This window comes from Mesoplodon densirostris, chromosome 7 (genome assembly GCF_025265405.1).
Source record: "Mesoplodon densirostris isolate mMesDen1 chromosome 7, mMesDen1 primary haplotype, whole genome shotgun sequence".
NCBI lineage: Eukaryota > Metazoa > Chordata > Mammalia > Artiodactyla > Ziphiidae > Mesoplodon > Mesoplodon densirostris.
The window spans coordinates 12368865-12440953 of record NC_082667.1 but is presented as its reverse complement, the minus strand read 5'-3'; the positions used below and the strand labels follow the sequence as shown (position 1 = coordinate 12440953).

General features: G+C 43.4%; 1 protein-coding gene and 1 pseudogene across 1 annotated transcript; both read right to left on the bottom strand.

Annotated features, from left to right (window-relative positions):
* Nucleotides 1–22893: 22893 nt before the first annotated feature.
* LOC132494116 (olfactory receptor 5AP2-like) lies at nucleotides 22894–30780 on the bottom strand. The gene is made up of 3 exons (XM_060105152.1): nucleotides 30752–30780; nucleotides 23267–23839; nucleotides 22894–23185 (listed from the first exon to the last, which is right to left on the bottom strand). Exons 1-3 carry the CDS (start codon nucleotides 30778–30780, stop codon nucleotides 22894–22896), a joined length of 894 nt encoding a protein of 297 aa, XP_059961135.1.
* A 10821-nt stretch (nucleotides 30781–41601) lies between these two features.
* LOC132494487 (olfactory receptor 5P55-like) lies at nucleotides 41602–42558 on the bottom strand (annotated as a pseudogene).
* Between the last annotated feature and the right edge of the window lie 29531 nt (nucleotides 42559–72089).

Below are 72089 nucleotides of genomic sequence, written 5' to 3'. Positions count from 1 at the left end.
TACTACAGACTGTCTGTATAACAATATTACAGACTGTGTTGCTTAACCAGCAGATTCTGGAGGCTTGGAATCCAAGAGTGAGGTGTTGTTTGGGTTGGTTTCTTCTGAGGTCTCTCCTTGGCTTGTAGATGACTGCCTTCTCTCTGTGTCCCCATGTTCTTTCCTCTGTGTGTTTCTGTATATTAATCTCCTCTTCTTATAAGGACATCAGTCATATTGGATTAGGGCTGACCCACACAATCTATTTTACCTTAATTACCCCCTTAAAGACCCTATCTCAAGATACAGTAATATTCTCAAATACTGGAGGTTAGAATTTCAACATGAGTTTTGAGGGGGACATAGTTCATTCCATAACACAGAGACTCAGGTAGATACTTATATACCAATGTTCCTAGCAGTCTTATTCATAATAAGTAAAAGGTGGAAACTCAAAAGTCCACCAATAGATGAATGAGTAAGCAAAATGCAGTCTATACATAGAGTAGAATATTATTCAGCCAGAAAAAAGGGTGAAATTCTGATACACACTACAATGTGAATGAACCTTGAAAGTTTAACCTTAAGTGAAATAAGCCAGACACAAAAGGACAAATATTATATAATCCCACTTATGTGAGGTACCTAGAATAGGCAAATTTATAGATGTGGAAAGTAGAACAGAAGTTACCATGGGCTTGGAAAAGGAGGGAATGGGAGTTATTATTTCATAAATACAGAGTTTCTGCTTGGGATGATGAAAAAGTTCTGGAAATGGACAGTGGTGATGGTTGTACAACATTCTGAATGTACTTAATGCCACTGAATTGTACACTTAAACATTATTACAAAGGTAAATTTTATGTTACATATATTTTAACATAAAAATTAAAAAACGAGATGGAAGGGTAATGTATCTGACTTCCATGCTTGCTCTGAGAATTAAATGACATGTTACTTATGAAAGCACCTCCTAGGGCACATAGCAGATGCTCAGTCAAATGTAGCTGCTACTTGTTTCTTCCTCTTCTTCTCCCTCTCCTTTGTTATCTTCTCCACCTTCTTTTTTTTTTTTTTTTTTTGTGGTACGCGGGCCTCTCACTGTTGTGGCCTCTCCCGTTGCGGAGCACAGGCTCCGGATGTGCAGGCTCCAGACGCGCAGGCTCAGCGACCATGGCTCACAGGCCCAGACACTCCGCGGCATGTGGGATCTTTCTGGACCAGGGCATGAACCCGTGTCCCCTGCATTGGCAGGCGGACTCTCAACCACTGTGCCACCAGGGAAGCCCCCTCCACCTTCTTTTGACTTGTGTTAATTTCCAAGTTCAGGGTCTGTATGGACTGAATTGTGTGCCCCCCACCCCAAAATCATATACTGAATCCTTAACCCTCAATGTGACTGTATTTGGAGATAATGTCGTGAGGGAGAAAAGATTAAAATAAATCATAAGGGTAGGGCCCTAATCCGATAGGAATGGTGTTTTTATAGGAAGAGGAAGAGACACCAAATCTCTCTCTCTCCTTCTCTCTCTGTGCATGTGCAGACACAGTAGAGGCCATGTGAGGACACAGCAAGAAGGTGGCCGTCTACAAGTCAGGAGGAAAGGCTTCACCAGAAACCAACTCTGATGGCACCTGGGTTTTAGACATCTAGCCTCCAAAACTTTGAAAAAATAGAGTGTTTAAACCACTCAATCCGTGGAGTTTTGTTATGGCAGCCCTAGTAGACTAATACGGCGCTGGAAGGCATGGTTGTGTGGCCAACTTTTCACATGGGCATTACTTTTCAATCTACTGTCATTTCTAATCCTACCAGGTGGTTGCCTTTCTCAGCTTGAGCTTTTTTACTCTGCCATCACTGGGTATTTAGAAAGTTCAAATTTATCTTAGTGTTAGCTTGAAGAAAACATGATTAGAAGGGAAATCTGCTATAAAAACAAATTACCTTGTGGGTTTCTGAGACAAACATGAGTTATGTTTGGAATGTCTGTGTAACTGCTCTCTCCCCACAGATGTTGATAACCGGGTGTTGACTGTAAATTATACAAATACAGATAGAGAAATGGAGGTGCATGTGTGGGTAGTTTAGATTGTTCAAACAGCATAAGCCCGAAGGAACCAATTTATGCGGAAGTGAGAGTAGGTGGGAAAGAATGAGGTATAAAGAGTATGGCTTTTGCAATTAAACAGGTCAAGACAACCTGGCTTCATCACTTTTACAAATTGTATAACCTTGAGTCAGTTACCCTGAGTTTTTCCCTTTGCAAAACAGGGGTAAAATACTTACCGCAAAGGGTGATGGTAAAGATTCACATGAGACAATGCTCGCAAAACATGGATAAACTCTAATCTCCTTCCTTCTCTATTTTGAAATAGAATCAATCAAGCAGATGTTTTCTTATAGACCTATAGAATGTAAAACAGAGGAGAGGAAAGACCAACTATTTCCCAGGAAGTAAAGACAGAAGGAAGAGTAAGGACATGTCAGAGGATGGCAAATTTAGTGGAAAGTTTGAAGAGAACAGGGCTTAGTTCTTAGTAGGGGCTTAAAAACATAATCTACTGAATTAAATGGAATTATTAGATGAATATATAGTTTACTTTTGAACAATGCAGGGGTTAGGGGTGGCTGCCCTCTACACAGCTGAAAATTCCAGTGTAGCTTTCTAGTCAGTCTTCCATATCTGTGGTTCTTCATCCATGCATTCAACCAACTGCAGATCATGTAGTACAGTAATATGTATTTATTGAAAAAAAATACGAGTATAAGTGGATCTGCACAATTCAAAGCCATGTTGTTCAAGGGTCAACTGTATTACATCTGCCCAGTTATAAGTAACAGAAAACTCAAGCAAGGTACCTTAAGTGATAAGGATATTTATTCTTTATTTAATAATAAATTTGGTGGTAGACTTCTTTTAATCAGTGAACAAATACCTTCCTCAGAAGCCAGCTAGCTAATTTCTCCTGGAAGCTCATTGACCAGAAGTAGATCACATGTTCATCTCTAACCACAAAGTTGAGGGAAAGAGAGTGTCTGGCTTATGAAACCTCTATACTTTGAGTCAGGCAAGGGTGAAGGAGTAGGAATGGTTATTGGGTCTGTAACACTGGGCTTAGGTTGGAAGGAGAGCCAGGAATGACTGCTTAATCCACTGTATTAATGGAGGGTCAAAAAGTGTGACATGGAAGGATGGATTTGTTGTCTATATTTGAACTGTTTTCTCTATGAAGGAAAAATGGAAACTTCCTCTTATCCCGCTTTGCCTATCTTCTCTCTTTATTACACATTCAAATCCTTATTTATAAGTGTCTACTGTTAACTCATTCATGCATGTGTGTAGGAGTTCATTTATTAATTCATTTAATAGCTATCAGTCGAATACCTATCATTTACAAGAAACTGCATGTTGTTTCTTTGTCTTAGGTAAGTCCTTGTCTTCAATATCTAAAGGAAGCAGGAATAGGCACCTGGTAGGAGCTGAATACAAAGGACTCTAGGAACTCACCAAATGAACATATGCAAACTAAAAAAAAACTAAGATAAATTTGTTAACTTGTGTTTCATCTAAAATTCTGTGGTCCACACTAATGTGGCCTTGGAAATCACTTAAATCAGACTTAAATCCTGGTTCTGATATTTTTTAGTTGTATAGCCTTGTATAAATTACATAGTCTCTATGACTTCCAGGTTCCTCATCTGTAAAGAGAGGTTGAAAATCCCTGCTCACAAGGAATGCTGGGAGAACCAAATGAAATGCAGCACATAAAATGTGTCGATCGGTGTAGTGCCTGGCACAAAGTGTGCTTCTGGTTAATGATAACTTAATTGACTATGGATAGCAATTTAGATTCGCTAATTTCCAAATATAGTTTTGTCTGCCTGGAAACAAAGACAAAAAGGGTAACCTATTTGATTCCATCGTGGTGGACTAGATTTTCCTTGGGGTAGTAAATGCTGGCATCTCCAAGGAGGTGTCAGCGTTCCATGAAGCAGCCAGCTGAAGATTGTTAAATGGCTGTGATTGGTAAATTGTGATGAGAATGAAGAAGAAAAAGGTGAATCTGAGGTAGAATTGGAATGATACCACATACAGACTCTGAGTGGCCAATAGGAAGAGCAAGCCTGGAGGGAGTGCTGTCCAGTCACAAGGGTGCTGAAATGACCCAGGGCCGCACACAGCAAGTTGCGAGGAATTTTGTCTCAATGTGTCTCTGCTTACTAAGGATCATCTCTCAGGCACACCTCCTCTTCTCCATCTTTCTTCGTCTGTCACTTCAACCTTCCTCCTCCATCTACCTTTCTCACTCAAACCTCCATATCTCACCCCACCTTCTCTTCTAGCCAGCGGATTGCCAACCTTCCTGCAAATAATGCTCACTGCTGCCAGCACATGCTTCATTCCTGGGATGGTGCTGAGTGTGGGAAGTAGCTGGAATGAGCCTTTGAGAGCTGATGACTACAAAACACTTTCTCCCTCAGTCATAAATAGCCCCCAGTGTTAATGTGGCTGGATTTCAGCCTCAAGGACTGAAGATGTTGAGGATGACAGCTTTTAGAAACATTGTTATAGCTGCCTGTTATTCTGTGCTGAACTCTTCAGCTTCAATTCCCATGTGTCTCAGCGTGGGCTGCCCCTGTCCTCCATCCACTCAGGCCTTTACATGTAATGCCCTGCTCTAACTACTGTCTTCTTCTTGTTCTTCAAGCTTAAGATAGCCTTCTTTCTTCTCCAGTTAAGATGCATCTATCCCATATTTAAATGTTCAATTTAAAATTCTCCTACTCCATGGTGAATATAGCCAATACTTTGTGATAACTGTAAATGGAAAGTAACTTTTAAAATTTGTATAACAAATAAAAAATATTTTTAAAAATTCCCCTCCTCCAGACCACCCAAATTGAAAGCTATATTCCTTTTTTTCTGAAATCCTACAGCATTTTCACCATGGACGTGCACTTAGTCCTGGGTTACAAACTGCCTTAAGCTCATTTTGAAAATTACTAAACAGGTGGCAGTTTTGCCTCTCCAGCCAAACTCTAGGCACCTTGGAGGGCAGGGACCAAGATGTTTGCATGTTCTGTATTCTATATAGTTCCAAACACATAGGCGGGATATGCAGTGGTCCTCAGTAAATCCTTATTGGTTGTATAATAGAAGAAAATGACTTGGGGGAAATGAAAGGGATAGAAAAGTGAACTGAAAATTGACTAATGGCGTCTCAGGAAGGGCAGCAGGACCAGAGAATCTGATAGGTTGTTACTTTCCCCAACAAGTAAGCCCAAAAGGATCATTGGGTATTGGACATGGGAATAATTGATTAGATCTGGGGCAGAGCAGGCTACAACAGGATTTGCAAATACAGACTCAGGTGTTTCTGAGCTTAAAATTTGAGTTTCAGGGAATTCAATTCAATCTAATCTGACTAAATTGTCATTGAAATGTAGACTCCCAGAGCTGGAAGGGACATCAGGGGTCTCTCCAAAAGGCGTTGGCTGTTGTGTGATTCACCTTGTCGACATCCTCACCAGGTGGGCACTATACCTCTACTCTGACCCCTCTAGTACTGGGGACTTTGCTAGCCATAGAGACAATAAATTCAATGAAATGGAATTCAATCTGGCTCAGTTCAACAACTTAAAATATTTGAGAACTTAATATATACCTAGCATTGTGGCTGATGCTCCTGCTGGGAAGGAACAGATGACCTATGACTCTGCATTTATGTGGATCCTAGGGAGTTGTGGGGAAGTTTTTTACAGCCTTTTGTCAAGTTCATCTCTATTTTTCTATCTTCTCTTATGCTTCCTTTTATGTTTAATTCTCTCCCACAACTTTCTTTTCCTATCCTCTCCTTTTCTTCCTCCTACCTATTCACCATGATTTAGCCTTTCAAGAAATGTTAAAGTCCTGGGGTAGTTTCTTTGGAAATACTGAGGGCAAAGAAATTGATCACTCTTTGTTCTAAGAACATATATAATATGGAAGAAATTTGAAGATTATGTCTCTAACTCTGTCATGCAAAAAAAGATGCTAAGGGTCAGATTGGAAAAATGTCTCACCTTAATCACTTGATTAAATAGGTAGTGAGGGTGAGTGAGATTAGTGGTCAATAAATTTGCACGATAGGTCCCAGGAGAATATTCCCAATGACCAACATTCAAGTATGTAAAATAAAAGGACCGTAACAATTTGAGCTGTCGTGGATGTCACATTTACATATCACTTGCATACACCCACGTCAACCCCCTGCAATCTCTTCTCAGTTATTTCTCAAGTGAGAATGTATCATTGCTTCCCTTTTTTGTCATTTTTAGTTTTTCATTTCTCTATTCCTCTTCACCCACTCACAGTCTTTGGTCCAGATCCCCTGCAGCATTCAAGGGGAAAAAGTATTCACAGAACATTAAAATTAAACTTCAGACAACTGTGTTTCTCTGACCATCTGGTCCCTTCTAAAACAGCCACTTCTCAAAGACAGGGGCTCTTGGCCTCAATATTCCATCCAGTACCCAGAAATGGGGGATGCTCAGTAAGTGAGAGCAGGTTGGAGAGGCTGATGGTTACAGGCAGAGCCACCCAGGGGTAGTTGGGACACATAGTCTGACAAGGATTTTAATGTAAGACTATATATTCATTGAGGACAGGGACTTTCTTATTCATCACATTATCTCCAGGACTTAGTCCACCATCAGGTACAGAGTAGACTATGTATACTTGTTGAATGCATGAATGCATGAAGTTATATAAAATGTTTTATACACTTACATAAGGGTAAAAAAGCCAGGTGTCAGTTACTTATCTACTGAATAAATCTCACCTACAGAAAATCATAACTTTTTTTTTCTTTTTACTGTTGTGGCCTCTCCCGTTGCGGAGCACAGGCTCCAGACGTGCAGGCTCAGCGGCCATGGCTCACCAGCCCAGCCGCTCCGCGGCATGTGGGATCTTCCCGGACCGGGGCACAAACCCGTGTCCCCTACATCGGCAGACGGACTCTCAACCACTGCGCCACCAGGGAAGCCCATAACATTTTCTTTATCCATTCATTTGTTGACATTTAAGTAGTTTCCATATCTTGGCTATTGTGAATAATGCTGCAATAATCATGGATATCTCTTTAGATCCTGACATTATTTCCTTTGGATATATATCCAGAAGTGGGATTGCTGGATCAGAAGGTATTTCTATTTTTAATTTTTTGAGGAACTGCCACACTGCTTTCATAATGGCTGAACCAATTTCCATTCCCACCAGGGTTGTACAAGGTTTCTGGCTGACATCTTGACTGCAATCTCATGAGAAACCTTGAGCAGAAACACTTGGCTCAGTGGCTCTGGAATATTTGACTTGCAGAAACCGTGGGATAAGGAATGTTTGTTATTTTAAGCTACTAACTTTTGGGGTAATTTTCATTTCTTCAGTAGAAAACTGAAACAGACCCTACAGGAAGGGAAAAGGAAGGAACCAGTAGGCAGGAAAGTAGATACAACTCTTTGCCTCTGGTTACTCTGCCTACTAGCTTTCTCCAGTACTTCATCCATAGAGAGAAATGTGATAACCCCACGGCTTTTGTGTTTACATGTTACAGTTGCAGGGATACAGAAATCCCAATTCCAAATTTCTTCTTGTTTTTTTTGGCCTTGTAGCTTGCAGGATCCTAGTTCTCTGACCAGGGATCGAACTCAGGCCCACTGCAGTGAAAGCGCTGAGTCCTAACCACTGGAAGTCCCCAGATTCCAAATTTCTGAGTGAGAGAATGTGGGTCAGCTGAGGCAGAGGGTTAGCTGTAGGGACAAGTCCAAGTTTCATGGGGCTTGGAGATTTTATCTTTACAGGGGCATCATTAAGAAAAAGAATACAAGATTACCTACAAAAAATGATTCCTTGGACTGGATGAGAAAATAAATCACAAGAAATTAAAAATGTTCTATAGCTGACACATACCAAAACATTACAATATAAAACAATTGCATGGTATTTGTATTAGTTAAGTCTCGTGGTTGAGAGAGGTTTCCAGAGACTATCTTCTCTGCCCATTTCAAACCCACATGCATCTGAGTGCTGTAGGTCACATGAGTGTATGGATCTGAGTTCTGGCTCTGCACTGTCACACATGATTCTGGGAGAGTTGGTACAGCGGGTGATATCAGTGTTGCTAGAAGCCATTCTCCCCTGGGATGACTACCAATAACTGAACTAAATTCCAAACCATTTACAAATCATATAAATATATTCAATAAACCCAAGCATAGTATATTCTCACCTCAACTACCCCTTAGCTGGACTTCATAACGCCAGCAATCACTCTAAAGCTGGAGGAGGGTAGGAGGATGGAGGGGAAATCAAGGTGGGAAAATACAGTGGGTTTTTGTTTGTTTGTTTGTTTGTTTGTTTATTTTTGGCTGCATTGGGTCTTCGTTGCTGCTTGTGGGCTTTCTCTAGTTGCAGCGAGCGGGGGCTACTCTTCGTTGCGGTGCGCGAGCCTCTCATTGCGGTGGCCTCTCCCGTTGCGGAGCACGGGCTCAAGGTGTGCGGGCCTCAGTAGTTGTAGCATGCGGGCTCAGTAGTTGTGGCACATGGGCTTAGTTGCTCCGCGGCGTGTGGGATCTTCCCGGACCAGGGCTCGGAGCCATGTCTCCTGCATTGGCAGGCGGATTCTAAACCACTGCGCCACCAGGGAAGCCCAGATACAGTGGTTTTACCCAATTGTGGCTAAAATACCTTCTTTCTCAACCTTTACAAAAAACACCTGATGACGTCAACACATAGCTATGGCCTTCCCAGGGCCTTGGAAGAGTCCTGGCAGGTAAGGAGCCCTGAAGCCTTGGTTTGTCACCCTCCTGGAAAATTTGCCTCTGGGTAGAGTCTTATAGAACAAAATGGTTGCTGGAGGCTTAACCCGGTGTTTCCTGAGAAAATGAAAATAATTCCATGAGGATAGATAATTATAATACCCTGTGAGAAGAAATTGGGTGGACTAAGAGAGCGCAAACGTGAAAGTGGGGGCTTGACTCAGGCTGGCAGAGTCGATGCGAGGGAACGCTTGCTGTGGAAAATGACATTTGGGTGAGTGGGAGTGAGGTGGGTAGAATGTCCCGGGCGGATACGTAGCATATGTAAAGCGAGGAGGTGTAAGAGACCATGGCTGACTAGGGGGGCACAGCGTGTATGTCAGGGGTGTTGGCATGCAGGGTGTGAGGACGGGGTTGCCTGAGAAGCAGCCCAGGAAATCAACCCAGGTCAGATCATGAGAGGCCTTGCTATGTATGCTCTTTGGACTCTACGCTGAAGGAAATGGGAACCAATGAAGGGTTTTCAGCCAGAAATTTAGATGATCACATTTGCATTAGTACATCAGCCTGGCATTTTCCATCAGTATGGGAGACTTAGCTGTGTTAAAAGAAAATTTTCCACAGGCCATTTAATGATCTAATAGGCTTTTATTCAGCGATTCATGAGTCAGACAGCATCCAATCTAGCTGATAGAAAGGAGCTCTGAAGAGCTGTACAAGGCGAGAAATTTTTACAGACCCACGCGAGCAGGAACAAGGAAGTGAAACTGGGCATTTGCTGATTGGGTAAAGCAGGGTTGCTTTCCTCATATGGAGAAAAGGGAAGTCTTGGATCCTGGTCAGGTAACTTGGGCTGAGCAGGTAAGCAGTGATGGGTTGACCTAGGGCTTCCTTTTCTGTCAGAGCAAGAAATTTTGTTCAGTTTTTGTTTGCTGACATGGGGCTTAGCACGACTCCATCTTGGGTCTAACGCAGTTACTTTAACAGAGAAAACTGGAAGCCCTTTCTATCTCAAACATAGAAATGCAGAAAAAAAAACCCTACTAACAAAATAATTTGAAAGATATGATCGAGCTCAAATCTAAGGAAAGGAAATCCCCAAGAGCCAGAACTGAAGAGGCTCCTAAAAACCAGAAAAGTGAGTGGAACTTGAACAGTGGCCCCAAGGGGAAGGGGACTGGATAAGGGTCTTTACAGTTGGGGACGGGGCTTGAATGACCACGCAGGGAGGTGAGTCTGGAGCACAGGCTTGGCATAGGTAGGATGCTGGAACTGACCTCAGGAGTCATAAATCTAGCTGTCCACCCAATCCTCTGTGGATAAAGGGTCAGGACACTGGAAAACTGTGCAGATAAGGGCTCATTCCTTCCTAAGCTTCAAACATGGAGACCTCTCAGAGACCCCCCCCCCTCAGAGACCCACCCCAGAGTGTGGGCTGTATTTGCACCTACAACAAATTCATACATGTATTAACTGAGATCCTACTATATGCCAGGTCTCATGTACTAGGAGTATAAAGATTAAACAAACAAACTTTAAAGCTGATGAATGATTATCTGGGAACATATCCAGTGAAAAAAATGTTTGGAAAATTTTGGAATTTCTTCCCCTTGGCTGGTCTTAGCCTCAGCATTTTTCCATCTTTTCCTATTCAAGCCCCTGCAAGATCTTTGTTTGAGCTGGGACGAGTGGATTTCAGGATGTACATCCTGGCAGAAAAAGGACAGGGGAGGATCCCACCCATAATGAGAGGTTATAAGTCTCCATCAGGGGCCCCAATCCTAGGTCTGGTACCTTAACTAGGAATGTGTCCATCAGGCTTGGGAATTTATCAATCGAACAGAGGCTCCAGGCTAAACGGAGCATGATCTCTGTCTACCAGGAAGCAGATGTGGGTGAAGGGTTGGTGAACTGATCATGACACACAGGGCAGGGTCTGAGGGCCCCATGGGTCTGCAGTCTTGCATTAGGCAAGCAGTGAGCACACTGAGCACCAGGGGAAGAAGCAGGCTGTGTAAAGCCTGGGTGGAAGTACCTGACAGCTGAGAGAAAGTCTATGTGTAGGGTGGGGTTAGGCTAATCTACACCCTGAGGATTTATAACTTTCTTCTGACATGGGATGTGGTGTGGAATGTTTGAGGTCCAAGTCTCTGAAAAGGACCTAACAGACAACCTGCAGGCTGCTTTGTTTATGGGTCCAGGAGTGGGCATTGTTTTGGTTGGGGCAGGGGCCCCTTGAAATGGGTATCTTGTTCTCTAAGTTACAAATATCTCCTTGGAGATTAGATTGTATCACTGCGTTCCTAAGATCTTGGCCTCTGGAAGCCCCCTGGTGCTGGGAGAAGGTCAGGGGTGAACCTCACCCTCTGTAAGAAGACTCAATCCTGCCATGGCCAGGATGGTAGCCACTTGCCAATGTGGTTATTGAGCTCTTGAAAGGTGGCTGGTCCCAACTGAGATGTGTTGTAAGAGAAAGATACACTTCAGATGTTGAAGACTTACTATGAAAAAAAGAATGGAATACAGCTCATTACTAATTTTAAAATATTGTTTGCATGCTGAAGGGACTATATTTTTAACATATTGGGTTAAGTAAGACATATTTTTGAAATTAATTTTACCTGTTTCTTTTAATTAAAAAATGTAACTAGCTACTAGAAAAGTTAAATTACACATGTGGCCTGTATCTGTGGCTTGCATTAGGTTTCTATTGGACCACGCTGCCTCTGTCCATCAGAACTTTTGGTTACCATAGGATGGGGACTCCCGGGTCCTGTCTTGGCTCTTCCTTCCCTCTTTAGGCTCAGGGAACTTGATTACTTCTCCATGATCATTACTTACTCCTTTTCATCCACAACCCTGAAAGAAGAAGCTGTAAGTCCTTTGACGAGATAAGGGGATAATATTTAGGAATTGCTAGGAAGAGGCCGCCACGGGAGAGGAGGTACGGTAGACTGAGACCCCAGCCCAACCTTCTGTAGAAGGAAGGGAAGGAGAGGCAGGAAGCCCTCTAAGCCTAGTGGTCTATACCAGGCTCGTTCCTTCCTACCCACTGGGGACATTTGGAAACATCTGGAGACATCTTTGGTTGTCACACTGGGTGAGGTGGGGATGCTACTGGCATCTTAGGGTAGAGGCCAGGGATGCTGAGAAACATTCTACAACACACAGGACAACTGCCACAACAAAGAATTATCCATCCCCAGGTGTTCATAGTGTCAAGGTTGAGAGACCCTGACCTGCCTAGGAAATGCCTTTGATATCTGTGGCCAAAGACAGGAAGGGAGGCTGTGGACACGGACACAGTAGAGGGGCCTGCCCCACCCTCTCCCATTCCCTGACTCTTTCTTCATCACCGGTGACTCATGGCCCTTGCCCTGCACTGAATCTGCCTGAACTCATCCTGGTGGAGAGAGAAGAAGCTCTCCTCAAGTGTGACTCACATGCCCCAAGTCTCAGGTGGAGACCTCGCCCTGCAGGAGATAAGCCCTCTGGGGGAGAGGGCTAGAGCAGGGATTGGTGCAGAGGGTACATGGTTAGTTGCCACTCTTGTTCCCTTACCTTGCCGGCCTTTTTTTTTTTTTTTTTTTTTTTTTTTCCTGTTTCCAACTCCCTCTGCAGCTGCCCTCAGCTTACAAGAAGATCCTGGTCAGATCTGACTCTACAGAATTGTTGGGCAGATAGCTATCAGAGTTGTTGGGCTGAGAAGGAAGCTGATGGAAGCAGATAGGGTTTTCTCAGAGAGAATAAAAACTGTGAATTTGCCTCCGGATTTCTTGCAGAAGCCCAGGTCTCCAGGGTCTGCAGCTGGGAGCAGCCCTGCTGGTGTTGGGATAGGTCCATGCTGTAACTCTCCCACCAGCTTTCATGGAGCCCTAATTCCAAACCCCAGCTCTGAAAGGCACACTCCCTGCCCTCAGGGAATTTACAGTCTAGCTGGGGATACAAAGCCTGCATACTTAAAATGATTTAAATGGCATTAAAGGGAACTCAGTGGTAACAGAGGCTTTAAAGGAGCAGGGAGTCAGGGTACAGAGTGAGGACAGGGTTGCCCAGAACTATGGAAGGAACCTGTGCTCTGGACTCCACTGGCTTTAGCTATATCCTGATGCTAAAATTTCCCAGCTACGCAACCTTCTTCACCAAATGAAGGCACCAATAAAATCTAGGTATAAATGAGATTCTGCTTTCTGCTGCCATTCCCCACACACAGCTGGGTAGAGCCTGTCCCAAGGAGCAGTGCTGGGGGTTTCCAGATTGCTCTCTCTGTGGAAAATGGCTCACATGTGCAGCTTGCTGATTTGGAGTATCAGCTCCTTACAGAAAGATGCAGCCTTGTAATTTGTAGCAGTTGTATTGGGCTTAAGGTAGAGGCATCCTTTCCTCATTGTTCTTGGGAGAAAGATTCCTGCCCGTTATTTGGCCTCATGTGTCCTTCCCACAGGAGCTATAATTTACTGAGCATCTATTATGTGTCAGACACTAAGTAGGTACTTTGCTGCATTCTCTTATTTAAGTCAAGCAATAAGAAATAATTGAATATCTTCTCTGTATTGAACACTGGGGCAGGGGCTGGGTGACTCGGACATAAGGTTAAAAAAAATGACAAAATAGGGTATTCCCTGGCAGTCCAGTGGTTAGGACTCCACGCTTTCACTGCCGAGGGCCCGTGTTCAATCCCTGGTCGGGGAACTAAGATCCCACAAGCCACAAGGTGTGGCCAAAACAAAAAAGAAGACAAAATTCTAATAGGGGAGAAAAACATGACATTTTCTTTTTTTTTTTTTTATTTGCGGTACGCGGGCCTCTCACTGTTGTGGCCTCTCCCATTGCGGAGCACAGGCTCCGGACGCGCAGGCTCAGCGGCCATGGCTCATGGGCCCAGCCGCTCCGCGGCATGTGGGATCTTCTTGGACCAGGGCATGAACCCGTGTCCCCTGCATCGGCAGGCGGACTCTCAACCACTGCGCCACCAGGGAAGCCCAAAACATGACATTTTCAGTGCTGTGTGTGAGTGTGCTGGTGTGGAGGTAAGTCATGAGCCTTGACTTGGTCTCCTGGCTGCTGATGAGGTAGGCTGCTAACTGGGTGATTCCCCCCTGACTCAGGCACCTCACGTACATGCAGAGGCAGCTGGATGTCACAACCCCAACCCGAACCAGGTACCACATGTGTACCCAGAAGACCACCTCCAACTAAGCCAGATCTTTTCTAATTAGAAACCCAGGTGTAAGGGCTTCCCTGGTGGAGCAGTGGTTAAGAATCTGCCTGCCAATTCAGGGAACACGGGTTCGAGCCCTGGTCCAGGAAGATCCCACATGTACGGGGCAACTGGGCCCATGCACCACAACTACTGAGCCTGCGTTCTAGAGCCCATGAGCCACAACTACTGAAGCCCGTGTGCCACAACTACTGAAGCCCACGTACCTAGAGCCCATCCTCTGCAACAGGAGAAGCCACTGCAGTGAGAAGCCTGTGCATCGCAATGAAGAGTAGCCCCTGCTTGCCACAACTAGAGAAAGCTCGCGCGTAGCCAAAAATAAAACAAACAAACAAATAAATAAATAAAAAATAAAAACCCAGGTGTCAGCAACCATTCAGGAACACCCAAGGACTTTGCTTTCCTAGCCTGGGAAAGGGACAGTTTGTAGTCTTCTGGCTTTGGAAAATGACCCCTTTTCTCCTCGCACATCGTCAGATCTGAAGTTTTCCTAGGCTGTGCTAGATTGGGCTTCCTGCTTGAAAGTAAATCTTCCTTTTGTTTTTTTCCATTCAGCACTCAATCTTTGGTTTCTGGTAGTTTAAACATTTTTCTTTAACAAAGGCAAACCAGAGCACAGAGGAAGGAATGATAAATTCTGTGTGTAGGAGTCAGAAAAGTTTGGAGAAGAGGTTGCATTTAGGCTGGGACTGGAATGATAACAAAAAGATCTGTCAGGCTGACAAAGCGATGAGGAAGCACATTCCAGGGGCTGGGAGGACGTGAGCAAAGGAAGAGGTGTGCAAATGTATGACCTATTCAGGCCAGGCCAGGTCACTTGTTGGGGCTGCAGGGTAGGTGCTTGGTGGGAACTGTGAGGTGGTCCCTGGAAAGTTAGGGTGGCACAAGCTTGTAAGATAATACTAAAGAGTTGAGAGTTTTCCCCATGGCCAAGGGTTGCAAACTCAAATACCTACAAGGACCACTCAGACACCTTAAATGAATGAAAAAGGTATTCTTCTACATGGACACACGTTTTTTTGGGGGGGGTGTTAATCTTACACCTATGGGGACATTCTTCACATCCAAAAAATAGGTATTATCTTCCTTCATTCAAGGAGTAGTGACCGAGCTTCTTCCATGCACCAGGCATTGTCCTAGGCACTGGCTACTTGTCTTGAAACATGTACATCTCTAAGCCCTTATTTTCTTTTCTTACTTTTGCTAGAGATGTGAATATAATACATTTTCTCTACTATTATGAAAAAACTCAGGGCATGGTAAAAAGGCAACAGACACCGCAAGAAGAGTGATGGGGAAGAATGGGGTGGGGAGAACTGGAGAATCTGTGTCCTGTTTAAAAGGGCATCTCTGACTCAGCACCAGATGATTATAACTATGCTGAGAATAAGACTGGTGGAGTGCTCCAATTCAATTTTTCTTCCCAGAGAAGGTGGCAATAGGGATTTAAAAGTGATTGTATCAAAATTTTTTATGTTGGCTAAAAACTTTAAACTTACTATATGCTGGGCTTCCCTGGTGGCACAGTGGTTGAGAGTCTGCCTGCCGATGCAGGGGACACGGGTTCGTGCCCTGGTCCGGGAAGATCCCACATGCCGCGGAGTGGCCTGGCCCGTGAGCCATGGCCGCTGAGCCTGCGCTTCCGGAGCCTGTGCTCCGCAACGGGAGAAGCCACAACAGTGAGAGGCCCGTGTACCGCAAAAAAAAACCCAAAACCAAAAAACAAACAAACAAAAAACAAAAAAAAACTTTACTATATGCTGCCCACACACAACCAGTTGGCAGGGCATGTTGGGGTCATGGGTGAACCATCAGTCCTCTGCCATCCTCTGCTCTAGGCAGTAGGCAGTAAGGGAATGAACACTGGATAGGCATCAAGAGTACTGGATGCCTATCCAGTGTTCATTCTCCCCTTCTTTTTTAAAAACAGGATCCCAAGATTGTCAAGGTGGCCATATGCCCAGCTAATAACCATATTTCCCAGCCTCCCTTGCTTAGTCAAGTCATATGACTCCCGTGTGACTAAGTTCTGGCAAATGAGAGGCCAATGGTTGCGCTTGGCTGTTATTGAAAAGGCTACAAAAAGGGGATAGACAGCTGGTAATGTCCCCCATTCCTCCAGCTTTCTTCTTCAAACAGTAAAGTGATGGCTAGAGCTTCAGCAGTCATATTAGGCTAAGGGGCAGCCTTGAATATAGAAGCCATATTAGTGCTTGACAAAATACCAAAGACTGTGTAACTTAGACAACAGATATTAATTTTTTTCCAGAGGTATGGAGGCCAGAAGTCCAAGATGAAGGTGTTGGAAGGTTTGGTTTCTTCAGAGGCCTCTCTCCTTGTTTTGAAGGTGACCACCTACTTGCTGTGTCCTCACATGGTCTTTTCTCTGTGTGTGCACATCCCAGGTATCTCTTTGCGTGTCCAAATTTCCTCTTCTTATAAAGACATCAGTCTGATTGTATTAAGGGCCCTGTCTCCAAGTACAGTTATGTTCTGAGGTACCAGGGGTTAAGGTTCCAACATATCAATTTTGGGGTGGGGAGATAATTCGGCCCATAACAGAAATTATGCATGAAATATGCTGGGACAGAAAGATGCTGGCACCTGGATCTTCATGGAGTGTCCATATCAGTCTGAACAATTTCTAACCTTTTATTTATGTATTTATTTATTTATTTTTGGCTGTATTGGGTCTTTGTTGCTGCATGCAGCGTTTCTCTAGTTACAGCTAATGGTGTCTACCCTTCATTGCAGTGCATGGGCTTCTCATTGTGGTGGCTTCTCTTGTTGTGGAGCATGGGCTCTAGGCGTGCAGGCTTCAATAGTTGTGGCACATGGGCTCAGTAGTTGTGGCTCCTGGGCTCTAGAGCACAGGCTCAGTAGTTGTGGCACACAGGCTTAGTTGCTCCGCAGCGTGTGGGATCTTCCTGGACCATGGCTCGAACCCGTGTCCCCTGCATTGGCAGGCGGATTCTTAACCACTGCCCCACCAGGGAAGTCCTAGCCTTTTTTTTTTTTTTAAAAATGGGATTCTATCACAATTCAGGACACATGGGGATTTGTTCTCTCTGATCCCTTTGTCAGCCTGAAAAATCTCTTTGTTATCAGTCTAGTCCTGGCTTCAACTTAACCTCTTCTGGGAAGCTTCTCTGACTCCTATAGGCAGAATGCATCATAAGAAACCTTAGAAGTTTAAACTGTTATAGTCAGATCTCTGTTGCTAGCAGTGGACGGCAGTTCTTAGCAGATTCATGGGGCTTTCTGGAAGAGGGGGGATTTAGCCCAGTGTGTGTTTTCCAGAGGTTTGAGGCAGAGGAGGGATATTTGAGGGCAAGGGAGACCCTATCAGAAAGAACTAAACAGGAACACCAAAGGAGGAAAACTCCTGAAGCCAAAAAAATCAAGAACTTTCATGTTTTCTGAAATGAAGTTGAGAAGTGTGTTTGGGGGATTCCATTACAATTCAAGTAGCCTGGGTTCTGTGCTCTAAGCTATTTTATGGTCTTCCAGTGAGACTCAGAGCTAGTCAGTTCAACCTCTCAGATTTGTTATTATTTTTTGATTATCTGTAAAATGGGGGTAATAATACCGTACTTATCTTACAATATTCGGTGAAGATCAAATAAAAGAATGAATGTGAAAATATTTTCAAAAATATGTATTACCTATACCAGTGTTTCTAAAGTCACTTGTCTACCTCCTTCGTGATATTTTGCCTTGTGTATCACCTGTACTGTGATTTTTCTACAAATTGGACTATTCTAAACAATTTTTTATTAAAAATACTTTTTATCAGGATCATAATAAAAAGTAAAAATAAAAGCAACATGGTATTATTAAATGCTAGCTAATTACTGTGAAGTGCTAAGGCTTGTTCTTAAAAAGGGAGACTAGATTAAGGAAGGTTTAAAGTCAAACTAGTACCAAGTAGAGACTTCAATTTTGACATAATCACAAGAGTTAAAAAGGAAAACTGGAAAAGAAAGAACTTTTCCATGATTCAGTTAACTGCTATTTAATATCATAGCTACATGATATGGTCTCACTCTTTTTTTGTAATTGAAGTATAGTTGATTTACAATGTTGTGTTAGTTCCTAGTGTACAGCAAAGTGATTCAATTATACATATGTATATATGTATTCTTTTTTTTTTTTGTGTGGTACGCAGGCCTCTCACTGTTGTGGCCTCTCCTGTTGCAGAGCACAGGCTCCGGACATGCAGGCTCAGTGGCCATGGCTCACGGGCCCAGCCACTCTGCGGCATGTGGGATCTTCTCGGACCGGGGCACGAACCCATGTCCCCTGCATCGGCAGGCGGACTCTCAACCACTGCACCACCAGGGAAGCCCTATATTCTTTTTCATATTCAATTTCTTTCTTTCTTTTTAATTGGGGTGTAGTTGTTTTACAATGTTGTGTTAGTTTCTACTGTACAGTGAAGTGGAGTTCCCTGTGCTATACAGCAGGTTCTTATTAGTTATCTATTTTATACATATTAGTGTATATATGTCAATCCCAACCTCCCAATTCATCCCACACCCCCAGCCCCGCTTTCCCCCCTTGGAGTCCATACATTTGTTTTCTATATCTTTGTCTCTGTTTCTGCCTTGCAAACCGATTCTTCTGTACCATTTTTCTAGATTCCACATATATGTGTTAATATACGAAATTTGTTTTTCTCTTTCTAACTTCACTCTGTATGACAGTCTCTAGGTCCATCCACATATCTACAAATGACCCTTTTTCATTCCTTTGTATGGCTGAGTAATATTCCACTGTATATATGTATCACATCTTCTTTATCCATTCATCTGTCAATGGACATTTAGGTTGCTTCCATGACCTGGCTGTTGTAAATAGTGCTGCAATGAACATTGGGGTGCATGTGTCTTTTTGAATTATGGTTTTCTCTGGGTATAGGCCCAGTAGTGGGATTGCTGGGTCATATGGTAGTTCTATTTTTAGTTTTTTAAGGAACCTCCATACTGTTCTCCATAGTGGCTGTATCAATTTACATTCCTACCAACCGTGCAAGAAGGTTTCCTTTTCTCCACACCCTCTCCAGCATTTGTTGTTTGTAGATTTTCTGATGATGCCCATTCTAATTGCTGTGAGGTGATACCTCATTGTAGTTTTGATTTGCATTTCTCTAATCATTAGTGATGTTGAGCAGCTTTTCATGTGCTTCTTGGCCATCTGTATGTCTTCTTTGGAGAAACGTCTATTCAGGTCTTCTGCCCATTTTTTGATTGTGTTGTTTGTTTTTTTGATATTGAGCTGCATGAGCTGTTTGTATATTTTGGAGATTAATCCTTTGTCTGTTGATTCATTTGTAAATATTTTCTCCCATTCTGAGGGTTATCTTTTTGTCTTGTTTATAGTTTCCTTTGTTGTGCAAAAGCTATTAAATTTCATTAGGTCCCATTTGTTTATTTTTGCTTTTATTTCCATTACTCTAGGAGGTGGGTCAAGAAAGATCTTGCTGTGATTTATGTCAAAGGGTGTTCTTCCTATGTTTTCCTCTAAGAGTTTTAAGGTGTCCGGTCTTACATTTAGGTCTTTAATCCATTTTGAGTTTATTTTTGTGTATGGTGTTAGGGAGTGTTCTAATTTCATTCTTTTACATGTAGCTGTCCAGTTTTCCCAGCACCACTTATTGAAGAGATGGTCTTTTCTCCATTGTATATCCTTGCCTCCTTTGTCATAGATTAATTGACCATAGGTGTGTGGGTTTATCTCTGGCTTTCTATCTTGTTCTATTGATCTATATTTCTGTTTTTGTGCCAATATCATATTGTCTTGATTACTGTAGCTTTGTAGTATAGTCTGAAGTCAGGGAGCCTGATTCTTCCAGCTCCATTTTTTTTTCTCAAGATTGCTTTGGCTATTCGGGATCTTTTGTGTCTCCATACAAATGTTAAGATTTTTTGTTCTAGTTCTGTGAAAAATGCCACGGGTAATTTGATAGGAATTGCACTGAATCTGTAGATTGCTTTGGGTAGTATAGTCATTTTCAAAATATTGATTCTTCCAATCCAAGAACATGGTATATCTCTCCATCTGTTTTTGTCATCTTTGATTTCTTTCATCAGTGTCTTATAGTTTTCTGAGTACAGGCCTTTTACCTCCTTAGGTAGGTTTAGTCCTAAGTAATTTATTCTTTTTGTTGCAATGGTGAATGGGATTGTTTCCTTAATTTCTTTTTCTGATCTTTCATTTTTAGTGTATAGGAATGCAAGAGATTTCTATGCATTAATCTTGTATCCTGAAACTTTACTGAATTCATTGATTAGCTCTAGTAATTTTCTGGTGGCATTGTTAGGATTTTCTATGTATAGTATCATGTCACCTGCAAACAATGACAGTTTTACTTCTTCCTTTCTAATCTGTATTCCTTTTATATCTTTTTCTTCTCTGACTGCTGTGGCTAGGACTTCCAAAACTATGTTGAATAATAGTGGCGAGAGTGGACATCCATGTCTTGTTCCTGATCTTAGAGGAAATACTTCCAATTTTTCACCACTGAGAATGATGTTTGCTGTGGGTTTGTCATATATTGCCTTTATTATGTTGAGGTAGGTTCCCTCTATGCCCACTTTCTGGAGAGCTTTTATCATAAATCGGTGTTGAATTTTGTCAAAAGCTTTTTCTGCATCTATTGAGATGATCATATGGTTTTTCTCCTTCAATTTGTTAATATGGTGTATCACATTGATAGATTTGCATATATTGAAGAATTATTGCATCCCTGGGATAAATACCACTTGATCATGGTGTAAGATCCTTTTAATGTGTTGTTGGATAATGTTTGGTAGTATTTTGTTGAGGATTTTTGCATCTATATTCACCAGTGATATTGGTTTGTAATTTTTTTTTATAGTATCTCTGTCTGGTTTTGGTATCAAGGTGATGGTGCCCTCATAGAATGAGTTTGAGAGTGCTCCTTCCCCTGCAATTTTTTGGAAGAGTTTGAGAAGGATGGGTGTTAACTCTTCTCTAAATGTTTGATAGAATTCACCTGTGAAGCCATACACTCCAGGACTTTTGTTTGTTGGAAGATTTTATATCACAGTTTCAATTTCATTACTTGTGATTGATCTATTCATAATTTCTATTTCTTCCTGGTTCAGTCTTGGAAGGTTATACCTTTCTAAGAATTTGTCCATTTCTTTCAGGTTGTCCATTTTATTGGCATAGAGTTGCTTGTAGTGGTCTCTTATGATGCTTTGTATTTATGCGGTGTCTGTTGTAACTTCTCCTTTTTCATTTTTAATTAATTAATTAATTAATTAATTAATTAATTTTAAAAATTTCAGTCAACTTTATAGAAAGGAGGGCTTGCTTGAAGACTTAGCAGGTTTTATGACAGAGGAGATTTGCCTGCTCCCTGAACTGTCATTTTAAATTTTATTGATTTGAGTCCTCTCCCTCTTTTTTTTGATGAGTCTGGCTAAAGGTTTATCAATTTTGTTTATCTTCTCAAGGAACCAGCTTTTACTTTTATTGATTTTTGTTATTGTTTTCTTTGTTTCTATTTCATTTATTTCTGCTCTGATCTTTATGATTTCTTTCCTTCTACTAACTTTGGGTTTTGCTTGTTCTTCTTTCTCTAGTTCCTTTATGTGTAAGGTTAGATTGTTTACTTGAGATTTTTCTTGTTTCTTGAGGTAGGATTGTATTGCTATATACTTCCCTCTTAGAACTGCTTTTGCTGTATCCCATAGGTTTTGGATCATCGTGTTTTCATTGTCATTTATCTCTAGGTATTTTTTGATTTCCTCTTTGATTTCTTCATGATCTGTGTTCATCTCTGTTTGTTCTTTAATTCTTCTAGGTCTTTGTTAAACATTTCTTGTATCTTCTCGATCTTTGCCTCCATTCTTTTTCTGAGGTTCTGGATCGTCTTCACTATCATTATTCTGAATTCTTTTCATGGAGGTTTCCTATCTCCACTTCATTTAGTTGTTTTTCTGGGATTTTATCTTGTTCCTTCATCTGGGACATTATCCTCTGCCTTTTCATTTTGTCTATTTTTCTGTGATTGTGGTTTTCATTCTGCAGGCTACAGGATTGTAGTTCTTCTTTCTTCTGCTGTCTGCCCTCTCCATATTCTTCTTCATTATGATTTATTATAAGATATTGAATATAGTTCCCTGTGCTATACAGTAGGACCTTTTAGTTTATCTGATATGGTCTCACACTTAAAAAACATTGATGTACAAGAATTTGGTTTTATGGAGAGGTTTCCCCAGGGAAGAAAAGAACCCAATGGTCTGAATAATTGTTTGTGCCAGACCCCATGTAAGCCCATTTTATCTTCATGGGAACCTTATGATAACCAGTTGAGATGGGCATCAGTACCCATTTCAGTTGGGAAAACTGAGGGTCAGGGGGTTGTGTACCTTGATTTGACATCACACAGTTGCCTAAAGAGAGAATTACTCAGAGGCAGCATGACTCAGGTGTGCCAAAGTCCGTATTTTTCCCATACCACCTTATTATTCCATGTTCTAGCCCCTCCTTATGACATATGGAATTTAGGAATAACTGTGCCCATTGTCTGCTTGTAAGATGCACTTATCAGAAAAAGGCAATATAATGTATTGGTTGAGAACATGGTCTCTGGAGCCAGACTGCCTGGATTCAAATTCTGACTATGCTTCTTATTAGCTGTGTGACCTTGGGCCAGTTACTCAGCCTCTCTGTGCCTCAGATTCCTAAGGGACAATAATAGTATTTATTTCAACCTCTTGTTGTGAAGATTAAATGGATTGATATGTGAAAGGTATTTAAAATAGTGCTGGCACATAATTCCTTCTATCCAAGTGTTAATATTATTCAGGTTTTATGTTGTCTCTACCATGTTATGGCTTTGGATAGAATGTTCCACTCTCTGTTAGGAAGGCAGCATGTCAAGGCATCTCCTTTTTAGAGCAGGCTTCACATCTTTATTCCTCAGGCTGTAGATCAGCGGGTTCAGCCTGGGGATGATCACTGTGTAGAAGACAGACATGACCTTGTTCTGTTCCATGGAACTGTGAGAGCTTGGCTGAGCATACATGAAGGTGATGGTACCGTAGAAGAGGCAGATGACTGCGAGGTGGGAGGCACAGGTGGAGAGTGCTTTGCTCTGAGCCTTGAGGGAACACATCCTGAAGATAGTCACCAGGATGTAGGCATAAGAGACCAGGATAATGGTGATGGTAAAGAGGATAATCAAGGCAGAAGATGAGAAGACAATGGCCTCAGCCTTGGCAACGTCTGCACAGGCAAGTTGGAGCACAAGGGGGACGTCACAGACATAGTGGTTAATGATATTGGGGCCACAGTAGAACGGCTTGAAGATGTACCCAGTCAGTAAAGCTGAATTGGCAACAGAAGCCATATAGGTGGCTGCCACCAGTTGGACACACAGATGTTGGGACATGCCGATGTGGTAGAGGAGAGGGTGGTAGATGGCAGCAAATTGGTCATATGCCATAATGGCCAGGAGCAGACACTCAGCAGTACCGTGGAGAGTCATGAGGGTCATCTGGACCAAGCAGCCTGCAAAGGAGGTGGACTGGCCTGAGGTGAGGAAGCTCTCCAGCAGCCTGGGGGTGTTTAACATGGAGAAGGAGGAGTCTATGATAGAGAGGATACTCAGCAAGAAGTACATGGGCGTGCGGAGCTGCGGGTCTGCGTGGATCAGGGTGATCATGGCCAGGCTGCCTGTGAGGGTAACTGAGTAGATGAACAGGAAGAGTGCAAAGAGGATGCCCTTGAGCCCTGCCTGCTCTGTGAGCCCCAGCAGGAGGAACCAGGTGATGCGGGTGCAGTTCTTCACTGTGGTGCCCCTGTCACTGCAGAGACACCAAGTAAGACATGCTTGTACCCTAGAGGCAGACCCTGGGCTCAGTGTCTGAAGGTCTTTTAATTCCCCCAGAATGGGCAGTGCTAGAGGAACTGGGGAGGGGACACTGGCATGAATGGATCACCTACTCTGAGTCATGTGCTAACTCGTTTCCTAAACAGCTATTGAAACTTCATAATATGTTCTCATTTAAATATTATGCGTATTTAAGTATTCACAATAGCCAAGACATGGAAACAACCTAAATGTCCATCGACAGAGGAATGGATAAAGAAGATGTGGTACATATATCCAATGGAATGTTAGCCATAAAAAAGAATGAAATAATGTCATTTGCAGCAACATGGATAGACCTAGAGGTTATCACACTAAGTGAAGTAAATCAGACAGAGACAGATAGATAATATATGATATCACTTATATGTGGAATCTAAAATATGACAAATGAACTTATCTATGAAACAGAAACAGACTCACAGGCATAGAGAACAGACTTATGGTAGACAAGTGGGATGGGGCAGGGGGAGGGATGGATTGGGAGTTTGGGATTAGCAGATGCAAACTATGAATAATCAACAAGGTCCTACTGTATAGCACAGGGAAATATATTCAATATCGTGTGATAAACTATAATGGAAAAGAGTATGAAAAAGAATGTATATATATGTATAACTGAATCACTTTGCTATATAGCAGAAATTAATGCAACATTGTAAATCAACTATACTTTAATAAAATAAATTGTAAAAATATATAGAACATAAAAAAACATTATGTCCATTTATATTTAGTGAGAGTATCAATTTGTCCAAGGTAAAAGACCTAGTACATAAAGAAAGTGGGATTAGAACTCAGTCCAAGTAATAATCATATGTCTATTATAGAGTTATAATAATTTTCTATTCCCCAAATTTCCTGTTCCATGGAGAACTGGCATCACTAGTGAGTGTTGGAGGCTGGTATGTTGGTCCAGAGAGGGAATACATGAAAGTGTTAATTTGTAATTTATTGGGGGGCAAAGGCTCCAACAGTACTAGTCCCCAAGGCCAGGGACACGGAAATCAGGCCTAATGTCATCATTAATATAAGGTGACTCAGTAGAGCAGTGATTTCTCCCAGTGTTGTAGGTTGAATTGTATCTCTCAGGAAGATTTGTTGAAGTCCTAACCCCTGGTACCTGTGAATGTTACCTTATTTGTAAATAGGGTCTTTGCAGAAGTAATCAAGTTGAATCATATTCGATTAGGGTGAGCCCTCAATCCAATATGACTGGTGTTCTTATAAGAAAAGAAAATGGAGATACAGGAGATGATACGGGAGAATGTCATGTGAAGACACAGATACAGATGCAAGGTGGCCATGGGAAGACAGAAGCAGAGATTGGAGTGATACTGCCACAAGCCAAGGATGTCTGGGGCTTCTGGAAGCCAGAAGAGACAAGGAAAGATCCACCCCTTGAAGCTTCTGAGGGGGCACATCTCTGCCAACACCCTAATTTTGAACTTGCAGCCTCCAGAACTACGAGGGAGTGTATTTTTCTTGTTTTAAGTCACACAATTTGTGGTACTTTGTTACAGCAGCCCTAGGACACTAATGCACCCAGCTGGGGACTCTCCTGGCTATTGGTACAGGCCTCCTGAGCAGCTGTCAGGAGACTGGGCTTTCTTTTTTTTTTTTTTTTTGGCCGTGCCACATGGCATGTGAGATCTTATTTCCCTGACCAGGGAGCAGTGGAAGTGCAGAGTCTTAACCACTGGACTGCCAGGGAAATCCCTGAGACTGGGCTTTCAGATCTCTCTGTTGACAGAGCTAATAATCCAAGGGGAGAAAATTAAACACAATAAATTAAAACAAAGTCGTTTATTACTTACCACTAAGAAAAATATTTGTATGGGAGAATAGGCAGCTACATTAAATATGAAAACTCCAGTTTGACAAAACCATGACCAAAGAACCAAAGTCTTGTGTTTTAGCTATAAATAACTGAAGGCAGTAGGACATGCCAGATTTGTGGTATTGGGGTCCAGTGCAGGGCATGGTTCTGAAGACAGCACTGGAGGTGAGTTCTTTCACCAGAGAGCACAGGTGAGAGTGTTCACAAGCCTAACCTCCCCAGAGGAGCCCTCATGTTTATGTAAGTTTTCTCAGCTGTTGTCATGCTCCCAAGAATTTGCCTCTAAGCATCCTCGCTTTTTGAGTTTTCAGATAACCAAGGCTGCTGTTCTGAGGGGAAGCCCTTGTATGGGACACTGACCAGGGCCTGCTGTCATTGGTTGGACATCAGTTCTGATTGGTTGAGTGTAGGTTCTGATTGTTGGAGCATCTGTTCTGATTGGTGCCCATGGCATTCTGGTTGTTAAATGTTTGGAATTCTGTATCGTCTGGATGAGGCTGGGAACAAAGGAGGAATAAGGCAGGGCCTCTTCAGAGTATCTCAGGATAGCTAGAAATAAGTGGCATCTGATCAAAGCTGGTAATAGGGCTTTGTGATATCAGTATCTATTGACAACTCGGCCTCTTGAAATATAAAAAGTATGTACAGATTTTACCTATGGAGAGCACCAGTGGGGTTGCTTCTTCTCTGCTCATGATGTTTCCTTTCTTTCCCGTTGCGGAGCACAGGCTCCGGACGCGCAGGCTCAGCGTCCATGGCTCACGGGCCCAGCCGCTCTGCAGCATGTGGGATCCTACCGGACCTGGGCATGAACCCGCGTCCCCTGCATCGGTAGGTGGACTCTCAACCACCGCGCCACCAGGGAAGCCCGATGTTTCCTTTCTTAAAGAGGGATATCCATTGTGTAATACACCCGACCCCCTCTTCTCCTGGAGGAGGGATGCCTTTTGTGATCAATGGGTTTGTGATAAGGCACTGAATGTGTGTAGTTCTGCTTTGCTCATTGGAAGCACAGGTTCCGCTCTGCTCTATTTCTCCGTAATGTCGACCTTAAAACTAGGTCATTGTCTAATTTTTAAGAAGACCACTTACAAGGATGAGTCATGTTCTGCAGTACCAAGTGGCATCAGTGATGCAGGTGGTATTTTGCTCTCTGTCTGCCTTGCTTCTTCCTCGTCTCAATTGGTTCAGAATTAGCATAGAGAGGAGAGATGTTAGTTATTGTGGTCCTTAAAGACCTCAGCACAGAGAAAACCAGAAGGAAGCTGGCAGGGGTGCTTTGCTTGGCCTGTCTCTTCAATAATTCCATGACCTGGGCTCACTCATCTCTAGCACACTGATAGAGTTAAGGGGTGAGCTGGCTGAAACAATGGGTGTGATTGAACCCTGGAGGACCTGGATTCACAATAATAAATTCCTGGATGAGAAAGCAGAAGGACAGCCTCCTCCAGTTCCTCTGCTAAGATGTTGATGGGGGGTGCCATGGCAATGAGAGCACATGAATGAGAATGAAGTGTCCTGACGTGAAAGAAAAGAGAAGGCTTATCAAGGTCAGAAGAGGGGCGGCTCATGAAGGTGGAGGTCGTCTCAAGATGAGAAAGTCCCTGAGAGTTTCTGAAGCTCTCCTGTTCCCATGGATACCTGACAGAGCCAAGGATGGGTTCCACTTCTCTCTCTGACACCTCTGCTCTTTCCTTGGGTACGGGAACTTGCCACTTTTGGCTATAACTTTAATTGCTTGATATTTGTGTGTAAAGTACAGTGATCAGTAGTTTGGAGTTTCAACTAATTTCATAACCATTTTTTTTTTTTAATTTTGGCCATGCTGCACGGCTTGTGGGATCTTAGTTCCCTGACCAGGGATTGAACCCGTGCCCTCAGCAGTGAAAGCGAAGAGTCCTAACCACTGGACCACCAGGGAATTCCCAATAAATAAATTTCTTTTTATAGAAAAAGTTTTAGTGAATGGGTGAAGGTACTGGAGTTTTCAGACCCCCAGGGTTAGTCCAGGTACTATTTATTCCTTGCCTTTTAAAAATAAACATTTAGGGCTTCCCTGGTGGAGCAATGGTTGAGAGTCCGCCTGCCGATGCAGGGGACACGGGTTCGTGCCCTGGTCCGGGAAGATCCCACATGCTGCGGAGCGGCTGGGCCCGTGAGCCCTGGCCGCTGAGCCTGCGCCTCCGGAGCCTGTGCCCCGCAACGGGAGAGGCCACAACAGTGAGAGTCCCGTGAACCGCAAAAAAAAAAAAAAAAAAAAAAAAAAAAAAAATTTACTGGGAATTCCCTGGTAATCCATTGGTTAGAACGTCATGCTTCCACTGCAGGGGGTGCAGGTTTGATCCCTGGTCGGGGAATAAACACCCTGCATGCTACAGGGCATGGCCAAAATAAATAAGTAAATACAATAAACATTTACTAACCAGTATTGGTCATTGTTAACCATGAGGAAATACTGCTCAGCTTCTGGAGGACTGGCCTTGAGAGCAGAGTCCTATAAGTGGAGAGCTGCTGGAAGAGTTTAAGAAGGATGGTGACATGGTCAGCCGAAGGTGTTAAAATGAATTCAAGGGAAGTTAGACAGGAGGCAGGGAGCTACATTAGGCAGCTGATCACAGTGGCCTTGGCTGGGATAGTGTTATTTATTGACTCACAAATAATCAAGTCCCATTATTAGGACTGGAGACACAATGGTGACCAATGTAGATGAGATCCTTGCTCAAAGAGAGAGTGAAAAGATTAGGGAAATAGCTGGGAGATGGGTTTATCAGTACTTGCTCATTAATTGGATATGTGGGCTGAAGAGCAGTCAAGGATGACATCCAGGGTCCTCGTTTGGGTAATGGGGGGAACAATGGTGTCATTCACTCTAACAGGTAACAGGTTTGAGGAGGAACGTGGTAAGTTCCTTTTTTTTTTTTTTTTTTTTTGCGGTACGCGGGCCTCTCACTGTTGTGGCCTCTCCTGTTGCGGAGCACAGGCTCCGGATGTGCAGGCTCAGCGGCCATGGCTCACGGGCCCAGATGCTCCACGGCATGTGGGATCTTCCTGGACCGGGGCACGAACCCATGTCCCCTGCTTCGGCAGGCGGACTCTCAACCACTGCGCCACCAGGGAAGCCCAGGTATTTAACATTTTTGATAGCATTTGGGAGAGCCCAATACACAGGTCCAGGAAACAGGTTGCTCTACCATTTTGAAGCTTAGGAGAAAGTCCTGTGTAGGAGATGGAGGCTTAAGAGTTGACGGACATATTCAGTCATTCAGAATATGTTTATTGTGCATCTGCTGTGTGCTACGCACAGAGTGGGAAGTAAGGAGCCAATGGTAAGGAATGAACAGACATAGTGCCCACTCTTGTGGAATTTAGAAATAATCACACAAATTATTGAAAATTACAACTGGAACAATAACTCCAACATGGAGGTACTTAGTGCTATAAGCCTAAAACTTTGACAAGAAGACCAAGGATGATTTTTTTTTTTTTTTTTTTCCTGTATGCGGGCCTCTCACTGTTGTGGCCTCTCCCGTTGCGGAGCACAGGCTCCGGACACACAGGCTCAGCGGCCATGGCTCATGGGCCCAGACGCTCCGCGGCATGTGGGATCCTCCAGACCGGGGCATGAACCCGCGTCCCCTGCATCGGCAGGCGGACTCCCAACCACTGCACCACCAGGGAAGCCCCCAAGGATGATTTTCCCCAGGAAGAATTTTTCACAGGAGAGAAGAGTGGGGACAGCCTATGCAAAGGCCCTGAGGTCTGAGCGAGCCTAGAGAGTACTAAGAGCTGATAGAGTGCTGGTAGAGGGCAAAGAGGGAGCGTGTGCAAGCTGAGGCCAGCAGGCAGGTAGTGCTTTGTAACATTTATTGAGTGCTTCCTGTGTATCAAGCACTGTTCTAAACACCATTAATTTCATTTAATCCTCTCAACAACCTTATGAGATGTACTACTGAAATCTCTGTTTTACAAATGAGGAAACCAAGGCACAAAGAAGTTAAGGGACTTGCCCAAAGGCTCAGCTATAAGTGGCAGAACTGGGGTTTGAATTCAGGTGGTCAGGTTTAGAGCCTACGCTGTTATTATCTAGTACCCGAGACTATGGTAAGGATTTTTTTTTTTTCTGGGATGCCATAAAAAAATTTTAACCAGGGAGATGATATGGCCATATTTGCTTTTTGATAACATCCCTCTAAATTCAGTTGTGGGGAAATGATTGGAAGAGGGTCAATAGATGGAGGAGATTTGTTGGGAGGATGTTGAAATCATCCAGGGGGAATTCATAGCTTAAACTAGAGGGGTGGAGGGTAGTGGAGACAGACAGAGGTAAATGGATTTGAGTGATGTTTGGCTGTAAATATGTCAGGATTTGGTGATGGGCTGAAGATGCCAGTGTGAGGAGGGGAGTAGTGTCAGGGAGAACTCCAAAGTCTCTGGTGTACAAAGTAAAGCAGGTAGTTGAAGCTAAGGGAGGCTAGAATGTGAGCAGTAGAAGCCAAGAGGCCCTTGGGACTTCCCTGGCGGTCCAGTGGTAAAGAATCTGCCTTACAATGCAGGGGACTCGGGTTCCATCCCTGATCAGGGAACTAAGATCCCACATGCCGCAGGACAACTAAGCCGGCGCGCCACACCTACTGAGCTTGTGTGTAGAGCCTGCGTGCTGCAAACTACAGAACCCACGCGCTCTGGAACCCTTGCGCCACAACTAGAGAGAAGCCTGCCCGCTGCAAGGAAAGATTCCCACATGCCTCGGTGTAGATCCCGCGTGCCGCAACTAAGACATGATGCAGCCAAATATTAAAAAAAAAAAAAAAAAGCCAAGAGGTCCCTGGGTACAACCCTGAGGAAATTAATTTCAACCTTACTGTGCACTGCTTCTGAGCTCCAATTTTTTCCCAGTCACCTCGGTGAAGGGGCTGATCAGATTTGAATGGTGTGAGGAGGATGAGCCCTTCATGAGGAAGGGCTTACCCTTACTAGTATTAGGAGTCCACCTCTCAGCCAACTTACCTGTGGTTGAGCAGAGACCATCCATCCATGAGCCTTGTTTTTGCAGACCTCTTGGGGTGTTCCTCTCCCCTTTTCATTAATTGCCTCTGACCAGCTTTCTCAAGAGGACTTCTCAACCAGTTGTAACAAAGCTGGGAAGACTTCCATCTTAAGTTTCATCTAGTTTTTTTCATCATGACCCCTAGAGTTAAGAAATGTGCCAGTGGGAATTTGTGACTGGTCCTCCCAGGAGCAGTCCTAGAACTGCAGGTTGTCTCCAAGGTATGCTGGAGAGGTCTTTGGGAGGGTTGTCTGGGAACCCCTGAGGAGCAGGGATTCTCCATCAAATGCTAGGACAGATGCTCTTCATTTACAGTGTCCATCCCTGGTGGGCCTGTCTTCAGGTTACTGAGACTCAAAAGGCTGAGATGTGCACAGGGACACAAGTCCACATAATCCCCAGGTCTCACAAGAAGTGACTGAAAGTGATAATGACATCAACATATGTGCCCTCTTTGATGGTCTAGATGTAGCTTCCTCAACTGTTATTTCCTTTGATCCTCAGAATATCCCTGGGAAACAAGCATGTATATTTGCTGTAAATATACAATAATGGGATTATATCATATTTGCTTTATTCACTTAACAATATTGAAAATACATCTCTCCACCTAAAAAAAACCAACATAATTTTTCCCACCTACAAAATAGCTCTATTGTCTTTGTAAAAATAACACATGCTAGTTGTAAAAAATTTAAACAACACAGAAAAGAACCAAGAAGAGAGCAGAACATCATCTAAAATCCTGCTACCACAGAAAATGGACATTGGTGAGTGTTCGTGTTATAAATTTCTCAGTGCAATCATGACCACGATTTTCCATAAACAGAATCAAACAGAATTCTACTACGCAAGATATTCTGTCATTTACTTTCTCACTCATGCCATGGGCATTTCCCTATATCAATCAATAAGTAATAGTCCCCAGTCCGGGAAGATCCCACGTGCCGCAGAGCGGCTGGGCCCGTAAGCCATGGCCTCTGAGCCTGTGAGTCCGGAGCCTGTGCTCCACAATGGGAGAGGCCACAACAGTGAGAGGCCCGCGTACCACAAAAAAAAAAAAAAAGTAATAGTCTACATAATTGTATTTAATCACTGCATGTTTTTTATTGTGTATGTGTGGTATCATTTACTTGTCCCCCTGGGTTGACAATAAGGTATTTCCAACTTTTCACTGTTACAAATAACTTTGACACACCCCTTCAGGTATGGGCCCTGGAGGGCCAAGTCCAGTGAGAACAGGGTATAGAAAGACTGCTTTTCCCAGTCCAGGAAGGAAGACACTGGCTCACTCCTTGGGGACTCTGGCACCTTGGGTTTCCACAATCCCAGGGGAAATCACCTCATAAAGCAAGAGGCCTTGTTAAGCAAATGACTTGTTTGGGTAAAAGAAATTCAGTCCCTAGACTACAGATCTGGGAGAGAGTCACAGCAGATGAGCGACTGGATTGCCCATGTTTCCTGCAGGTAAGAGGGGGTTTATTCACTTGGGAAGACCTGCTGAATCTCGCCAGTAGAAGTAAAACAGTGCTGAGTCCTCTGACCTTTGCGCTGCATCCCAACCTGCACGAGGTGTCTGATGCATCTACCCCACAAATGCCCCCTTCATGCTGCCAGTCCTCTACTCATGAATGCAATGTCTCCTTCATTGTGCTAGATTTTATTATGCTGCCTAAGAGTCAGTGCTCCTCCCTGGAGCTCTCGGATAAGAATTCTTATCCATTCTCTTTCCTCACTTAAATTAAGCTTGGCCACATCACTGGGTGTGGCCCCGTGACTGTGAATGGAAGTGATTTTGCCCTCTCTGAGCATACATGCCTCAGGAGCCACCCCGTGGTCTCCCATATCCCCTCTCTTCCCTCTGCTATGACACCAGCCATGTCCAGGATATAGGGGCTTCTCTTACATGAGCCTGAATCTTGTAATGAAAAGGAGCAGACTCACTACTGGCTCATGATAGACGTGAACACGAGTGAGAAATACACTTTCTGCTGCTGAGAGCCAGTGAGATTCGGGTATTGTCGTTAATACAGCAGCCTCAGCTGCCTGATATCTTTTTTTTTTTGCGGTACGCGGGCCTCTCACTGTTGTGGACTCTCCCGTTGCGGAGCACAGGCTCTGGACGCGCAGGCTCAGCGGCCATGGCTCACGGGCCCAGCCGCTCCGCGGCGTGTGGGATCTTCCCGGACCGGGGCACAAACCCGTGTCCCCTGCATCAGCAGGCAGACTCCCAACCACTGCGCCACCAGGGAAGCCCTGCCTGATATCTTTTTCCAGGGCAAACTTCTTCTCTTGGTTGTGACCCCAGTTCTATCTCATCTCTCCTAATTCAGATGGTCCATGCTTCTCGGGCCAGGCTCCTTCCTGTTTCCTCTGAGAAGTCCTTTCTTCACACTTACTGAGCCAGCATCTAGCTAATTAACCTAAGACAGTTTTTTAAAACTGTTTTGACTTTTAGTTAAAAACATTTTTTATTGAGATATAATTGACATACAACATTCTATTAGTTTTAGGTGTACAACATAATGATTTGATATTTGTATATACTGAGAAATGATCACAAGTCTAGTTAACATCTGTCACCATACGTAGTTACAATTTTTTTTCTTGTGATGAGAATGTCTAAGATCTACTCTCTTAGCAACTTTCAACTATGCAAGACAGTATCATTAACTGTAGTCACCATGCTATGCATTACGTCCCCATGGCTCATTTATGACAATTCATTTTTTTAACATGAGAAGGTTCTAGTTGTCAATAGCAGGCTCTATGCAACCCCATTCTTTCAAGCCTGATTGACAAGTGATATGAGTGCTTCTTCAGCTGAAACTATTTCTCTATTAACTATCTCTGCTCACTTTGTGGGGTAAGATGGGAGAAACACACAGCATTATGGCCCAGAATTAATGTCACTGGTGGGAGGAAGTGAGGTGAAGTTCAGTTTCCATGGGAACAGAATAGAGTCTCCTGGTAGTTTAAAAAAAAATAAATTGAACTTGAGCTTGGAGATCATCTATATCCACATAGTTTAACTACTGGGACTGAGAGCTGAGACTTCCTATTTGGCAACATGACTTAGCTAATTGTTCCCAGAAATTCAGGCCTAGGAAGATATGATTGTAAACCAATAAATAACTTCACTGTTTGCTTCATGGAATTCCTGCAGGCCAATTTATCTGAACAAATAGTTTGCTTCTCTAGGCAAACATCTCTCCTATTAAGACAATAGATCACTCACTTGGGTAAACAATTTTCTCAACAAACAGTAGTTTACTTACCAAGATTTGCTTTCAGGCCCTTCCCCCTTGTATCTGTCAATCCTAAACTATAATGTCACAGACTTTGTCCAGTCCTGATCTGCTCCTTGATGTGGAAGATCCACCTTGGACCACTTGAATCCAGACCCCCAAAATCTATAAATATTTTCCATTGATTTCCTCCTATTGAGAACTACTAAGATTCTGTATTCTCTCTTATTATAGTATGTCTAATAAACTTAGCTTTGGTCGAGGAACAAGTTTTCTGGTGGTGTTTCAAAGAGTTATCAATTGACAATCCATTCTTTACCCAGGGTGACTTGGGAACATATTGCTTCCTGTTTTGGGGGGAGCCATTTTGCTTTCTGTTTTGGCCACCTGATAATTGAGAAGAAAAGCAGAGTTACATTACCTGTAAGGCAGGTTACCCCATCAGTATATGTTTTATCAATACATAGGTTCATTGGTACTGCCAAGTGGGTTCAGATTTCATCTGAATATCAGGACCGGAAGTGACCTTCCTTAGATCTTATTTTCTAAATACTTCCTTTTGCACAAGGAAAAATTGAGGTCCTGGTTCAATAGACCCTTCTCTGATATGGGGGAGAGATGCTACTTTAAGCAACGTCACTCCTTCTCCAAGCCCCCCATTTATGATTCAATCAGTGAATCACTGCTTGTTCACTCTTGAAACCAGCCTGAACTTGCCTTGGAAGAAAAAGCGGCTTCATTATTTGTTGTGACTCACAAAGAAACTCTACACTAGCATTAAGATGGAACTCAGGAAGGCGATGATGGAGAGGTAACTGGCTTAGGAAATTGGGGCTTTCTTTCGTAGCAAAAGGAGTGGGGCCAGAGCAGTGGCACCAAGGGCCCTTTCATTTCCTAATTTTTCCCGCCCCTTCTATCCCATTTCTTTTTTCCTCTTCCAAGTGGCTCTTCAGGTGCTCTGTAGGAACTGAAAACTCCTGGTAGGAGTCAAGACTCTATGGGACTAATAGAAAAGCTGGGCCTTGGTGGGAAATAGGGAGAAGTTCTCTGGATATTTTGGAAGCAGTAGAAATGTAAACTTGTGTGATTTTCTGCAAAAACCCAAGGGGTTTTAGACGTTCAAGTAGAGCATAGGCTTTGGAATCAGCTGGACCTGGATCTGCCATTGAACTATATTTGACCCTAGATTTCTTGGACTCTCAGTTTTCTCATATGTGAAATAGGCATAACCTACTCATAGAATTGTTATGAGGGTTAAATGAAATAGTGTGTATGTGGTGCCTCCCAGAATTCTTGGCACATAATATATGTTCAATAAATATTAGCTATTAATGATCATTATTAGGCAAATGCCTCCTTCAGGGAGCAGAGTGTTTCATAACGTCCCGAGCCTTATAGAATAACAACTGGTATTCTTTTTATCTTCTGCTGTCTAAAAGCCGAAACTCCAAAGAGGAAGAGGTGAAATATATATAAATACATATGCCTTAATTAATATGCCCTGATTAACTACCCAGCACTGTGCTAGGCTCAGTTGGGGATGAAATGAAATATGAGCTTTCGTTCCTGCTTCAGAGAGCCTGCAGTTCAGTTGGGGAAGCAAGATACACAGCCAGATAACAACGGTGAGCAGAGTTTGTAGGAATGTAACTGTGGGAATAATTCAGCACTGTCTCAGTGACAAATGTGCTTGTGTTTGTATGCTGTCCTGGGAGTGGAGAGCTCATGAAAAAAAGAGGCTGGTGAAGAAACAGGTGCTGGAACAGAGTACGCTTCACTTCAGCCTCTGAAGCGCTGTCTTTGGCCACTGTCTCTTATCAGGGGCAATAGAGCTGTGGAGGAGAGGTCAAGGTCAGGTGCCAGAATAGGAGAGGATGGGTGTTTAAAAGAAGCTTAACTCCAAACAAATTTTGTACATAAGCAGGAGTCTGGAGAGATCTGAAATACCCCTTTCTGAGGCTGGCTCCTCAAAAGTTAGGTTTGACTTCCAATGGCCTTAAGGACAAGGAATCTGATATTTGTCTTGCCCCCAAGGGTACCACCTATTGGTCTAACTTTGTGTCTGACCCTGATTTCACTCATGATGCTGCCTTTCTTATCTTGGCCTGGGTTTTGAAACCTTTGGCCTTTGACTCATCCTTGGTTTAGAGTTACTGTGCTCTGCAAGGTCTGATTACTTGTCTTGGCTCTGTCCTGCTACAGGACCTCAGGGTTTAGCCCATTGTCTTGAGACTTCGAGGGCTTGGCTGAGCATATATGAACACGATGGTGCCATTGAAGAGGGAGATGACAGTAAGATGAAAGTCACCGATGGAGGGAGCTTTGCTTTGGGCTTTCAGGGGATGCATCCTTCTGATCATGACTAGGCTGACAGTGACAATGCAGAGGGTAAGCAGAACAATGGAAGAGGATGGCCTCAGCCTTGGCAATGTCAGCACAGGTAAGTTGGAGGTTAGGCAGAGAGGCAGAGGTCGCAGAAGTAATGATTAACGATGCTGGAGCCACAGGAGGGCAAAATGAAGATGTTATTTTGCCTGACCACATCACTGATATCAGCAGCCAATGCCCTTTTAATGCCCAGAATGAATAATCCTAGAAGAAGTGGGGAAGCTGGTATCAAGTGGTCATCTACTCTAAACCATGCTATATGCTAAGCCTCTTACCATATAAGTATTTAATCTTTACACAACTTTCTTGTTGACAAATTAAGCTAGATTGTACATGGCAAAACCAGATTCAGACACCAGTCCTGTCTGATTCCATGACCCATGTAACTTCTGTTTCACCTTATGCTCTCATGAATCTACAATCTTCTGTCTCAGGATTTCTGGTTCATAGGGAAAGAGAACGAAGGAAATTTGGGAGAGTGATTGGGTGGCTAAGGAGGTAGATTAATTACCCAGTAGGTCTGGGTTGTATTTAGGAGCATGTGATTTCTCAGTGACAGCTAAGCCTGGGGAAGAGGAAATGAGGGGTGAGTATGGCAAGTGAGTTGGCTTTAACCATGGTTTGTGATGATCACACTGAGTGAAAACTCTGGCTTCCCCCAGGAGCTCCACTTTGGAGACTCAGTGCTGGGGCTGCCAAGACAGCGACCCACATTTGGGCTGAATGTCTGAGCCCAACTCTTGTGACTGTGGAAGTCAGGAGGGGGAGAGGCATGAAGGCAGCGATGTCAGATAGGAACCGCTAAGAAATTTTAAACATCCCATCCTGCCCATAAGTCCTCAAGTCTGTCTCTGGTCTTCCTTCTTGCTTTGGTCTTCTAGGGCACAGTTTGAGAGCCTGCCAGTTTTGCTCACATCACTTGTTTACTGACAACTTTGTAAATTGAATGATTGGGTCATTTTTTATAAAGAATTGCAGTTTTGAGCTTCAAAGAGCATGTGAGTAGAACAGCAAACTGTCTGTTGGATGCAATAGTAACACCCAAGGGAAGCCGCACTGTTCAGACCCTGAGGTCCTGCTTCAGATACAGTGTTTATTGGGCATAGAGTTTTCTGGGTGATAACAACTCTGGAGGGCTGGCCTTGAAACTTCAGTCTCTCAAATGATCAAACATCATACTTTATGAGCATCTTAGGGTAGAAGAATGGGGTCTGAGATTGACTGGTACCCCTCCATGGAGCAAGTTCATCTTTACAGAGCTTATCCACACACTGCCTATGAGCCAGGCTTGCTTCCCATCTAACTCAGCTTCTTGGGACTGGCCAGTTTCTCTAAGGTCCCGGAGAGGGTAAGGATGAAACGGGGTCTATGACACTGGTGGGGGGTGTGGACAGCATTCAGGATCCTGTGGAGAAGGCAGGGTGGCCACACCCTAGCGGGATCCATGAATCTTCTGAAGGATATCTGTCCATCTCCCCCTCCTTGAGATACTAGTTTCCTCTGGCCAGCTCCCGTTGGAGATGCCCTTAGACTGTCTTAGATTCTTTCTCCAAGGGAAGGCCCCTGTCTTATCTAATTTTGGCTCCTTCCATCCTGCCCCAAGTTGCCCCTGGAAGTGATGTCTGGAGAGACATTACGCTTGGTGAGTGAAGTTATCAGCCGCTGGAGAGCTTGAGTTTTCCACTGAAGATCCCAGTGCCAGGGCCGACTCCCCACTTCATTACAACATCCCTCCCCCAAAGACTTTTAGGGTCAGTTTAAATGAGTTTGAGAGCCTTGAGAACAAGATGAACATCCAGGAGATTCAAAGTGATTTATCCCCCTTTCCATCTGTAAACAGGAGATTTTAGGGATCATCTCTATTCTACATAGGACAGACCTGAGGCCCAGCAAGGCTGACCAATTTTTCTCAGGTGATGGAGCCAGTCATTGGTAACAGCAAACACTCATTCAGCACTGACTGTTTGCTTGGACTGTGATCCATTGTAGCCCAGTGCTTTGTCTGCCTCTCTGGAACCACAGACTGGTCTTCCTTTTAGCACCTGTGGCTTGATCTGACCCTACCTTTGGCTTCACTTCCACCCAATGGAAAGTTCTAGATCTTCAGGTACTGGCTGGGCTCTGGGTGCTCTAAAGATGTGTAATTTAATTCAAATGCTCTTGAGAGAGGTAACACTTTGACTTAATTTCCAACCAACATTCCAATGACTCCTATTGGGTTCTATGCCAGATGGTTTTAGGTGAAGGGAGAGGGGAGGAGAGGACTGGGTTCCATTTGGAGAGGGCAGGATGTGGGGGGCTGAAGGAATTGGCTGCTTTGTCTCTCTGGGGAAACTTGGCCATGTCACCAACTACTCCTGCGCTCACACCTCTGCCTTGTCTTCCTTCCATTCCTCTTAGGCTACTCACCCATCAATTTCTGGGGAAACTGTTCACTTCTCAGTCAGTGACTAGGTTGCCTAGGGCTGTTGGCAACATGTGCTCAGGAACTGCTGAAGTTAGGAAGCAGAGTCTGGGTTTACCAGGGCAGTGAAGGAGGGGTTGGCACCTCCCCTTCTCTGTTTCCTGGTCCTCTGCGTCTCCTTGGCCCTAAGGGAAATTATTATTTAAAGAAAACTTTCTCATTAAGCAAATGGCTTATTTTCATGAAGAAACTGCAGTTCCTAACTTCCTGAGTCTGAGATGGAGTATTGCGGAGGTGGTAGGGGACCGGCTGGAGCATGCTCTAGCCTTAGTATGTGTGATGGTTAATTTTATGTGTCAACTTGGCTGGACAAAAGGATGCACAGATAGTTGTAAAACATTTCTCAATGTGTCTGTGAGGGGTTTCCAGAAGAGATTAGCATTTGACTTGGTAGACTGAGTAAAGAAGATGGTCCTCCCCAATGTGGGTGGGCATGATCCAGTCGGTAGAGGGCCTGAATAAAACAAGAAGGCCAAGGAGGGGTGACTTTGCTGTTTTTATTTGAACTGGGACCTCCATCTTCTCCTGCTCTCAGATATTGCTGATCTTGGTTCCTGAGCCTTCAGAATCTCACCACAACTTACATCGATAGCCCCCTGGTTTTTAGGCTTTTGTTCAGACTGAATTACAGCACTGTCTTTCCTAGTTCTCCAGCTTGCAGATGGCAGATTGTGGATCTCAGCCTCCATAACTGCACGAGCCAATTCCTATAATAAATCTCCTCTTATATCTATCTATCCATATATATCCTGTTGGTTCTGCTTCTCTGGAGAAGCCTAGTACAGTATGTTAAGAAAAATGACCTCAAACCTGAACATAAAGCCAGGAGGTGATTCCAATATCATCACTAAGCATTGATCAACAGGTTCACCCATGGATTAATTAGTTTTATAGGAAAAAGTTTCACTTAGACATCTGTGAAGTTACAGGTGAATGATTTATCTGACAGAGATGCAATTGCTTCTTTGTCTTCTTCACAGGCCTCAAGCCCAGCTGTATTGCCCTTAACCCAACCTGCCTATACTCCCCTTTTTTCTTCCCCATCAGGATCTAAGACGGTCAGGTTTTGTTTTTCCCTCTTCCCCATTTATATCATCCACATTCTTTTTTTTATTTTTTAAAGAAACTGGAGAGACTAAGTGGTCTGTGGGTAGACAAGTTATTGTGGTTCTGTTTGCTACCATTGGATAAGACCTGTTCTGTTTTTTTTTTTTTTTTAAAATGCTTGGCTTATTTATTTATTTATTTATTTATTTATTTATTTATTTATTTATGGCTGTGTTGGGTCTTCATTTCTATACGAGGACTTTCTCTAGTTGTGGCAAGTGGGGGCCACTTTTCATCGCGGTGCGTGGGCCTCTCACTATTGCGTCCTCTCTTGTCGCGGAGCACAGGCTCCAGATGCGCAGGCTCAGTAGTTGTGGCTCACGTGCCTAGTTGCTCCACGGCATGTGGGATCTTCCCAGACCAGGGCTCGAACCCGTGTCCCCTGCATCAGCAGGCAGACTCTCAACCACTGCTCCACCAGGGAAGCCCATCATCCACATTCTTAATCCCATGCTTTTTCTTCCTCCCTGGCTGATTCATAAACTGAAGTAATTCAGTGGATTAAGGAACTCAGAATTAGAGGTAACCAGGCAAAGCATAAAACACATTTACAGCCCATCTCCTGTTACCTAGGATTTACAGGTTGGCAGGGATGTGGGGACACAACCACTCATGGAACAGGGTTCAAGCCAATTTTATTTGAATCCCCAAAAGATACTGAACCTCAGTTGACGTCTGGGTTTCACAATAAATTCCACCTCCTTTTCCCCACTCTTAAATTAGTAAGACTGATTTCTGTTATAATACAAGTAGGGTTTTGTCTAAAAACATAAAGGTAATTTGATCTTGATTGAAGAAAGTTGTATGGTCTTTCAGCCTTTAATTTTGTTTAATTGGCCATTTACATAGAAATAATAGCTCATTACTGCTTTAGAGCACATTTTGGGCCCTGGCTAATTGGAGCCTCCACTCTCTCCCACAAAGTCGAGGGACTACTATCTCCTTCCTATACTCAAACACCACATGGATTATTTCTCCAATATCATGTATTCAGAAGGGCAACATTCCCTGTAGAGCCTTGTAGGGAAGGTTTCTCCTATTGAAATACATCATTTTCACTGTTTGGCATTCAATGCTCCTTTCTATATTTGGGAACTCTCAAGACAGGAAGAATATAGAATCCAGCTCCCACTTCTGAAGTGAAAGGAGGTCCTATTTCCACCTCCCAGGGCTTTGTACAACAGAAATGTGGATGTAGGAGCTCAGTGGATGTAAGATATCCCTGCTGGATGTGGTTAATATATCAAGAGATGTAGAATAGCTACGTTGCCAGACAGGTGAATGCTCCTGCTTAGGACTTGAGCTTCAGGGAATGATGGGAAGGTCTAGGATCAGTTAGAGATGATACATAGTTGGATGCTATAGAGGGAGGTGTGGTGGCTAGTGCAGGTGGCTGTGTCCAGCAGCTGAGTTGTGTTGAAAGCTTGGGGCAGCAGTGCTAGCTGCAGCCATGGAGAGAGCCCAAAGGTGGTGCTTCCTATGGTGCTATCCTGCACAGACTACTCTTGTGGCAGGCTCTTAGCTATGCCTTGCCTCTCTTGGTTCTTGTCCTGGCTGGGTTCTCTAGGCTTCTCTTCTATCTTATGGGCTACCAGATACTTTTCTAACAAATTACTTTTCTGCTTAGCTTAAGAACCCTAACTTGTGCAGAGGCCTTGACATATTTATTCTTTAGGCTGTAGACCAGTGGGTTCAACATGGGGAACACAATGGTGTAGAACACAGAGAGGATCTTGTTACAGGCTGAGGCAGTTTCAGGGTGGGTTGGACATATACAAGGAACACAGACCCATAGGAAAGGGAGAGGGCAGTGAGGTGGGAGGCACAGGTGGATTAGGCCTTGCGCTGGGCCTTTAAGGACCTCATCCTACAGATTGTGACCAGGATGTAGGCATTCGAGACCAAGGTGACTGAGATTGTGGGGACAGTGACCAAGGCAGAAAAGACGAGCAAGATGACATTGACCATGGCTGTCTCTGAGCAGGCCAGTTGGAGCATGGTGGGGGGGGTATGTCACAGAAGTAGTGATCAATGATGTTGAGACCACAGTAGGGCAAGATGAAGGCATTCCCTGTCTGAACAGCTGAAATGAACACCCCAGCAGCATAGGTGACCACCACCAGCTGGACACACAAACGCTTGGACATGATGGTGTGGTAGAGGAGAGGGTGGCAGATGGCCACGAATTGGTCATAGGCCATCATGGCCAGAAGCAGACACTCCCCTGTGCCATGGAGGATCATGAGGGCCATCTGGACCACACAGCCCACGAAGGAGATGGACTGGTCAGTGGTGAGGAAGTTGATCAGCAGCCTGGGAGTGAACACGGAGGCACTGCAGATGTCAAGGAAGGAAAGCACACTCAGGAGGAAGTACATGGGGGTGTGGAGGGTGGAGCTGGCATGGATCACATCTATCAGGCCCAGCTTGCCCACCAGAGTCACAGAGCAGATCAGCAGGAAGATGGCAAAGAGGAGTTGAGTTGTTTTTGGTCTGCGCTGTTTGTGAGGCCCAGCAGGATGAATCCCTTCACTGTGGTGTGCTTCTGACCCCAGGCCATTGAACTGGTGTGTTTCTTGCATGACAATGAAGAAGAGGAGAAACAAGAATGGAGAAACAATAACATTCTCATCAAAGAGGTAACCTTTAACATCTGCTACAAATGAAAAGTCACATCTGTCTCTGAGTGGCAGATTGTTCTCCGAATCCCACAGCAATCCCGTGATGTCACAATCATGCTTGTGTGGTAAGTGCTCCCTGTCTCTCTTAGGATAATGTCTAAATTCTTTAATCTGCTAGATGTTCTCTTTGAAACACCTCCATGCTACCCTGCTCTCAGTTTACCCTTTAGCAATTCTGAAAAACTTACTTCTACAAACATACAATGTTATTGCAAATGTCTATGTCTTCACACATTCAACATTTTCTTCTTGGAATGTCCTTGGGTCTCTCCAAATCCAGCTTAGAGGTCTGTTCCCTTCCTCTCTCCCATGAATTTCACAAATACTCCTTTAGTTGAATTAATAGCACCATATCTTAACATAAAGCCCATCCAATATTACTCAGCCATAAAAAAGAATGAAATAATGCCTTTTGTAGCAACATGGATGGACCTAGAGATGATCATACCAAGTGAAGTAAGTCAGAGAAGGACAAATACTATATGGTATCGCTTATATGTGGAATCTAAGAGAAAATGATACAAATGAACTTACTTACAAAACAGAAATAGAGTCATAGATGTAGAAAACAAACTTATGGTTACCAGGGGGGAAAGGGAAAGGGAGGGATAAATTGCAAGATTGGGATTGACATATACACTTTACTGTTACTATATATAAAATAGATAACTAATAAGGACCTACTGTATAGCACAGGGAACTTTACTCAATACTCTGCAATGCCCTATATGGGAAAATAATCTAAAAAAGAGTGGGGATATATATATATATATATATATATATATATATATATACACACACATACATATATATAACTGATTCACTTTGTTGTACATCAGAAACTAACACAATATTGTAAATCAACTATACTCCAATAAAAATTTTTAAAAATGCCCATCCATCTTTCCTATTGCATTTTTTTACTCCTAGTAGGAGGAGAGTTACTTAATATCTCAATAATTTGTGCCCTGATATCTATCACTGTGCCTCATGTCAATGAATGAATATAAATTAACTATAATTAGATAAGAACGTCTTCCCACTCAGGTAATGTCAACTCAATCCTTTCAATTCTTTTGGCCAAAACCTTCTAGCCATTTTTGACCTTTTTCCCCCCGACCCCTCATTGAATCCCTCAGCAAATCATTTTGGCTCTACCTTCAAAAGGTATACTGACTTCTCACCCTTTTTTGAGAGGCACCATCCTATCTTGCTTGGGTTATTGCAACTGGTCTTAGCTGGTGTCTTGTTTCTTTCTTATGAGGAGCAGCCAGGGTGATTCTGTTAACACCTGAAAGTCAGAACCCTCGCGATGGCCCTCAAAGCCCATTCTGCTAGGCTGGCCACTACTCTGACACTCTCTTTACCTCTCTGTTCTCTTATCCTCCTCTCCCCACTCTCCCTAACCCTGCTCTAGCTACACGTCTCTCCTTACTCCTCTCAGGACACGCCAGGCATGATTCAGGACCTCTGTGCTAACTGGCCCCTACCCTCGCTTTGCTTCAGTTAGCTGCCACATGGCTCCTTCTCTCTACTCCTTTAAGCTGTGGCTCAAATGTCACCTGCTTGTGCAGCCCTCCCTAAGCACCCTATTTAAAGGAAACTCTCTCCTACTCCAGCACTCACTATTCCTCTTCTCTGTTTGATCTTTTTTTCCTCGTAGGGCTGATTCTCTCCTAACATGCTATACACACACACACACACACACACACACACACACACACACACACACACACGCATGACTGATTAGTTTATGATCTCTACCCTGACATTAAGATGCACGAACCGTGAAGCCAGGCATTTTTGTCAATTCTGTTCATTGCTGTATCTCCAGTGACTGGCACATAGTTGGCCCTCAATAGACCTCCCTGGCGGTCCAGTGGTTAAGACTCTGCACTTCCACTGCTGGGGGCATGGGTTTGATCCCTCATTAGGGACCTAAGATCCCGCATGCTACGTGGCATGGCCAAAAAGAAAAAAGAACATACAGAGTCTTATCAAGGCAAATCAGGCTGCAAAGAGGATAGTTACTACCCAGATGGGTGAGTTTGGAATTCCACTTGCCCAAATCAGGTGACAGACATTGGAGAATGTTTATAAGAATTGGGTAAGAAATCCATAGCTTCAACCTAATCATGAGAAAACATCAGACAAACCCACATCGGGAAACATTCCACAAAATACTTGACCAGTATGCCTCAAAACTGTCAACAGCAAAAATGACAAGAATGACCGAGAAACTGTCACAGATTGGAGGAGACTAAGAAAATTTAACAACTCGAGACAATGTGGTATCCTGGATTTAGAGACTGGAACAACAACAAAAACGGACATTAGTGGAAAAACTGATGAAATCTAAATAAAACCTATAGTTTAGTTAGCGCTATTGCAACAATTTTAATTTCTTATTTTCAACAGTGGTACTGTGGTCATGTAGAGAAAGATGGATAAAGGGTAGACAGGAACGCTCTGTACTATGTTTATATCTCCTCTGTAAGTCTAAATTCTTTTAAATTAAAATGTTCAAAACAAAAAAGAATTAGGTAAGAGTAGAATTGAAAGATGATGCACTGGGTTGTGAAACTCAATACCACTGGAAGCTGGGGCCTGGGGTACCTTGTTATAGCAGCAGAACCTGACTAAAGGAGCTGGTTAACATGAAGGATGCGCTGAACACTTGAGGGAGGAAGACCCATGTTCCCCTCTTCCAGTCTTGAAGTCATAGCCCAAATCACTGACTCCACAATGCTCATCTTGGATCTTGGACAATCATTTGTAACTCCAGTTGCTGTGGGAGCCTCAGGATGAGTCTTTTCAGTTGGGTGTATGCTTTGCACCCTGCATTGATAATTGTGTGTAGGATCTATTTTTAAGATGACAAGTTTATGTGACAATTATACTATTTAATATGAACTTGAATACATATTTGAATATATATATATTGCATCTGCATACTATTTAAGGTGCTTGAAACAATTAAGAGTATTTACTTAATTAGACTTGAAATATGGAGAATGATTAGCTAAACTGAATTAACTAAATCTATGTTTGATTAGACTCTGCTAAAATGCAGAACATTTGATTTACCAAAAATAAACATTTTGATTTAGTAATTTTCAGGAGTTGCTTAAATATTTATGAAGGCACTTGAAGGGCTTGGAAATCAGGTTAAATTAAATTGGTGATTGTAGTTTAACAAGTTTAAGAGCATTTAATTAATCATGTTTTATAAATAGTGTTTAAATGTTTAGGAGAATTTGCTCCTATAGGGTTTTTTTTGTGACTTTACTTTGAATTATTTAAGAGAATTTGATTTTAAACAGCACTTAAGTTATTTGGGGGAATTTAATCTGTTAGAGTTTTGGGCAAAGGAAGCATTAACCAAAGATCAAGTGTGATTGTTTAAAATTTTTTTAAAAATTAATTAATTTATTTACCTTTGGCAGTGTTGGGTCTTTGTTGCTGAGCACAGGTTTTCTCTAGTTGTGGCAAGTGGGGCTATTTGTTGTGGTGCAGATGCTTCTCACTGTGGTGGCTTCTCTTGTTGTGGAGCACAGGCTCTAGGCACATGGGCTTTGGTAGTTGTGGTGCGTGGGCTTGGTAGTTGTGGTGCGTGGGCTCAGTAGTTGTGGCGCACGGGTTTAGTTGCTCTGTGGCATGTGGGATCTTCCCGGACCAGGGCTCGAACCCGTGTCCCCTGCATTGGCAGGAGAATTCTTAACCACTGCGCCACCAGGGAAGCCCCGATTGTTTTAAATTTTAACAAACATTACTAGATATATAATTAAATTTATTATATTTAGAAATTGCATTTAATGGCCTAAGAAAAACTAGAAATTGCATTTAATGGCTTAGGAAAAACTAAGTTCCAAATTTACAACTCAGTAGGAAAATACTTGAAAAATAAAGAGTGGAAAAAAAATGAGAATCTCAGGGTCCCAATTCCGTGAGGCCAATCTCTCACCATAGGACAATGTAGATGTTCATTCAATTTTATTATTATGATGATGTTAATCCACCAAGGAGTTTCAGCTTATTTTAGTCACACAATGTTTGGAGACTGTGTGACTCCAGTTGCTGGTCAACTTTTTTTTTTTTTTTTTTTTGCTTTATAACAAATTTAATCAGTTATACATATACATATGTTTCCATATCCCCTCCCTTTTGCGTCTCCCTCCCACCCTCCCTATCCCACCCCTCCAGGCGGTCACAAAGCACCGAGCTGATCTCCCTGTGCTATGCGGCTGCTTCCCACTAGCTATCTACCTTACGTTTGGTAGTGTATATATGTCCATGCCGCTCTTTCACTTTGTCACAGCTTACCCTTCCCCCTCCCCATATCCTCAAGTCCATTCTCTAGTAGGTCTGTGTCTTTATTCCTATCTTACCCCTATGTTCTTCATGACATATTTTTTTCTTAAATTCCATATATATGTGTTAGCATACAGTATTTGTCTTTCTCTTTCTGACTTACTTCACTCTGTATGACAGACTCTAGGTCTATCCACCTCATTACAAATAGCTCAATTTCATTTCTTTTTATGGCTGAGTAATATTCCATTGTATATATGTGCCACGTCGTCTTTACCCATTCATCCGATGATGGACACTTAGGTTGTTTCCATCTCCGGGCTATTGTAAATAGGGCTGCTATGAACATTTTGGTACATGTCTCTTTTTGAATTATGGTTTTCTCAGGGTATATGCCCAGTAGTGGGATTGCTGGGTCATATGGTAGTTCTATTTGTAGTTTTTTAAGGAACCTCCATACCGTTCTCCATAGCGGCTGTACTAATTCACATTCCCACCAGCAGTGCAAGAGTGTTCCATTTTTTCCGCACCCTCTCCAGCATTTATTGTTTGTAGATTTTTTGATGATGGCCATTCTGACTGGTGTGAGATGATATCTCATTGTAGTTTTGATTTGCATTTCTCTAATGAGTAAAGATGTTGAGCATCCTTTCATGTGTTTGTTGGCAGTCTGTATATCTTCTGTGGAGAAATGTCTATTTAGGTCTTCTGCCCATTTTTGGATTGGGTTGTTTGTTTTTTTGTTATCGAGCTGCATGAGCTGCTTATAAATTTTGGAGATTAATCCTTTGTCAGTTGCTTCATTTGCAAATATTTTCTCCCATTCTGAGGGTTGTCTTTTGGTCTTGTTTATGGTTTCCTTTGCTGTGCAAAAGCTTTGAAGTTTCATTAGGTCCCATGTGTTTATTTTTGTCTTTATTTCCATTTCTCTAGGACGTGGGTCAAAAAGGATCTTGCTGTGATTCATGTCATAGAGTGTTCTGCCTATGTTTTCCTCTAAGAGTTTGATAGTGTCTGGCCTTACATTTAGGTCTTTAATCCATTTTGAGCTTATTTTTGTGTATGGTGTTAGGGAGTGATCTAATCTAATACTTTTACATGTCCCTATCCAGTTTTCCCAGCACCACTTATTGAAGAGACTGTCCTTTCTCCACTGTACATTCCTGCCTCCTTTATCAAAGATAAGGTGACCATATGTCCGTGGGTTTAACTCTGGGCTTTCTATCCTGTTCCATTGATCTATCTTTCTGTTTTTGTGCCAGTACCATACTGTCTTCATTACTGTAGCTTTGTAGTATAGTCTGAAGTCAGGGAGCCTGATTCCTCCAGCTCCATTTTTCGTTCTCAAGATTGCTTTGGCTATTCAGGGTCTTTTGTGTTTCCATACAAATTGTGACATTTTTTGTTCTAGTTCTGTGAAAAATGCCAGTGGTAGTTTGATAGGGATTGCATTGAATCTGTAGATTGCTTTGGGTAGTAGAGTCATTTTCACAATGTTGATTCTTCCAATCCAAGAACATGGTACATCTCTCCATCTATTTGTATCATCTTTAATTTCTTTCATCAGTGTGTTATAATTTTCTGCATACAGGTCTTTTGTCTCCTTAGGTAGGTTTATTCCTAGATATTTTATTCTTTTTGTTGCAATGGTAAATGGGAGTGTTTCCTTGATTTCACTTTCAGATTTTTCATCATTAGTATATAGGAATGCCAGAGATTTCTGTGCATTAATTTTGTATCCTGCAACTTTACCAAATTCATTGATTAGCTCTAGTAGTTTTCTGGTAGCATCTTTAGGATTCTCTATGTATAGTATCATGTCATCTGCAAACAGTGACAGCTTTACTTCTTCTTTTCTGATTTGGATTCCTTTTATTTCCTTTTCTTCTCTGATTGCTGTGGCTAAAACTTCCAAAACTAGGTTGAATAAGAGTGGTGAGAGTGGGCAACCTTGTCTTGTTCCTGATCTTAGTGGAAATGGTTTCAGTTTTTCACCATTGAGGACGATGCTGGCTGTGGGTTTGTCATATATGGCCTTTATTATGTTGAGGAAAGTTCCCTCTATGCCTACTTTCTGCAGGGTTTTTATCATAAATGGGTGTTGAATTTTGTCGAAAGCTTTCTCTGCATCTATTGAGATGATCATATGGTTTTTCTCCTTCAATTTGTTAATATGGTGTATCACGTTGATTGATTTGTGTATATTGAAGAATCCTTGCATTCCTGGAATAAACCCCACTTGATCATGGTGTATGATCCTTTTAATGTGCTGTTGGATTCTGTTTGCTAGTATTTTGTTGAGGATTTTTGCATCTATGTTCATCAGTGATATTGGCCTGTAGTTTTCTTTCTTTGTGACATCCTTGTCTGGTTTTGGTATCAAGGTGATGGTGGCCTCGTAGAATGAGTTTGGGAGTGTTCCTCCCTCTGCTATATTTTGGAAGAGTTTGAGAAGGATAGGTGTTAGCTCTTCTCTAAATGCTTGATAGAATTCGCCTGTGAAGCCATCTGGTCCTGGGCTTTTGTTTGTTGGAAGATTTTTTATCACAGTTTCAATTTCAGTGCTTGTGATTGGTCTGTTCATATTTTCTATTTCTTCCTGATTCAGTCTTGGCAGGTTGTGCATTTCTAAGAATTTGTCCATTTCTTCCAGGTTGTCCATTTTATTGGCATAGAGTTGCTTATAGTAATCTCTCATGATCTTTTGTATTTCTGCAGTGTCAGTTGTTACTTCTCCTTTTTCATTTCTAATTCTATTGATTTGAGTCTTCTCCCTTTTTTTCTTGATGAGTCTGGCTAATGGTTTATCAATTTTGTTTATCTTCTCAAAGAACCAGCTTTTAGTTTTATTGATCTTTGCTATCGTTTCCTTCATTTTTTTCATTTATTTCTGATCTGATTTTTATGATTTCTTTCCTTCTGCTAAATTTGGGATGTTTTTGTTCTTCTTTCTCTAATTGCTTTAGGTGCAAGGTTAGGTTGTTTATTCGAGATGTTTCCTGTTTCTTAAGGTGGGATTGTATTGCTATAAACTTCCCTCTTAGAACTGCTTTTGCTGCATCCCATAGGTTTTGGGTCGTCGTGTCTCCATTGTCATTTGTTTCTAGGTATTTTTTAATTTCCTCTTTGATTTCTTCAGTGATCACTTCGTTATTAAGTAGTGTATTGTTTAGCCTCCATGTGTTTTTTTTTTTTTTTTTTTTGCGGTATGCGGGCCTCTCACTGTTGTGGCCTCCCCCGTTGCGGAGCACAGGCTCCGGACGCGCAGGCTCCGGACGCGCAGGCTCAGCGGCCATGGCTCACGGGCCCAGCCGCTCCGCGGCATATGGGATCCTCCCAGACCGGGGCACGAACCCGTATCCCCTGCATCGGCAGGCGGACTCTCAACCACTTGCGCCACCAGGGAGGCCCCCATGTGTTTGTATTTTTTACAGCTCTTTTTCTGTAATTGATATCTAGTCTCATAGCATTGTGGTCGGAAAAGATACTTGATACAATTTCAATTTTCTTAAATTCACCAAGGCTTGATTTGTGACCCAAGATATGATCTATCCTGGAGAATGATCCATGAGCACTTGAGAAAAATGTGTATTCTGTTGTTTTTGGATGGAATGTCCTATAAATATCAATTAAGTCCATCTTGTTTAATGTATCATTTAAAGCTTGTGTTTCCTTATTTATTTTCATTTTGGAGGATCTGTCCATTGGTGAAAGTGGGGTGTTAAAGTCCCCTACTATGAGTGTGTTACTGTCGATTTCTCCTTTTATGGCTGTTAGTATTTGCCTTATGTATTGAGGTGCTCCTATGTTGGGTGCATAAATATTTACAATTGTTATATCTTCTTCTTGGATCGATCCCTTGATCATTATGTAGTGTCCTTCTTTGTCTCTTCTAGTAGTCTTTATTTTAAAGTCTATTTTGTCTGATATGAGAATTGCTACTCCAGCTTTCTTTTGGTTTCCATTTGCATGGAATATCTTTTTCCATCCCCTTACTTTCAGTCTGTATGTGTCTCTAGGTCTGAAGTGGGTCTCTTGTAGACAGCATATATATGGGTCTTGTTTTTGTATCCATTCAGCCAATCTGTATCTTTTGGTGGGAGCATTTAGTCCATTTACATTTAAGGTAATTATCGATATGTATGTTCCTGTTCCCATTTTCTTAATTGTTTTGGGTTCGTTATTGTAGTTCTTTTCCTTCTGTTGTGTTTCTTGCCTAGAGAAGTTCCTTTAGCATTTGTTGTAAAGCTGGTTTGGTGGTGCTGAACTCTCTCAGCTTTTGCTTGTCTGTAAACGTTTTAATTTCTCCATCAAATCTGAATGAGATCCTTGCTGGGTAGAGTAATCTTGGTTGCAGGTTTTTCTCCTTCATCACTTTAATTATGTCCTGCCACTCCCTTCTGGCTTGTAGAGTTTCTGCTGAGAGATCAGCTGTTATCCTGATGGGGATTCCCTTGTGTGTTATTTGTTGTTTTTGCCTTGCTGCTTTTAATATGATTTCTTTGTGTTTAATTTTTGACAGTTTGATTAATATGTGTCTTGGCATATTTCTCCTTGGATTTATTCTGTATGGGACTCTCTGTGCCTCCTGGACTTGATTAACTATTTCCTTTCCCATATTAGGGAAGTTTTCAACTATAATCTCTTCAAATATTTTCTCAGTCCCTTTCTTTTTCTCTTCTTCTTCTGGAACCCCTATAATTCGAATGTTGGTGTGTTTAATGTTGTCCCAGAGGTCTCTGAGACTGTCCTCTGTTCTTTTCATTCTTTTTTCTTTATTTTGCTCTGCAGCAGTTATTTCCACTATTTTATCTTCCACCTCACTTATCCGTTCTTCTGCCTCAGTTATTCTGCTGTTGATCCCATCTAGAGTATTTTTTATTTCATTTATTGTGTTTTTAATCGATGCTTGATTCATCTTTAGTTCTTCTAGGCCCTTGTTAACTGTTTCTTGCATTTTGTCTATTCTATTTCCAAGATTTTGGATCTGGGAAATAGAATCTTGGATCATCTTTACCATCATTATTCTGAATTCTTTTTCAGGTAGACTGCCTATTACCTCTTCATTTGTTAGATCTGGTGGGTTTTTATCTTGCTCCTTCTCCTGCTGTGTGTTTTTCTGTCTTCTCATTTTGCTTATGTTACTGTGTTTGGGGTCTCCTTTTTGCAGGCTGCAGGTTCGTAGTTCCCGTTGTTTTTGGTGTCTGTCCCCAGTGGCTAAGGTTGGTTTAGTGGGTTGTGTAGGCTTCCTGGTGGAGGGGACTAGTGCCTGTGTTCTGGTGGATGAGGCTGGATCTTGTCTTTCTGGTGGGCAGGTCCACGTCTGGTGGTGTGTTTTGGGGTGTCTGTGGACTTTTTATGATTTTAGGCCACCTCTCTGCTAATGGGCAGCGTTGTGTTCCTGTCTTGCTAGTTGTTTGGCTTAGGGTGTCCAGCACTGTAGCTTGCTGGTCGTTGAGTGAAGCTGGGTGCTCGTGTTGAGATGGAGATCTCTGGAAGATTTTTGCCGTTTGATATTATGTGGAGCTGGGAGGTCTCTTGTGGACCAGTGTCCTGAAGTTGGCTCTCCCACCTCAGAGGCACAGCACTGACTCCGGGCTCCTCAATTTGGGATAATGTGTTGTCTATTCCTGTATTCCACAGATGCAGGGTACATCAAGTTGATTGTGGAGCTTTAATCCGCTCCTTCTGAGGCTGCTGGGAGAGATCTCCCTTTCTCTTCTTTGTTCTCACAGCTCCTGGGTCTCAGCTTTGGATTTGGCCCCGCCTCTGCGTGTAGGTCGCCGGAGGGCGTCTGTTCTTCGCTCAGACAGGACAGGGTTAAAGGAGCAGCCTCTTCGGGGACTCTGGCTCACTCAGGCCGGGCGGGAGGGAGGGGCACGGAGTGCGGGGCGAGCCTGCAGCGGCAGAGGTCGGCGTGACGTTGCACCAGCCCGAAGCGCGCCGTGCGTTCTCCCAGGGAAGCCGCCCCTGGATCCCGGGACCCCGGCAGTGGCGGGCTGCACAGGCTCCCGGAAGGGCGGTGTGGGCAGTGACCTGCGCCCGCACACAGGCTTCTTGGCGGCGGCAGCAGCAGCCCCAGCGTCCCACGCCCGTCTCTGGGCTCCGCGCTTTCAGTCGCGACTCGCGCCCGTCTGTGGAGCCCCTTTAAGCAGCGCTCTTAATCCCCTCTCCTCGCGCACCAGGAAACCAAGAGGGAAGAAAAAGTCTCTTGCCTCTTCGGCAGCTCCAGAGTTTTCCCAGACTCCCTGCCGGCTAGCTGTGGCTCATTAGCCCCCTTCCGGCTGAGTTCTCGCCGCCAGCCCCAGTCCTCTCCCTGCGCTCTGACCGAAGCCCGAGCCTCAGCTTCCAGCGCTGCGCGCCCCGGCGGGCGAGCAGACACGCCTCTCGGTCTGGTGAGTGCCGCTCGGCACCGATCCTTTGTGTGGGGATCTCTCCGCTTTGCCCTACCCAGGTATGTGAGGAGTTTCTTGCCTTTTGGGAGGTCTGGGGTCTTCTGCCAGCGTTCAGTAGGTGTTCTGTAGGAGTTGTTCCACGTGTAGCTGTATTTCTGGTGTATCCGTGGGGAGGAAGGTGGTCTCCGCGTCTTACTCTTCCGCCATCTTACCCGGAAGTACGGTGGTCAACTTTTTAGACTTATCAACCAGTAAAGATCACAAATCCACAAAAAATACATGTACAGATTAAGATATAATCAATTAATAAATGGTTTTAGATAATCCTTTCCATGTACAAAAGATCTGGACATTAAAAAAAGTTGCTTGTAACCCAGCACATTGTGGGAGCTGAAATACTTGTGGATTTGAAAGTACTGACAGGGAGAAACAGGAAGGAGCCACAGGACTGAGAACCTAATTCCCTGAGGAGTGGCGCTCAGGGAGTTCTCCCAGGAGCTCCTCGATGGGGGTATGGTTCCAGTTCCACACTTGGTGATGTGACACTGGCAAGTCACTTGGAGAAAGCTGGGTCCTATGTACTCATCTGCAAAGTGCAAAGGACAAGTCTTGGCTGGGCTTTTGGGATTCAGAGATGGTAAAAACAGAGGTGCTTTGAAAAGCATGAGGTGCTTATAATAATCCTGGGTGATGGTGGAGGGAGGCAGAAATATTATGATGGAGGAAACAAATATTTGTTGAGCCTCTGCTCTGTGCTCTTCTCCAGGCTAGGTGCTCCCCCCCATCCTGACCTCATTTGAGAGGTGAGTAACCTGCCTGAGGTCCCAAATGGATGAACTGATACTTGAAGCTGGATGGCTCTAGGGAGAGCAACTGGCGTAATCCCCTCTTCATTGGAGGGAATCACAGCCTCAGAAAAGAAGGTAAATAACACAAGCTAGGGAAATTACTTAATGAGAATCAAGAGACCATATAGGGTAACCAGAGAAGAACAGTGAGACGCAATAGTTCAGCCAGCCTAAATCAGATGTCTAAACCAGAAATAACTCGGGAGAACAGAACATGTCCTAAGTATAGTATGAGGTCCTTACAAGAAGACTTTTTAAAGGAAGTAGTTGTTCTCCCACTTGAAGTTTCCAGTCACAGATTCTAGCTCAGCCATCCAATTAGAGGACGATCCTAAACTCTCACCATTCACCCAGCCTCCGAGGGTGATCCAGGTGTACAGAATTTCTGCCACCTGCAGAGGACTCAGACTGTCAGTTCTTGACCTCTGTGGCAGGTCTCCTGGTTTCCACAAGGGAAATCAGGACGCCCAGAGCATCCAGACTCTGAGCACACACCTTTCGCGGTCTCCCCAGCAATGACACAAGGCAAGGCTACTCTGATCCTTGTTCTGAGAAATAACTCAGCTGGGGACTCACCAAGAGGGTACATGAAAATGTTGAGTGAATCAATTTCATTGAATTTTTGGGTGGATGGAGGTACAGAAGTAAGAACAAGGGGATTGTCTTTCAATTTTAGTTTTTGTTTTTGAGTGGAACTGTGTTTCTATGGTACAAAATTCAGAAGGGACTACAGTGAAAATAAGTCCTCCCATCCTGCCCCTTCTGGTTCCCCAGTCACTCACCTCTCTTCCTCAGAAGCTACCAGTTTCCTGTGTATTTTTCTGCTGTTAGTCATTGCTTACATGAACAATACATGTACATATATACTCTCCTTTCTCTTTTAAAAGATACAAATGGTAGCAAACTATAAACATTGTTCTGCATCTTGTTTTTCTTTTTTTTTCTTTTTTTTTTTTTGCGGTACGTGGGCCTCTCACTGCTGTGGCCTCTCCCATTGTGGAGCACAGGCTCCGGACCCGCAGGCTCAGTGGCCATGGCTCACGGGCCCAGCCGCTCCGCGGCATGTGGGATCCTCCCGGACTGGGGCATGAACCCGTGTCCCCTGCATCGGCAGGCGGACTTGCAACCACTGCGCCACCAGTGAAGCCCACCTTGTTTTTCTTTTTAAACAACCTATTTTGGAGGCCTTTCAATGTCAGTGATTAAATGCTGGCCGTTTTTCCCCCAAAAGATATTTCATGAATGTCTCTTTTAAGAAGTCTCCTAATGAGGGATATTTAAGTTATTGCTTCTCTTTTACAGTTACCAACAGCGCCTATCTTTTTTTTTTTTTTTTTTCCTTTTTGCGTTATGTGGGCCTCTCACTGTTGTGGCCTCTCCCGCTGCGGAGCACAGGCTCCGGACACGCAGGCCCAGCGGCCATGGCTCACGGGCCCAGCCGCTCCGCGGCATATGGGATCCTCCCAGACCGGGGCACGAACCCGCATCCCCTGCATCGGCAGGCGGACTCTCAACCACTGCGCCACCAGGGAGGCCCAACAGCGCCTATCTTAAAGCAAATTTGGGTTAAAACAATTTGGAATCCAGAGCCATGAAACCTCCAATAAAAATATTAGTGTGCAGCCTCTGGCTTGGTTTTCATGCAGAGAACTCGCAGCCTTGCTGGACTTTCCTACATTTCCTTTTTGGGGGAGAAGAAAATTTGTGGTTCTCCAAGGGACCCTGCCTGGTTTTCTCTTGCTTCATTTTTTTTCCCTCCTGGCCAGATGGCACAGATGTTCACAAGCTGTGGTCACTGATCTTTAGCACCTGGTTACCAAAGAGAGCTGGCACACCTGTAGCATCACAGGGTGCTCCTTAGAAACGCAGAATCTGGTTCCTCCCAGCCCTCCTACTGAGTCAGATCTGCATTTTAGCAAGATTCACAGTTGATTCCTATTCTGGTTAGAGTTTGAGACACTCTGACTAGCAACCTGAATGGATCTAGCTCTTGCGTGAATTGGATGCATGTGGAGAACGACAGAGGTGAGGAGGGTCCTGGTCCCCATTTGTAAGATTCTGTGTTGAGGCTGATTCCGAAAGTGACCACACATTTGGTGGGAACACCTGAACGTGACTTGGGAGGGCTGATGAGGGGATTGTCAGGAAGGTAGAGGATTTGCTGAAGGGGAAAGCCCCTGAGAACTAGACATTCTCCTTCTAGCCTGGATGGAAAGATGTCAGAGAGAACCCTGGCCATGGGAGGGTCTCCTACCTTGCACAGGAGGAAAATTCACTGTCTTCTTTATGGGATTTTCCTGGTTTGTATATATGTCCAAAGAACAGCAATTAGCAGTTGACTGAACTAGCTTTTTTTTTTAAAATACATTTTTGTATAAGTGAGTGGAAGAGAAGTATTGAACTTAAAAACCAAGCCTAGGGGTTGCCTCACTGATGAGATGTCAGAGGACAACATATGGGTGCAGAGGCCTAGAGCCCAGGAGGACATGCAGACTTTGAATGTCTGGCATCAAGAATCAAGCTCCACGGAGTAATGGTGGACATCTAAGTGGCCTACAAGAGCTGGGGGACAGAGAGATTCTACACCATTCTTCCCTCAGCTACCCCCAACTATTGCAAATGCACTACCAGATGGTGAAATTTTCATTGCCTTTCAGAAGGGTTTCTTCAGTCCACTGCTGGAGACTGGGGCTGGTGGCTTGTTTCTGGGAAGCATTATTGCCTAGCAGTTAAGAACATGGGCCTTGAGATTGGCCAGATCTGGATTTGAATCCCAGTGCCAGCCCTTACTCGTTTTGTGACCCTGGGCAAGTGATTGAACCTCATTCAGTTTTGTCTTCTGCAAAGTGGAGATAATAGTACCTACCCTTAGGGTTGCTGTGAGGATTAAATAAGATGATGCATTTGAAGCTCTTGTCAGCGTGTTTGGCAGAGAGTAATACTGACGGTCCCTGACTTATGATGATTTGACTTAAGATTTTTTAACTTTATGATGGTGCAAGAGCAATACACATTCAGCAGAAACCATACTTTGAGTTTTGAAGTTTGATCTTTTCCCAGGCTAGTTAATGTGCTATAAGGTACTTTCTCCTGATTCTGGGCAGTGGCAGCAATAACAAAACAACCGATACACTTACAACCATTCTGTACCCAGACAACCATTCCGTTTTTTGCTTTCAGTACAATGTTCAATACATTACATGAGCTATTCAACACTTTATTATAAAATAAGCTTTGTGTTAGATGATTTTGCCCAAATGTAGGCTAATGTAAGTGTTCTGAGCACATTTAAGAAGGCGGGGCTAAGCTATGATGTTCAATAGGATGGGTGTATTTTTTTTTTTTTGCTTTTGTGGTACGCAGGCCTCTCACTGCTGTGGCCTCTCCCGTTGCAGAGCACAGGCTCCGAATGCGCAGGCTTAGTGGCCATGGCTCACGGGCCCAACCACTCCGCGGCATGTGGGATCCTCCCAGACTGGGGCACGAACCCATGTCCCCTGCATCGGCAGGCGGACTCCCAACCACTGCGCCACCAGGGAAGCCCTAGGATGGGTGTATTAAATGCATTTTCAACTAATGATATTTTCAAATTACTCTGGGTTCATTGGGACTAACCTTGTTGTTAATCGAGGAACACCTGCATTCAGTGCTTGTTATTAATTCTAGATGGGGGCTTGAGGGTAACTGGGGAGAAGAGAAGCACAAGAGAAGAGGTGAGGGTCATCTGTGAGCACACTGATCTGTGGAGAAGCAGGGACAGTCTCCCCCTGAATCCAGCTTCCAGAGACCCCCAGGAGTGACTTTCCTTCCCTGTGCTGTTGGCTGCATCCAACCAGCTCCAGGGGTGGGTGTTCTCAGACAGTCCTGGTGGACCTTTGGATCTCTCCTTCCTCTGAAACCTTCTGGATGAGCTCTTACCTGGTCTTTCCACCTGGGCCTGTGAGAATTGCCTTATTTTATTTTATTTTTAACATCTTGATTGGAGTATAATTGCTTTATAATTGTGTGTTAGTTTCTGCTGTATAACAGAGTGAATCAGCTATACATATACATACAACCCCATATCTCCTCCCTCTTGCGTCTCCCTCCCACCCTCCCTATCCCACCCCTCTAGGTGGACACAAAGCACCGGGCTGATCTTCCTGTGCTATGTGGCTGCTTCCCACTAGCTATCTATTTTACATTTGGTAGTGTATATATGTCCATTCCACTCTCTCACTTCATCCCAGCTTACCCTTCCCCCTCCCCTTGCCCTCAGGTCCATTCTCTATGTCTGTGTCTTTATTCCTGTCCTGCCCCTAGGTTCTTCAGAACCTTTTTTTTTTTTTTTTTTAGATTCCATATATATGTGTTAGTGTACGGTATTTGTTTTTCTCTTTCTGACTTACTTCACTCTATATGACAGTCTCTAGATCCATCCACCTCACTACAAATAACTCAATTTCATTTCTTTTTATGGCTGAGTAATATTCCATTGTATATATGTGCCACATCTTCTTTATCCATTCATCTGTCAATGGACACTTAGGTTGCTTCCATGTCCTGGCTATTGTAAATAGAGCTGCAATGAACATTGTGGTACATGACTCTTTTTGAATTATGTTTTTCTCAGGGTATATGCCCAGTAGTGGGATTGCTGGGTCATATGGTAGTTCTATTTTTAGTTTTTTGAGGAACCTCCATACTGTTCTCCATAGTGGCTGTATCAATTTACGAGAATTGCCTCATTTTAGATTGTCCCAGGGGCTGAACAGGAAACCAATGATTGGTAGTCGAAGACGCACAGAGAATGATACCTGGAGATGGAGATCCTTTGGGTGCATGAGGTCTGGTGGGGCTCCTGGCACAGGGTTGGCCCTCTTCATTTACCAAGTCTCTTTCCTGAGGGCCTCTACCTTAAGTTTAATGAGTGTGAGACTCCAGAGAGAGAGCACTGCCCAGAAATTCATCAGAGAGCACTCATACAACACCATCTTCCTAGGGGGTTGAGGCAATTATTTTTTTCTCTCACAAACAGCAGAGAGGCTGTTAGTGATCTTTTCCTCTTTCTCATAAGACAAATCTGAGACCCAATAAGCCTCACTAATTTTTTTTCTGATCTTACAGCAAATCACTGGTAATATTAATAACTACCATTGGTATAATTTAGCAATAGCTTGCATGTATGTCACTTCATTTTGTCTCCATACAAATCCTCAGAGGTCTGAAAAGCAAACATTATTGTCCACACATTATGGAAGGGAAAAACAGAGGCTCAGGGGAGTGATATGACTAGTCCAAGGTGATAGCTGGTAAGTGACATAGTCAGGACCAAAGCCAGGCTCTTCTAGAATTTGATCTTTGCTTCCTCCACAGCTCCCAGCCTCTAGGAGTTCAGTCATCTTGGAATGACTTGATATTACTGGTCTAGTTTAGAGAAATAATCCAAAATGTTTTTCAGGAGAGGCATAAGCAAATTTAACATCATACTCTGTGCCACAGCCCTACTGTCCTTGATAACGTTCCTGTCCAGCTAGTTAGCAGCAGATTCTTTTTTTTTTTTTTTTTTTTTCTTTTTTGCGGTACACGTGCCTCTCACTGTTGTGGCCTCTCCCGTTGCGGAGCACAGGCTCTGGACGCGCAGGCTCAGCGGCCATGGCTCACGGGCCCAGCCGCTCCGCGGCATGTGGGATCTTCCCGGACCGGGGCACAAACCCGCGTCCCCTGCATTGTCAGGCGGACCCTCAACCACTGCGCCACCAGGGAAGCCCAGCAGCAGATTCTTCTTTTTTTTTCCGTAAATAAAGTTTCATTGGAACACAGCCAACACAGCTAAACCCATTCATTTACATATTGTCTATGGCTGCTTTCCTGTTACAATGACAGAGTTGCAGAGTTGCAACAGACATCACACAGCCCACAAAGCCTAAAATATTTACTATCTGGACCTTTACAGAAAACGTTTGCCAGCCGCTGCTGTTAACCATGGCAACAATCAATCTGTCAAAAGTCCAGAGGCCTCAGCATACAATCCATGGAGGGTTAGAAAGACCTTCAGGATGGAATCATCAGGGACAAGACCCATCCTCCCATCCTTTACTCACTGCCTCTGACCTTTCACGTTTGGAATCATCCTTTCCTATTGGCTCAAGAATCACTCAGCTTCTCAGTGCCTCAGTTTCCCCATCCACAAGTGGGGAGAGCAGCAGCATTTCCCTGGTAGAATTTCTGCGACATTTAAGTGAGCTCTGTTAGATAAAAGGCTCACGACAGCTTAGCACAGAGTCAACACTCAATGAATACTTATTTCCCTCTTTCCTCAGGCCTCTAACGCACGAGGTTATTCTGCAAATTCAGGTGGCCCTGGTACCTGGAGGATGCACCTGTCACCTACCTGTCATTCAATGGACCATAGGCCAAGGTATGGAGAGGACTCTGCTTTATTTTTTAATTTTTATTAAATTTTTTTATTGTGGTAATAAAAGTCACATAATATAAACCATACTATTGTAACCATGTTTAACTGTACAGTTCAGGGGCACTAAGTACAGTCACATTTTTGTGCAACTCTCACCATCATCCATCTCCTGAATTTTCCACCTTCCTAAACTGAGACTCTGTCCCCATTAAACACTAATTGCCCATTCCCCCTCCTCACTCCCATCCCCACCCCCTGGTCCCTGGCATCTACCAATGTACTTTCTGACTCTATGAATTTGACTATTCTAGGTACCTCGTATAAGTGGAATCAAACAGTATTTTTCTGCACCGAATGTATATTGGAATGCATTTTTAAGGTTAACTTAGTATATGACCTGGCAACAGATTCTGAAAACAGGATTCCTACTCTTCTCCCTCCAGAACTGTGTCCCACAGGACTGGGATTCTGTTTGTCATAGAACCTGCAGCCTGTTGCTGAATCCCAAATGGGTGTCTGCCCCCTGGACCCCCCAGTGTCGCTTGTTGTCCTGGGTTCTCTCTGCCTGCATTTCCCTGCATTTTTCTTCCACCTCTGGCTCGGTACCACATCTCACAGCTTCGGGACACCTCGGTCACATGTCCTTCTTTGTGACTGTCACCTCCTGGGGCACTCCAGTGATACTCACTGCTTGTCCCAACTTAGCCCTGTCATTGTCGCAGGCCTGGGGGTTTCCTGGGTGGCCAGCTTTTTGTTCTTGCAGCTGCTGCCCCGGAATCTGTCTCCTGTCACCTGAGATATCCCACCTGTTTCTCCCTGTGAATTTCTGTGGCTTCAGTTCCTGTTTCTTTCTATTTAGCCCTGGGTATCTGAGTCATGCCTGAGTGGCCCGGAGATGCGACAGCTCTTGACTTTCTCCATCTTGAGACTCAGGTTGAACATCCTTCTGACAGAGGGACTTGCAGTGCCTGTTTGTATTATTTAAGAATAATTCTACCACAGGAAGTAAGAGAAAGTAAGGATGGAACAAAGGAGCTTGCAAGAAAGGAAGTAGAGAATGTGTGTGATGAATATTTATAGGAAGGCATGAAGGGACCAAGAAGCAGTACATATTTATGAAGCAATGAGGCCGTTTCACAAAACACTCAATATGCATGAGCTTTTAAATTGGCACCATTGGGTGATGCCCGTTTTTGGTCCCACTTGTTTTCTGCCCAGGACATGGAGATAAAAGGCACCGTTGCTTAGCAAGTCACTGGGGAGCTAGAGTTACGGGCAAGGCTTACTTGCCCCTGTGTTTTTCTGATGGGACACCTGCTGGCTCCAGGCACCTTCTGTCCTCTGACAGCCTTTGTTTACCCTCAACTCAATGTTCTCATGACCATATGTCAGCAGGAAAACCGATGTGGCAGAGAGAGAGAGAGAGAGACAGGGTGAGAGATGGAGACACACACACACACACACACACACACACACACAGTGTAACACAGGATTCAGGTAGTGTAGTTCTTTCACCCTGCTTGAATCATTTCCTAAATTTGGCTCTTTCCTCTTGATTCGCCCTGTATTTCTGTTACTGATTTAATAAACCATTTGATTTGAGCATCTTAATTTGGTCCATGAGCCTTTCTGCCCTGTAACCTCCCTGGTTGTGCCCTAGGAGGCTGCCGTTGCGTCAGGTAACTTCCCACAGAGCAGGTCCACTTTAATTCCATCCTATAAGCCATAGCAGGTTGTGTCTGATTAGTAATTTTATGTAAGGGGGGGGATGAAGCAACTTCGCACATGAGGTACATGAAGAAAACGGCACGGAGTTGAGAGAGAGAGAGAGATCAGAAGTGAACCCTGGGCTCTCTGCCCCAAGTTTGTTTGGGGGACAGTTTGCCATGGCTGGCAGGTCTCTCTCTGTTGTCTCTCAATTTTTCCATCCACCTCTAGCCTGGTGCTCAGAATCTTAGCTGCTTCTCATTCTACTGAATTCTTTGTTCTGAGTCTGAGAAGCCTGCTTCTTTCTCTACATTTGGGTTTCCTGAGGCAGAGTCTGAGGACTCTGAAGAGCCAATAAGAATGGGTTACGTGGGGATGCTGCTCCAAGGTGAAGATATAAGGGGTTGGCCCCTCTGCTAAGCAATTGGAGACCCTTGGTCTCCTGCTCCACTGGGAAATTATTATGCAAAACACAGTTTTTTGGCAGATAGCTTGTTTGTGTGAAGGAAATCCAGTCTCTGGACTCCTGAAGCTGGAATGGAGCCCTGGAATAGAGAGGTTTGTGGAGGGTGTGGAGAAGGCATGAGAGGGAATACCCTGGTGGTCCAGTGGTTAGGACTCTGTGTTTTCACTGCTATGGGCCCAGGTTCGATCCCTGGTTGGGGAACTAAGACCCCACAAGCCACAAGGCACCTCCACAAAAATAAAAGGGAAAAAAAAAAAGAGAGAAGGCATGGGATGCACTCTGGAGAAACCCAGCAAATCCCATCTGCAGGGCTGGAGTCTCATGTGTCCTGTAGATCCTGACTCTCTGGCCTACTATCAGACATCATCCCCATCTTTCTCAAACATCTCATTCATTGTTGCATTATACTGCATGGGGACATACAATGGCCCTCTGAAGTTTTACTGAATAACCTGAACAGGCTGAAAAACAGAATGGTTTTATTTTTCTTCTAATCATGACCTTCAACCTACTCTGATAGAATTTTCTTCCTACCCCTATATGATATCTTGGCCATGTATAATCGCTTTCAAGTATAAGAGCAAAGGCTCAAAGTAGATTAATTATTCACCCCAATTCCTTACCTCTTTCTGTGTCCATGCTCCTTTCTCTGAGGAATTTAGGACAACTGCAGGAGTTTAGTCAACTACACAGGAAGAGGACACAGTTTTCACACAAGACTGTCCAAGAGTTCTGACACCAACCTCAAGGGCTTAGGGTCCAGCTACAAAGTTAGAGAGAAGAGTCCGTACGAACCACCCTCACTTCTGTACCAACTGCAAATTCGAGGGGTTCCCAAACCTACCCTCAGATTAGATCATTCTTTACAGAACTCACAGAACACACTGAAAACTTATACTCAGAGTTATGGTGTATTACAGTGAAAGGATACAGATTAAAGTTGGCCAAGGGAAGGGATACAGAGGGCAGAGTCTGAGAGGGCTCCAAACGCAAAGCGTCTGTAGTCCTCAGGACACATTACTCTCTGGACATTGATGGGTGACAAGAGTTTTGCCAAATAGAGAAGCTCACGTGGGCTTTGATGCCCAGAATTTTTATTGGAGATTTTTTTTAATATAGTTGATTTACAGTATTATGTTAGTTTCAGCAAAGTGATTCAGTTATGCATATTTATTATCTATCTATCTGCATATTTATTATCTATCTATCTATCTATTCTTTCCATTACAGATTATTACAAGATATTGAATATAATTCCCTGTGCTATACCGTAGGTCCTTGTTGTTTATCTTTTTTTTTTTTTTTTTTTTCTCGGTACGCGGTCCTCTCACTGTTGTGGCCTCTCCCGTTGCGGAGCACAGGCTCTGGATGCGCAGGCCCAGCGGCCATGGCTCATGGGCCCAGCCGCTCTGCGGCACGTGGGATCCTCCCAGACCGGGGCACGAACCTGTGTCCCCTGCATCGGCAGGCGGACTCCCAACCACTGTGCCACCAGGGAAGCCCTGTTTATCTATTTTATATATAGTAGTGTGTTGTCTGTTAATCCCAAATTCCTAATTTATCCCTCCCCCTCCCCCCGCACACTTTCCCCATTGGTAACCACAAGTTTGTTTTCTATGTCTGTGAGTCTATTTCTGTTGTGTAAATAAGTTCATTTGTATCATTTTTTTTAGATTCCACATATAAGTGATATCATACGATATTTGTTTTTCTCTGTCTAACTTCATTTAGTATGATAATCTCTAGGTCCATCCATGTTGCCACAGATGGCATTATTTCATTCTTTTTTATGGCTGAGTAATATTCCATTATATATATCACATCTTCTTTATCCATTCATCTGTTGATGGACCCTTAGGTTGCTTCCATGTCTTGGCTATTGTAAATAGTGCTACTCTGAACATTGGGGTGCATGTATTTTTTCGAATTATAGTTTTGTCTGGATATATGTCCAGGAGTGGGATTGCTGGATCATATGGCAGCTAGCTCTATTTTTAGTTTTTTTTAAAGGAATCTCCATACTGATCTCCATAGTGGCTGCACCAATTACATTCCCACCAACAGTGCCGGAGGGTTCCCTTTTCTCCACACCCTCTCCAGCATTTATTATTTGTAGCCTTTCTGATGATGGCCATTCTGACTGATGTGAGGTGATACCTTAATGTAGTTTTGACTTGCATTTCTCTAATACTAATTAGCAATGCTGAGCATCTTCTCATGTGCCTGTTGACCATCTGTATGTCTTCTTTGGAGAAATGTCAATTTAGGTCTTCTGACTTTTTCACTTTCTTAATGATGTCTTTTGAAGAATAGATGTTCTTCATTTTTAATGAAATCTATATAAAATTTAAAATGTGCTTGTCTCTTTCCACAAAATTCTTCTGGGATTTGGATTGGAATTATATTGACTCAGTAGATCAATTTGGGGAAAACTGATATCCTTCCAATACTGAGTATATTGAACATGAGCATAGTGTATCCATGAGCATAGTGTATTTAGGTTTTCTTTAATATATCTAAGTCATATGTTGTAGTTTTCTTTTAGGGGTCATACACATTTTTTGGTTAGATTTATCTAGGTATTTTAAGTCTTTAATTTGCCACGGTTAACAATTTCATTTTCTTATTGTTTCTATTGCTAACATATAGAAATTCAATTAAGCTTTGAATGCTGTTCTTGTATACAGTGACCTTGCTCAATTCACAGTAGTTTACCTGTAGATTCCTTCGGGATTTCAATGTACGCCGCTACATCCACAAATAATGACTGTGTATTTTAATATTTATTACAGTGTCTTGGATCAGTGTGGGTGGGCATCCTTATCTTGTTCCTCATCTCAGGAGGAATGCCTTCAATATTTTATCATTAAGTATGATGTTTGCTGTGGTTTGTTTTTTGTTCTGATAGATATGCTTTATCAGATTAAGGAAATGCCTTTTTATTACTAGCTTGTTACAATTTAAGAAAAAACTCACTAATAAGCATTACATTTTATCAAGTATATTGTTCTACATTTACTGAGTTGATCATATAATTTTCCTTTATATATTCTGAAAATGTGGTCTATTACTTTGATTGATATTCTAATATTAAACGAATCTTTTTGTATTCCCAGAATAAATACAGGAATTAATCCAAGAACACAAAATTGAGATGTATAACCCCTTTATACATCACTGGATTTAATTTGATTTGTGAATCTATTATCACCTATAATTTTCCTTTCTTCTATGTTTTTGTGACATGATGGATTCAGGTTTTGCTGCCTTGTAAAAGAGTTGGGAGATGATTTCTCTCATTGTTTCCTTAAATGTTTGGAAATTTTCACTTGTGAAGCCATCCTGGGTATGGAGTCTTCTTTGTGGGAAGGTTTTTCAGTTTCTTGATAAGTTAAGGACTTTATATGTTCTTACTCTTTCTGTTCAGTTTTCGTAAGTTTGGTAGATATCAGGGATGTCGAAATAAAGTTCACATGGGCTTCATTCCTATATCTATAGGTGGAAGGAACCCTAGATGTGGGTGAGGAATCCCAATTGTGACTAAAGGTCTCAGATCAGTGTTTTTTTAGCATTTTGCAGGTAATTATAATGGGTGGGAGAGGGGCAAGGGTATACAACTGTGTATTAGGATTAAATTATGCATCTGAAATTGCTCCGTGTCTCTGATAAGGTTAGGAAACAATAACCCTAAGGATTCAGCTTTATTCTACATGTTTGGAGCCACAATGGGACTGGGAGATGGACACAAACAACCTGATGTTTTTAACAATACTTTAAAAATTCCCTTGTTTTTCAGTGATGGCATAAGCCCATATCAATTAGACCATATAGAAAATTAGAGATTCTTTTGAAAGTCATTAAGTCTAGGTCTCTATTAGGATAATTTCTTGAATCAGCAAGTATCAGCCCCACTGGAGATTTAGCTGAATGGCCATATGGCATTGAATAGAGAAAATCTGTGACCTGGAGGTCTGAGTAAAAATATTCTGAATATAGAGCAAAGGAAGTCATCTTATAATTTTTTGAATTTCCTACAACTGATTGAAGAAGCCATGAAGGTAAGGATGAAGAATTCCCACCCTTTGGAAATTGGTGGATAATCAGGGGAGACTGGCTTATTAATCAGGTTTGATCATTTCTATGGAGGGACAGAAGGAGTGATAATGGGGCAGGGGGTTAAGGTATATGCAAAGCATAATGGTAATGACTGACCATAAAATCTAGACTGGGTGAGGAGGGAAGTGAGGCCATACGGAGGTCGAGAGACCTTGTAAATGTGGTAGGACAGTGAACTCTAGGTCTTAGGGGGTTATTAGAATTGGAGTACTCGGAAGTATAGGCTAAAAAGATGGGAAGTGTTGGCTAGAGAGTGGAAGCCTTAAAACTGAGATGATGGAGGGGTTTTTATTGGTAGTGTCAAAGTCTACGGCATGATCATGGCAATGAACAGCTAAGAATAATGGGATAGAAGAAGGAGGTCAGGAGCTGGATGGTCAGGGTATTAGAAGGATCAGTTATGATGTTGTTCTCAACCTTTGCTGCATATTATAATCAACTAGGGAATTAAAAAAAATTGAAGCCTTGGTCTCCCTGGACCAAATTAAGCAGTATCTCTGTGGGTTAGATCCTTTTTTTTTTTTTTTTTTTTATGGTATGCGGGCCTCTCACTGTCGTGGCCTCTCCCGTTGCGGAACACAGGCTCCGGACGCACAGGCTCAGCGGCCATGGCTCATGGGCCCAGCCGCTCCGCGGCATGTGGGATCTTCCCAGACCGGGGCACGAACCTGCGTCCCCTGCATTGGCAGGCGGACTCTCAACCATTGCGCCACCAGGGAAGCCCCAAGATCCTATTTTTTTAAAATTAATTGATTTAATTAATTTATTTTTTGGCCGTGTTGGGTCTTTGTTGCTGCGTGTGGGCTGTCTCTAATTGAGGTGAGTGGGGGCAACTCTTCGTTGCGGTGCACGGACTTCTCATTGTGGTGGCTTCTCTTGTTGCAGAGCACGGGCTCTAGGTGCACGGGCTTCAGTAGTTGTGGCACGTGGGCTCAGCAGTTGCAGTTCGCGGGCTCTAGAGCGCAGGCTCAGTAGTTGTGGCGCACGGGCTTAGTTGCTCCGCGGCACGTGGGATCTTCCTGGACCAGGGCTCGAACCCGTGTGCCGTGCATTGGCAGGCGGATTCTTAACCACTGAGCCACTGGGGAAGCCCTATTACAGGTATTTTTTATTTTTATTATTTTAAAGCTATTTAGGTGGTTCAAATGTGCAGCCAGGATTGAGACCCTCTGAGTCACCAAAACAGTAATCTTGAGCCAAGAGCTAACGATCTTTACAAAATGAGGGGAGAGGCCTGGGGCTGTGGCTGACAGTCATAGGAGGGCTGGTGGATGGTGTAGTGATAGCATGTCAGTACTTTTCTTAATTCTTAAGGTAGGATGTGGGTGGTAGGGGAAGGAAATGGGTAGGAAGGGCCAATGACAAAAAAGGAGTATTCCTTTGCTTAGAACCTACACTTGGGCCCCCATCTCATTAAGAATGAAGGTCAAGGCTCCTACTGTGGTCTACAGGCCTTGTTTTTTTTTTTTTTTTTTTTTTTTTTTCAATGACCACGCGTTTTATTCTTCCCACGGCACATATGAAGAAAGAACATCTGGGTGCTGAAGTGTCTTACGTAAGGTCACAGAGAGGATAAGAGGCTGGGCTTGGACTTGAATCTTGGATTCTCCAAACTCATGCATCTCTTACCAGTAGTTCAAGAAGGTTCAAATAACACAAGGGCAATCCTACATCTTGGCCTCGCAAGATGGACAAGGAGCGGATCTGAAAAGGGAGCGTGGACTTACAGGCTGTAAATAACTGAGAGGCCTTGTACTCTTGAACCCTGAGCTGGTCCCAGGTGCAGCCATGGGCACTGGGAAGACCCTCCCCATTAGCCCCACTTGGAGGGAGGAGAGAAATTGGTGTGTGCACTCTCGGCCCCTGTGGCATATTTTAACGTCATGAGACAGTAAAGCCCTAATTAACACTCTGTCTTCAGAGCTCCTTCCTCTGCACCACATTTTTGTCTGTGTTAATTATTACCTCTTACAGGGACCACTAACTGCAACAGCTTTCCAGCCTCCTCTCTCAGCCTTCAAAGTTAGTCTCTTCAGGGTGTCCGGACACCCTTTTAAAATGCAAGTGGACCATTCCTGGCCCTGCCCCAAGCTCTCCTAGTGCCTCTCAGGCCTGCACAGCTGGCCCTGCTGCCCAGCCAGCCTCATCTCCTGCCCTGCCACCTAGCCTTCCTTATAGTATCAAGTGCTCCAAGCTATTTGCATGTGCTGCTCCCTGTCCCTGAAGGTACATATCTCAGCATACTCACTTATATAAGTGATTATTTTATCCACATCTTTCTCAATAGACAGAGAACACAGGAAATTCTTCTGGTTTGGTCACAGATGTATCAACAAATATGAAAGATAGGAGATTGTGGGTGATTCCACATAAAATGAGAGACAATGAAAAATGCAATTGAAATTGCCTTCCTCCTGAAATTGACCTCCTTCCTCTTGAAACTGACTGCCAATGAGGAATTTTACCTCTCCTGAAGTACCAATGAGTTCTCTATAGAATCTAAAAATAATGTATTGGGCTTCCCTGGTGGCGCAGTGGCTGAGAGTCCGCCTGCCGATGCAGGGGACACGGGTTCGTGGCCCGGTCCGGGAAGATCCCACATGCCACAGAGCAGCTGGGCCCGTGAGCCATGGCCGCTGAGCCTGCGCGTCTGGAGCCTGTGCTCCGCAGCGGGAGAGGCCACAACAGTGAGAGGCCCGCGTACTTGACGGCCTCAGAGTGGGTCACCCGGGCCAGGGATTTGTCGTTGACACGCAGAATCTGGTCCCCAACTCGCAGCCCTTCCTTCTCGGCCAGAGAGCCTGGCTCCACCAGCGACACATAGATGCCCACGCCATGCTCCGAGCCCCCGCGGATGCTGAAGCCCAAGCCCTCGTGGGTACAGGCCTTGTTTGATAACTTCCTGACACCCACCCCATGTGGTTTCTCGTATCTTCCTCTTGCCCATTCTTTTCCAGCCATCCCAGTTTCCTTGTCTGACTCTAATCCCAGGTTATTGCTCAAATGTCATCTTATTAGAGAGACCCTTTCTGATCTTGTTTAAATAGCAATACCCAATTCCCTATCTTCCTTCCCTCCCCCACCTCTCTTTTTTTATAGCATTTATTACCATCTGCAATAGCACATACTTACTTTTTTTTCTGGTCTGCATTCTCCACAAGGACAGGAACTGTTGTATGTTTTGTTCACTGATGTGTCCCCACAGCCTAGATGGCACAGAATAGATGCTCATTAAATGTGTGAGGAATGAATGAATATATAGAGTAAGTAAAAAAAGAAGAAAACAACTCTCATAACCAGATGTCCAATACGTTCCTCTGTGTGTGTGTGTGTGTGTGTGTGTGTGTGTGTGTATGCATAAACTATACATACCTAAAGGTCTGAAAAGATATACTCCCAAATGTTAAAATGGTTATCCCAGGGCAGGGGGATAGGGGTGGGGCTTTCACTTCATACTCTTGTGTATGTCTGAATTTTTTTCATCTCTCATGTATGTACTCTGGCCCCCTCCTACTCCACTCCTCTCAATTCCAACAACAAATAGAAAGGAAGGCAAAACAAATAGGAGGAAGGCAGCTGACTTCAGTGAGGGAGAAGGAGGTGACTGCTGAACACTTGTTGCAAATATTGACAAAGTCTGGTCAGAATCCAGATGAATCTCTGAAATGGAGGCTGCCGAATCTGAATAGAAAGATTAGGGGGTGCAGGCTCTGAGGGAAAAGGTAAATCTGTACCTTTATTTTGTGAATTTCCAGAAGGTTCAAATCAGTAACTGAGGTGTTCTACAATATCACATTACCCACCGGGAAAAGCTATAGATGAGAGATGTCGATTCTGCAGGAAAAAACAAAGACGTAGAGCTGATAAAAATAAGAATTTCTGAATCAGATTCCTTTAAAATTGTAAACTCTAAGTTTGGGTGTATAACTTTTCCGTTTTCCGATTAAAGGTGAAATTAATTAGGTGAAGCGTATCTGCCTGGGGAAGAAGCTGTCCCGAAATGGTTAATGAAAAATACAGGATCCTGGGATTAGAGGTACAGGTTGTTTTAGACAAATAATTAGACTGTGTAACTGAGAGAATAGGGGCATATTGTACAAAGTTTGGAGAAATTTTAAATGGGTATGTGGGTCCACACTAGTCTTGGTATTCAAGTTGTGTTATTTGTACAAAGGAGTAATTTACCTTTGAATGGATTGTTGTCTTCCTTCCATGTCTGCAAGCCAATTGGGAATTAATTTGTTTCTAAAACAGTACAGAGTTTTTTGGTTTCACCTGGGAGAGTGAATGAGCCTCTGTCTTTCAAGGTTACACATTTTTCTGCATTTTGTCTAAGCAGAGATAAGAACCCCAGGGTGGCAGAATACAATAGGCTATTCTTGTAACTATTCTGGGCACCGTCAGTAGCCTCTGTTCTTGACCCTACATTCACCTTGACGCGGGAACTTTGCTATTGTTTCCCAGAAAGCAGATCCAATGTGACAAAGGATTAATGAATAATGTCAATTCTACTGAAAATGCCTTGGGGAGACTGAAAAGCTCTGTGAATCCTGGGGAAGTAGTTTTGATCTATGACAAAACTCAATAACAATCCCCATTAGTCATATATGTTTTCCTTCCAAAGGGGAAAGGTTTTCACATTTCTTTCATCTCTTTGTGTTCTTAAGCAAGACAATCTAGTCCCTTTCAGACTCCCCAGTCTCTCATCCTCCCATCTATTCCTCTGCCTGGCAAACGGAGGAACCTCTTTAGGGTCCATTCCTCTTAGAAGGGAGATAAGGTGTGGGGAAGGGTTTAACTGGTAACCCACCTCCGGGCATCTGAGTATGTACTTGGGTCAGAGGGATAAATGGAATAAAGCAAAAGAGAGACACCTACCTCCCCAGGACTGGGGGTTCCATGGCCCCTCTTGGACACTGTTTTCTTGTTCACTCGCCTCTGTGCACTGTGTGTATTTAGGGGAAAGGATTGTGCTTGGGGATTTTCTGGGTCCCACCCGATAGCTTTATGGTTCAAAACAAATAATAGAAAGTGTGGAAATTCCATTTCGGACCCTCTGCTACTTCCTTTGTCTTCCGAGTCGCTGACTGCTCCCAAACCCCAAAGGGAGCATCCTTGGGTGTTTATCCCGTATCTTCTTACCTTTTCACCTTGGCCTTGCCTCAGACAC

What these genes read in the sequence shown, in the direction of transcription:
- LOC132494116 (XM_060105152.1), bottom strand. Translation starts at nt 30,780, where the DNA reads ATGGATGGATGGTCTCTGCTCAACCACAG. An exon ending in TGGTCTCTGCTCAACCACAG is followed by an intron (nt 23,840 to 30,751) that starts GTAAGTTGGCTG and finishes GTGTCTCTGCAG; the next exon opens with TGACAGGGGCACCACAGTGA. An exon ending in CCCCTTGTGCTCCAACTTGC is followed by an intron (nt 23,186 to 23,266) that starts CTGTGCAGACGT and finishes CACCATTATCCT; the next exon opens with GGTCTCTTATGCCTACATCC.